Source organism: Bos taurus, chromosome 6, assembly GCF_002263795.3.
Source record: "Bos taurus isolate L1 Dominette 01449 registration number 42190680 breed Hereford chromosome 6, ARS-UCD2.0, whole genome shotgun sequence".
Lineage (NCBI taxonomy): Eukaryota > Metazoa > Chordata > Mammalia > Artiodactyla > Bovidae > Bos > Bos taurus.
Genome location: NC_037333.1, coordinates 98,072,293 through 98,133,007, shown reverse-complemented (window position 1 = coordinate 98,133,007; position 60,715 = coordinate 98,072,293). Strand labels below are relative to the sequence as shown.

Below are 60,715 nucleotides of genomic sequence, written 5' to 3'. Positions count from 1 at the left end.
CAGGCAATATTTCCACTCCATTTCATAGCACTTATTTCTTAAGAGAGCCCCAAGCTAGCTGATTGCTCAGTCACTAAGCTATGGTATTCTCCAGGCAAGAATACTGGAGTGGGTAGCCATTTCCTTCTCCAGGGGATCTTCCCAACCCAGGGATCAAACCCAAGTCTCTTGCATTGGCAGTTACCTGATGCCTGGACCCAAACCAAGAACACAATAGATAGTGAATGCTACATGTAACATGGGATAGGACACCTCCTCCCTATCTCCTCAACTACTTCCCTATTTCCAGGGCATTTGCAGGAAATTTCCTCTTCGCCCACGTTTGCACTGTTTATACTGTTTATAGAACCAGAGATAACAATGAATAATGTCCCACTTAATTCACTTCATTGTGCTTTTTTTGGCATGAGTATAATAATTATCAGGGTCTTCCAGGCTCTTCCAGCTTCCCTGGTGGCTCAGATGGTAAAGAATCTGCCTGTAGTGCAGGAGACCCAGTTCGATCCCTGGATCAGGATGATGCCCTGGAGAAGGGCATGGCAACCCACTCCAGTATTCTGGCCTGGAGAATTCCATGGACAGAGGAGCCTGGTGGGCTACAGTCCATGAGATCACAAAGAGTTGGACACCAGTGAAGCGACTGAGCATGCATGCACGCCCAGGGCCTTCATCACCCCAGAGATAAGTGACCAAAATTGAGCAGTCTGTTTCCTCTGGGGACCTCTGAATAAATCCTCAGCTCACACTACAATAACCTACCTGGTTACCGTGAGTGACCACTGCGACTTATAGGTCCTTATTCTAGGAATACTTCCTGCTTTCTCTGACACCCCTAGGCTTACTTCCTGGCTCCAAGTACCTACTTTCCTATAGACATAGAGTGAAATACACATTTACAGGTATACATCGACATAAAGCTCATAGAAACAAACCGGGAACCTAGTCTAGAGCTGTAGAGAGATGCACATCCATGTTGTACAAACAGACGTCCACCCAAGAGTGGAAACAGAATATCTACAGTTTGCTTTTTAAAATATAAATCTAGGACTCTCCTGGTGGTCAGTGGTTAAGAATCTGCCTGCCAATGCAGGGAACATCGGTTCAGTCCCTGGTTTAGGAAGACCCCACAGGCTGAGCCCACAAGTACAATGCTACAATTACTACAGTCTGCATGCCTAGAGTCCATGCTGTGCAACAAGAGAAACCACCGCAGTGAGAAGCCCAAGCACCGCAACTAGAGTGGAACTCCCACTTGCTGCAATTTAAGAAAGCCCCATGCAGCAGTGAAGACCAAAATTTAGAAACAAATTGTAATATTATATAAAATATAAATCTTGTCATATCACATCCCTTCTCTGCTGCCAAAAGCTTGAAGCCCTTCCAGTGCCCCTCTCTAGCCCCATTGCTACAGGGATATTTCAAGGCCCTGCATTGCCAGTCCCCGCACTCTCCAGTCCAGCACCCTCACCCATGCACAAGCCATCTCCTTGGCCTTGAATGCTTCCCACTCCCCAACTTTGCCACGTTGTTTACTCGTCATTCAGCTTTCAACTTAAGTTTTACCTCCATTGGAACAACCCCACGCACCCAAATTCAAATCTTTCAACATATGCATGTAAAGCACCATGATCATCTTTGAAACATCTGCCACACTTGCAGTTTCACTTCTGTGCGATTTTTATTTTTAATACCATCTGCCTCCCCAGGGAGACTGAGAGTTGCAGAGCACAGGGACTCCTTCTGCTTGCTGCTTCCTACTGCCCAGCCCAGTGCTTGACATGTTATAGGCACCCAATACATCTTTGAGGGGCTTCCCAGATGGGGCTAGTGGTAAAGAACCCACCTGCCAATGCAGGAGACATAAGAGACGCAGGTTTGATCCTTAGGTTGGGAGGATCCCTTGGAGGAGGGCATGGCAACCCACTTCAGTATTCTTGCCTGGAGAATCCCATGGACAGGGGAGCCTGGTGTGCTACAGTCCATTGGATTGCAGAAAGTTGAACACAATATGCGACTTAGCATGCATGCATGCACAACTTGGAATCACTAGATGAATTAATAAACATGTAAGAGCTCCTTGAAGAATAACATATGCTCAGTACATGTTAACTTCCTTCTTTCCAACCTCTGGCATATACTTGCTTTTAGTTTCTCTTTGCTTTATACTACAGTGGGATCACTAAAAATTTTTTTTAATTTTGGTCAGTCTTAACCCAATAACTGAAAACAACACAGTAGCTGTGTACCATGCTAGTGGTAAAGAACCTGCCTGCCAATGCATGAGACATAAAGAGAAATGGGTTCCATCCCTGGGTTGGGAAGATTTCCTGGAGGAGGGCACAGCAACCCACTCCGGTATTCTTGCCTGGAGAATCCCATGGACAGAGGAGCCTGGCGGGCTACAGTCCATAGTGTTGCAAAGACACGACTGAAGTGACTTAGCACGCATGCACCACAATCTGAAGGGAGCCACAAGTGCCTGAGAGATTGCTCTCACTAAGGGATTTCTGCAATAGGAAAATCTTAATTTTTCTAGACAGAAAAGTGAAAATATTATTTTCTGATGATGCTCTGAAATCAGCTGTTGTCCTACAAGTGTTTGCAGTTGTAGACCCTGGTAAACCTTTCGTGAGTCCCTAAAAACCCAGTGTCACAACTGAAGTCAATCCAAGGTCACACAGAAATGATGCCCCTCCATAATTATTGAGATTCACATGTACTGGTCCTAGTTTATTTGAAGGTTTTTATTTCTAAATCATGATCATCACAAAATTTGGGAGTCACTGAATCTGGGAGAAAATAGGGGGAAATCTTTGGACTTAGAAAGCTGGGTCCAAATCTACTTTATAAGATTATTGTGAAGATTAAATGAATCATAATAGTGAGTACTCATCTCATGAACACGTACCTCATATTGCATATGGAGCTAGATTGTGTTACATGTATAAGCTTAGCTAAGTCTCAAAGCAAGCACTGTGAACTATGCATTATTACACCCAGTTTCCCAATGAGGAAGTTGAGGCTCTGGGAAGCTGAAAAACTGCCCCAAATTGCACCCTCCCAAATTGCAGGGCTACGATGCTTGTGTTGGGTTGGCCAAAAAGTTAATTTGGGGTTTTCCGTAAGACAGGGGTTCACAAAAAACTCCAAACGAACTTTTTGGCCAACCCAATTAAAGCACTCTAGCTAGGATGTATGTAAGCTGGAAAGAAGTCTAATTATAAAGTGTCTCTGAAATGACAAGATCTATTAATATCACCATACAGCTTCCCTCCCGTGTGCCTGTATACTCTTATGTTATTAATATATTTTTATCTGGCATAGTGGATCCAACCGAGATCAGGATCCAGGAACTCATCGGATCTCAACCATCATTTATGAAGTCAGTTTTCTTCACTTCCTCATTTATGTTTTCCCAGTTTCCATATTAGTAACTCACATGTGGACCACAATGACCCACATCTCAGGATGTCACGAGAACTTACTCTTTAGGAAATTGCAATGATCAATTTTTCAAATTGCCCAAATATTCCAGAGAAACCGGTGTGACTCTTGCCTCATGACAGCAAGGGCATGGGTGAGGTGGGGTGGTTGTAGAAGCAATGTCATGACAGAGGCAGAAAAGGAGCCCAGACATCTGCTTTTCCACCTCCATGTCTGTGGCCATATGATCTCCTGGGAACTAGGTGCTTATGCAGGAATTTTTTTCTTATGGATTGCTGAAGGATATAAACCTGATTCAGATTGCAAAATTACTAAGTCACGGATACATACATATGTAAAATATCCAAACTGTAACCTTCCTCAATTAACTATACATTTAATTTTTAATGAGAATTTGGAGGCCCAATGGATAGGACCTAGAACTTTTGCTACTGGGGCCTGGGTTTCATCTGTGGTTGGGGATCTAAGATCTTGCAAGCTCCGTGGTGTGGATGAAAAAAAAAACTTCTAAATTACTTAAGAATAGACAGATCTGTGAAAATTAGATACAAATTTCAGAATAATTCATTTGTACTTATTGCTTTATTGGAGGCACAATCTAAGCAGAAAATTCTAAGGGTTTTAATGTCATTTGCTTACTCAACGTTGATTGATGTGAGGGTGATTTGAGCTTCCATGAATGCAGTAGTAGTATAAACCCCATCTCTGGAGTTTATAATCCAGCAGGTGAGGCCAACAGGGAAGCAATACTAACAGATGTGGTTTGAGTTCTATCAAGTTCAGGATGCTGTGAGAGTGTGTCATGGGGAAATTCAGCTGCCTGGAGATTCCGGCAAAGAGTCTTTGAGGAAGTTAACATTTCAGCTGAGACAGGCTGCTGTTTCCTCTGGGTTCTATAACTGCTTTCCCATGCGGATTCTGACACTTGGAAATGTCAATGTCTCAGAGCTTGGGTGCTCACATGTAAAATGAGGATAATACCCACTTATTGGTGTTGTGGGAGTAAGTGAGAAGACAGGTAAAGCATCTCTCGCGGTACCAGGCGCAGGTAAAGCATCTCTCGTGGTACCAGGCGCAGGTAAAGCATCTCTCACGGTACCAGGCGCAGGTAAAGCATCTCTCGCGGTACCAGGCGCAGCCAATCCCAAGTGCACGGCTGGGTTTCCCAGGTGTGCCCAGTCACCTCCAGCTCTTTGCAACGCCATGGACTGTAGCCAGCCAGGCTCCTCTGTCCATGGGATTTTCCAGGCATATATACTGGAGTGGGCTGCCATTTCCTCCTCCAAGGAATCTTCCGAACCCAGGAATCAAACCCAAGACACCTGCATTGCAGGCAGAATCTTTACCACTGTGCCGCCTGAGAAGACCGGTCCATGGAGTCACAAAAAGTCCAACAACTGAGCAGGCACCACGCAAGAACCACCACGCAAGTGGTGCTTGTTATAATGTTGTAGCCACATGTTCCAGGAAACAAACTCACTCAGAAGGACAATGCAGATAGTGGAGTGCAGTTTATTACACCAGTGGGGCCAAGGTAGAGTCTCCTCTTAGCCAAGGACCTCGACCAGTTTTTGTGAAAACCTTATATACCCTAAGTGTATGTGCCCAAACCCACTTCCCCAAATTCCCTGAAACTAGTCTGAACAAAGGAAAAGAAAGATTCAATCAAAGTTAACCCATGATTCATATGCCTTAAGCGTAGGTAGTTAACAGTGGACAATTATCAATAGGACTGTGGTCATACCCCAATAAGTATAATAGAATGTATGATTCTATTCGGTTACACAGATAATTAGGGTATTCTTTTAGGTGAGGGTTCCAGGAGCCTGGTTTTCTAGTTGGTGTGTCGTTTCCATAGATACTGGGCCATAGCTCAAAATCCACAGTCCGGCCCAAGATGGAGTCCGGCTTTCAAGATAGAGCCTGTTCTGTTTCCTCCTTAAATAATGAATTATCAGTGTAGGGATCAAAGGGAAACTGAAGAAAAATTTGGCCGACAGGTAAAGATAAATGCATCAGGAGGAAACTTGGCAAAGGATCCACATTCAAGGGACAGTCGCTACCCCTTATTTGTAAGGGTTTCAGTTCAGTTTAGTTCAGTCGCTCAGTCGAGTCTGACTCTTTGTGACCCCCATGGACTGCAGCACACCAGGCCTCCCTGTCCATCACCAACTCCCAAAGTTAACTCAAACTCATGTCCATTGAGTTGGTGAAGCCATCCAACCATCTCATCCTTTGTCATCCCCTTCTCCTCCCGCCTTCAATCTTTCCCAGCATCAGGGTCTTTTCCAATGAGTCAGCTCTTCGCATCAGGTGACCAAAATAATGGAGTTTCAGCTTCAGCATCAGTCCTCCTAGTGAATATTCAGGACTGATTTCCTTTAGGATAGACTGGTTGTGAAGGAGGAAACAGACAGAGCTGGACTCCATCTTAGGCCTGTTCATGCTGATCATGCTCAGCCACCTCTCCAATGGACTCTGAACTCTGTGCTTAGTGCCTATGGAAACTACAATAGAAGGATAAGACGCCCTCTGGACAGGGGAGTCTTGAAGATCACATCCAGGTTAGTCATTGCCTAAGAGAAAACATACTCTAATCACCCCTCCCTGCCTCCGGACAGGTCATAAATTCTTATTGATTATTAACTGTTTGAACACATAACACATGAATGATGGGATTATTGTGATTGTATTTACCCGTCCTTTGTTTTATGTAAATCTCAAGGAAATTGGGGTGGTGGGTTTGGACATGTACACATGGGGTATAAAAGATTTTCACAGATGCTGCTCGGGGTCCTTGGCTAAGAGGAGTATAATAAACTCTCCTCACCGGTATAATAAACTGCACTCCACTATCTGCATTGTCCTTCTGAGTGAGTTTGTTTCCCGGAGTGCGTGGCTGCAACATTTGGTGCATGGGCCAGGAAACTCCTCACTTTGAGGGGACAGGTCTCATTTGAGGCCACCCCGTGGCTTTGTGGCTTGAATCTCCTAGAGGGGGGAAGGCGCCTCACCCCTCTGGAAGAATTCAGCCTTTCAACGCCCGGTTTCTTCGCTTTGGCAGGTAGTGAACGGCAGCAAGAGAACTGAGTGCTCAGGTGAGGAGGAACCCACCCGGCAGGGTGGAAGAGGGGGCCTGATCACCCCCCTGGGAGGGACTAGAAGGGGCACGGACCCACAGGGGCCTGGAATAGGCAGGCAGCAGCGATTGCTTGGTACACAGGTTGACGAGTGCGCTCGGGTTTAGGAAGGAAATTTGTGAAGGTCATTTAGGAGGTGTGTCCACGCTGTCTCAGGGAAAATTATTACCAGCGATAGCCAGGGGATTTTTAGGATAGAAAACTGGTCCTTGTATTCTCGTATTCTGCCCTCCCCCAGGAGGTGTCCCATCTGTTGTGAAATTTTTGACTCCCTCGGAATTGTCAGGCTAGAAGGAGGAGGATACATAAGCGAGAATGAATTGGCTTTTCTGGAGACGGCTTGGGATATAGGATATTTAACCCATTTGTGTTTTCATCCACACCTGATCAAGCCCACCAAGGCAGAACGGACTTTAAGGGAGAAACAGTCTTGGACCACGTGGTGTTCTGGTTCGGCTGTGCTGACCTGCAGGTGAAGACACGCCGATCCCCCTTCTCCCTCTGGGATCTGGCAGGTAAGGCTCTTCTCACCCCAATTAAGAAGGAGGCAGAATGGCAATTTAAGTGTCATTGAGTGGAAATATCAGAAGTACATAGGGTACTGAGAACTTCATAGAACGAAAAAGAAAAGTAGAAGAAGGTCCGAGAAGGTAAGCAAGATGGGAGGAAGTGAATCTAAGGCAACCGTATTGGAGTGCATGATTAAAAATTTAAAGAAGGGATTAGGAGGAGACTATGGGGTGAAGATGAAGCCTAACCGCCTCCACATACTCTGTGAGGTCGAATGGCCCCCTATGGGAGTAGGATGGCCACCAGAGAACACCATGAACTTACAAATAGTGGAAGCAGTCTAGACAGTAGTCACAGGAGAGCCAGGACACCCGGATCAATATCCATATACTGACTCATGGCTAGGGTTAGCTCAAGATCCTCCTACTTGGACAAGGTTCTGTATCCAGAAGGGAAAGGGGAAAATATTAATGGCACAAAAATTCACTGATGATAAAAAAGGAAATTCTACAGGATTTGGACAAGGACGACCTGACCCCTCCCCCATACTGGATAATGACGCACCTGCCTCCCAGTGCTCCACCATGACCGGAGGCCGCCTTAATGCCCCATCCAGGGCCAGGTGAAGTCCTGCAGCAGCTGTTGCTCCTCTGCCAGCTCTCCCCGAGGTTGTAGAGCCGCCACCTTGGCAGGCTCCGATTCCGGTGACAGAAGCCTCTGGCCAACACTTCCAGGATCCAGCTTCAGCTGAACTGCCCAAGCTATACCCCCACCTCTCCCGGTAAGTACTGACAAGAGGGGGAGGGAGATGTTGGAATTAAGCAGAGACTGCGCTCTGCCAGAGAGCCGGAGGGAACGAAAGAGAACAGACAAGAGATTTGCAATGCTAGCTGCTGCTCCAGGAAAGTCTATCTCGGGCCCTCCAGAAAACCTCATCTGCCCCAGGGACAGGACAGTCCTTTCAACCAGTCCCAACGGAGGCCCTGGACCCCGTTACAGCCAAACCAGTGTGCCTGGTGCCAAGCTTTTGGCCACTGGAAGAATGAATGCCCTAAGGCAAGGAAGGAAGAGGAAGCTCCCGCAGTTGTGGGGCTTGCTGACTTGGAAATTAAATAGGGCTGCTGGGGCTGAGATATCAGGTCCCCGAGAGCCCATGGTAACCTTAAAACTGGGGGACCAAAACATTGACTTCATGGTGGATACAAGAGCAGAACTGTTAGTAGTAACAAAACCTGTGGCACCACTGTCCAAAAAGACTACCACTGTAACTGGGCTATCGGGAGAAGTGGTGATTAAATCATTTTGCCAGCCCAGAAAATGTCAGATGGGGGGCACCAAGTGATTCATGAATTCCTCTACATTCCTGAGTGCCCAGTACCCCTGTTGGGAAGATACTTGTTCTCCAAACTAGGAGCACAAGTGACTTTCTCCCCTGAGGAGAGGCTCACCTTCCGGATGGACACTATGACTTATTTGCTGTCTTTCTCAATACCACCCCAAGATGAGTGGAGGTTGCATGAGCCTCCAAAGGAAGAACCGGCTGGGCCAGAAGAGCGTGAGAGAGAGCTAACTCAATTATTCCCTGAGGTCTGGGCAGAAGACAAACCCCCCTCCCCCCAGGCTGGCTAAACATCAAGCCCCAGTGATAATAGAACTCAAAGCAGGCACCATCCCCCTTAGAAAGCGCCAGTACCCACTACCGATAGAGGTCTGGCCAGCATACTGCCCTACATCAATAGATTGAAACAAGCGGGCATTCTAGTAGAGTGCCAGTTGGCTTGGAATATGCTGATCCTGCCGGTCAAAAAGGAAGCAGGACAAGACTATAGGCCTGTACAGGATCTCAGGCTAGTCAACCAAGCTACTGTGACTTTACACCCCACTGTTACAAACCCCTATACCTTACTTAGCCTCCTCCCGCAGAGGCCTAAAGTTTATACTTGCCTAGATCTCAAGGATGCCTTCTTCTGCATACGCCTCGCCCCAGCGTCACAGCCCATCTTTGCCTTTGAATGGGAAGATCAAGTCGGGGGCACCAAACAACAGTTCATCTGGACTCCCCCACAAGGGTTTAAGAACTCCCCAACCATCTTTGGGGAAGCCTTGCTTCTGACCTGAACTCATTCCATCCGGAAGAGTATGGATGTTGGCTCCTACAATACGGGGGTGACCTGCTGCTGGCTGCAGAGACCAAGGGAAAATGCTAGAAAGGAACAAAAGCACTGCTCCAGCTGCTGATGGAAGCAGGTTACCAGGTGTCGAAGAAGAAGGCCCAGATCTGCAAGGAGGAGGTAAGGTATCTGGGGTTTGTTTTAAAGGACACAAGGTTCCAGACCCTAGTTGGGTCCTATATACTGATGGCACTAGCCTGATAAAACAAGGACAATGGCTGTCAGGTTAGCCAAAGCGGAAGGGGCCATCAAAACTGAAAAGGGATGGTGGGAATTGCCAAGTGACAAATTATTGGCACCAGAGGAGCTGGCACACAATCTGGTAAGCCAAACACACCAAGCGACCCACCTAGGCCATGCTGCCTGCTCACAGGTTAATGCTGCCTCTCGGGTATTCAGGCAAAAACCTCCAGGTATTCAGCTGAAAGGCACGCTGCCCTTTGAACACCTGGGAGTGGACTTCACTGAAATGAAACCTCACCGACTACCATTACCTGCTGGTCATGGTATGTATGTTCTCGGGATGGGTAGAAACTTTTTTACCTGGACTGAAAGAGCATCAGAAGTAGCCTGGTGCCTGCTTAGGGAAATAGTTCCCAGATTTGGACTTCCTACCAGCATTGGTTCAGACAATGACCTGGCTTTTTTTATGGTGGCTCAGAGGTTAAAGCGTCTGCCTCCAATGCGGGAGACCTGGGTTCAATCCCTGGGTTGGGAAGATCCCCTGGAGAAGGGAAAGGCTACCCACTCTAGTATTCTTGCCTGGAGAATCCCATGGATGGAGAAGCCTGGTAGGCTACAGTCCACGGGGTCGCAAAGTGTCGGACACGACTGAGCGACTTCAGTTCAGTTCAGTTAGTATAACAAGTAAGCAAAACTTTAAACATCAAATAGAAACTGCACACTGCATATAGGCCAGAATTCTGAGATGGTGGAATGAACCAACCAGACATTATAGAGACTCTCCAAGTGGATCATAGAGACTGATTGCTCCTGGGTGGACTTGCTTCCGACAGCTTTGCTCAGACTCAGGATGACCCCACAGTCCCATGGCTCTTCTCCCTATGAAATTGTGTATGGCAGGCCCCCTCCCATAATAAAACAGGTGTCAACAAATTTGCCTTCGGTAAGGGGGGATAGGATTTCACAGCAGATGGAACAGGGTAAGGTAATAAATCGGGTAACTAAGTTTGTATGAGAAAGGGTGCCATTCTCCCTTGGGGAACAGATTCATGAGTTTACGCTTGGTGACCAAGTATGGGTCAAAGATTGGAAACATGATTTGCTAGCCCCTTGGTGAAAGGGCCCTTAACCCCTACTGCAGTTAAAGTTGCACGTATTGTCCCTTGGATCCATCATATGAGGGTGAAGAGAACATACCACGCAGACCCAAAAAACGCTCAGTGGACTGCACAGAGGGACCCCGCTGACCCTCAAGAGACTAAGACCATCCTTAAGAAGAAGGAATAGAAGATCCTGGACGAGCCTCTTCAGGATGAAGCCACACAATCAACTCCTGCTGCTTGCCCTCATCAACGTGATTTTGAATTTAACTTCCGTTTCAACTCAGGACAATGTTTTCATCTCATGGGCACATTCCTACGCAGACTTCCACAACACTTCCAACTGCTGGATATGTAGGGCTATGCCTCCGTAAGTGATGGATGGATTTCATTGGTGGGTGTCACTGCTCTGCTAAGGAGATTTTAAACCATTCTGCTCTTTTCTGGGATGACAAAAAGAGACTTTCCTCTCTCTTGTCAATCATAACCTCTCCTTGCTCTCTTGGTGTAAGACCTACAGTCAATAGACTTGGGTCATGCTGTTACATTTGATATAAATGCCAGTGGAACAAAAGCCTAAACTACAACAGTTCAGTTCAGTTCAGTCGCTCAGTCGTGTCCGACTCTTTGCGACCCCATGAACCGCAGCACGCCAGGCCTCCCTGTCCATCACCAACTCCCGGAGTTCACTCAGACTCACATCCATCGAGTCAGTGATGCCATCCAGCCATCTCATCCTCTGTCGTCCCCTTCTCCTCCTGCCCTCAATCTTTCCCAGCATCAGGGTCTTTTCTAACGAGTCAGCTCTTCGCATCAGGTGGCCAAAGTATTGGAGTTTCAGCTTCAACATCAGTCCTTCCAATGAATATTCAGGACTGAATTCCTTTAGGATGGACTGGTTGGATCTCCTTACAGTCCAAGGGACTCTCAGGAGTCTTCTCCAACACCACAGTTCAAAAGCATCAATTCTTCCGTGCTCAGCTTTCTTTATAGTCCAACTCTCACATCCATACATGACTACTGGAAAAACCATAGCCTTGACTAGACGGACCTTTATTGACAAAGTAATGTCTCTGCTTTTTAATATGCTGTCTAGGTTGGTCATAACTTTCCTTCCAAGGAATAAGCGTCTTTTAATTTCATGGCTGCAGTCACCATCTGCAGTGATTTTGGGGCCCCAAAAAACAAAGTCTGACACCGTTTCCACTGTTTCCCCATCTATTTGCCATGAAGTGATGGGACCAGATGCCATGATCTTAGTTTTCTGAATGTTGAGCTTTAAGCCAACTTTGTCACTCTCCTCTTTCACTTTCATCCAGAGGCTGATTAGTTCTTCTTCACTTTCTACCATAATGGTGGTGTCATCTGCATATCTGAGGTTATTGATATTTCTCCTGGCCATCTTGATTCCAGCTTGTGCTTCCTCCAGCCCAGCATTTCTCCTGATGTACTCTGCATAGAAGTTAAATAAACAGGGGGACAATATACAGCCTTGAGGTACTCCTTTTCCTATTTGGAACCAGTCTGTTGTTTCAGGTCCAGTGCTAACTGTTGCTTCCTGACCTGCATACAGATTTCTCAAGAGGCAGGTCAGGTGGTCTGGTATTTCCGTCTCTTTCAGAATTTTCCAGTTTATTGTGATCCACATAGTCAAAGGCTTTGGCATAGTCAATAAAGCAGAAATAGATGTTCTTCTGGAACTCTCTTGCTTTCTTGACGATCCAGCAGATGTTGGCAATTTGATCTCTGGTTCCTCTGCCTTTTCTAAATCCATCTTGAACATTTGGAAGTTCACATTTTCATGTATTATTGAAACCTGGCTTGGAGAATTTTGAGCATTACTTTGCTAGCTGTGAGATGAGTGCAGTTGTGGAGTAGTTTGAGTATTCTTTGGCATTGCCTTTCTTTGGTATTGGAAAGAACACTTTTATAGTCCTGTGGCCACTGCTGAGTTTTCCAATTTGCTGGCGTATTGAGCGCAGCACTTTCACAGCACCATCTTTTAGGATTTGAAATAGCTCAACTGGAATTCCATCACCTCCACTAGCTTTGTTCATAGTGACGCTTCCTAAGGCCCACTTGACTTCACATTCCAGGATGTCTGGTTCTAGGTGAGTGATCACACCATTGTGACTATCTGGGTCATAAAGGTCTTTTTTTGCACAATTCTTCTGTGTATTCTTGCCACCTCTTCCTAATATCTTCTGCTTCTGTTAGGTCTATACTATTTTTGTCCTTTTTTGAGCCCATGTTTGCATGAAATGTTCCCTTGGTATCTCTAATTTTCTTGAGGAGATCTCTAGTCTTTCCCATTCTATTGTTTTCCTCTATTTCTTTGCACTGATCACTGAGGAAGTCTTTCCTATCTCTCTTTGCTATTCTTTGAAATTCTGCATTCAAATGGGTATGTCTTTCCTTTTTTCTTCTTAGCTTTTCGCTTCTCTTCTTTACCCAGCTATTTGTAAGCCCTCTTCAGACAGCCATTTTGCTTTTTTGCATTTCTTTTTCTTGGGGATGGTCTTGCTCCCTGTCTCCTGTACAATGTCACGAACCTCCGTCCATAGTTCATCAGATTCTGTCTATCAGATCTAGTCCCTTAAAACTATTTCTCACTTCCACTGTATAATCCTTAGGTATTTGATTTAGGTCATACCTGAATGGTCTAGTGGTTTCCCTACTTTCTTCAATTTAAGTCTGAATTTGGCAATAAGGAGTTCATGACCAGCGCCACAGTCAACTCCAGGTCTTGTTTTTGCTGACGGTATAGAGCTTCTCCATCTTTGGTTGCAAAGAATATAATCAATCTGATTTCGGTGTTGAACATGTTGTGTGGCTTTACGTCCTGAGTTTCAGATGTTGGAACATGGAATACTTCAATGCTCTGCTAAATACTGTTTTCATGAGAAACTGATAAGAAATGTTTGGAGTTTTGATCTATTTCCAGGTGTAGGTTAGCTAATGCCGAGGTCAGAATTTTTTCAGGCAAAAGTAAGATGACTGGGAAACAGCACTCCGGCCAGAGAACACACAGTTCATCAGATTTTGGCAAGCTGTAAGGGCTTCACTCATAGCTCAGTTGGTAAAGAATCCGCCTGCAATGCAGGAGACCCCCGTTGGATTCAGGCCTTGGAGAAGATTCGCTGGAGGAGGGATAGGCTACCCACTCCAGTATTCTTGCGCTTCCCTTGTGGCTCAGATGGTCGGGAGACCTGGGTTCCATCCCTGGATTGGGAAGATCCCCTGGAGAAGGGATAGGCTACCCACTCCAGTATTCTTGCGCTTCCCTTGTGGCTCAGATGGTCGGGAGACCTGGGTTCCATCCCTGGATTGGGAAGATCCCCTGGAGAAGGGAAAGGCTACCCATTCCAGTATTCTGGCCTGGAGAATTCCATGGACTGTAGAGTCCATGGGGGTCTCAAAGAGTCGGACACAGACTCAGCAAATTTCACTTTCAGTGGCTCAGCTGGTGAAGAATCCGCCTACAATTCAGGAGACCCCGGTTTGATCCCTGGGTCGGGAAAATCCCCTGGAGAAGAGAATGGGAACCCACTCCAGTTATTCTTGCCTGGAGAATCCCATGGACAGAGGACAGAGGTTCCTGGTGGGCCCCAGGCTATGGGGCCCCAAAAAATGGGACACGAAGTGACAGGCAAGTGTTCCAAACGCCAGACGAGAGTGAAGCGATGTATGCTCACTGGAGGCTTTAGTTGAAGTCAGAAGCCCCGTGGGCGCCACGGGGAGGACCTGGAAGGAGGAACCACTGGCCTTTTCGCTAACTGACTTCATGCTTCAGGGAGCCAGGTCCGGCGTGCCCAGCGCTCCTCCCCCAGAGCTCCCCGGGCCTCCCGGACGCTTGGCTCTGGGCCACGTCCGCACCCTTCGAACGGGTGTGGGTGATTTCGTAAGTGGACGTGACACAGCCACCGTGGGGGAAAGCGTACCGGGAAGCGGGAGTGAGCCTGGAGGCGGGCGCGGTGGGAGGGGTGAGGGGAGGAGGGAGACAGGGAGGACCGCTGAAAGGACGCCGCGCCCCCGGCGTGAGGAAGTGCACAAGGTCTCGGCGCTGTCTGCGCGAGGCCGGCTGCAGGGGCGGCCAGGTGAGCCGGGGATGCTCGCGTGCAGGAAGCCGGGGATGCTCGCGTGCAGGAAGCCGGGGCTGCGGCCGCCGCTGCTGCTGCTGCTGCCGCTCCTGGGGCCGCTGGGTCCCTGCTCCCCGGGCACCCCAGCCGCAGCCGCGCCGGCCGACGACGCCGCAGAGCTCGAGTTCTTCACCGAGCGGCCGCTGCACCTGGTGAGTCCCGCGTTCCTGTCCTTCACCATCGACGCCAACCTGGCCACGGACCCGCGCTTCTTCACCTTCCTGGGGTAAGTGCGGGCCTGCGGGTCCCTGGCCTCCTCGCTCCTGATCTCCTGACGTCCACGGCCGGCCCGCCGGCCACTCCTCCTCTCTTTACTCCGGGACCTTCTCACCTTCTGTCTCTCCTTTCTCTCTCTCTGTCTCTCCCCAGCCACCCCCGCTGCTGGGTCCCCCGAACCGCCCTTTTCCGCCTTCATTCATTCAGCAAGTGGTGCCTGAGCGCCAACTGACGGCTAGATATTAGGGGAGACATTGAGAAAAGAAACTTTACAACTGCCCCCAGAAACTTGCAGGCAGGAGGGTACCCACCAAGCGCACCTGGAGGGCTTTGAGCGCTTGAATTTGCTGCCCAGTGTAGGACAAGTAACTCTGTGCCAGGCTCCAGTCTCTTACACGCTGGTAGTGTTGTAGCCACGCGTTCTGAAAAAGAAACTCACTCAGACGGACAATGCAGATAGTGGAGTGCAGTTTATTACACTGGTGGGCCCAAGGCAGAGTCTCCTCTTAGCCAAGGACCCTGACCAGTTTTTCTGAAAACCTTATATACCCTAAGTGTACATGTCCAAACCCACCTCCCCAAATTCCCTGAAACTAGTCTGAACAAAGGAAAAGAAAGATAAAATCAAAGTTAACCCGTCACTCATATGCCTTAAGCCTAGGTAGTTAACAGGGGACAATTATCAATAGGCCTATGGTCATACCCCAATAAGCATAATAGAATTTATGATTCTATTTGGTTGCACAGATAATTAGGGTATTCTTTTAGGCAACAGAGAGTCTAGGTAAGAGCCCTGGGCTCTTCCATCCAGGGGGCCTGGTTTTCCAGTTGGTATGTCTTTTCCATAGATACTGGGCATATAGCTCAAAGTCCACAGTCCAGCCCTAGATGGAGTCCCGCTTTCAAGATGGAGCCTGTTCTGTCTGTTTCCTCCTTCATTCCCTCCTCTTGATGCTCTTAACTCATAGTATGAGCATCATTCATAGGGCTATATTGCACCCTGACTCTCCGACCTCTAATTTGGGAGAACGACATCAACCTTTGGGTTACAAAGTTCATGATACATTGTAAAATAAGGGTCCACAAAGCAGAACTATCAAAGCAAATATAACCGTGGTAAATATAGTTTTCCACCAGTCACCCTTCACCCAAGATAGGACCGAAGTCCAAAAAGGAAGATTATCATCAGATGTAACTTTTACCTGACCTTTCATGTCATCTAGGGTGGCTCATATATAGCCAGATAAACTAGGAATATATAGACAACATTCAACTTTAATTAGAGCACAGGTCCCTCTTTGTATGAAACTATGTTTAATCTCAAGATGATACCAGCAAATCCTTGTACCAGCAGTTTATCGTAGAGCTTCACCTCTTTTTCTTCTTTAAGATGATCTTGGTTTCACGGGGATCATCGGGGTCCTTTTGTGTAGTCCGCTCGGCGTCCTCCGAGTCTCGTGGTATGCTCTCTTCACCCTCATGTGGAGGATCCAGGGAGTGACACCTGCAACTTTAACTGCAGTAGGGCTGCTAAGAACAACAGTATATGGACCCTTCCAATGTCGGGCCAAGGAGTGGTGTTTCCAGTCCTTGACCACACCTGATCCCCAGGCACAAGTTCATGAATCCGTGCCCCAAGGGGGAATGGCACCCTTTCTTATACAAAATTCGTTACCTGATTTATTACCTTGCTCAGTTGTTCCATCTGCTGTGAAATCTCATCTCCCCTTACATGAGGCAAATTTTTTATTATTTTTATTTTACCTGTTTTATTATGGGAGGGGGCCTCCCATACACAATTTTGTATGGAGAAGAGCCATGGGACTGTGGGGTCATCCTGAGCCTGAGCAGAGCTATCAGAAACAAGTCCACCCAGGAACAGTCAGTCTCTAAGATCCACTTGGAGAGTGTCTCTTTAAGTGTCCGGTTGGTTCCTTCCACCATCTCAGAACTCTGGGGCCTATATGTTGTATGTAATTTCCACTTGATGTTTAAAGTTTTGCTTACTTGTTATACTAAATCAGCTACAAAAGCCAGGTCACTGTCTGAACCAATGCTGGTAGGAAGTCCAAATCTGGGAACTATTTCCCTAAGCAGGCACCGGGCTACTTCTGATGCTCTTTCAGTCCGGGTAGAAAAAGCTTCTACCCATCCCAAGAAGGTACATATTATGACCAGCAGGTAATGGTAGTGTCGGTGAGGTTTCATTTCAGTGAAGTCCACCTCCAGGTGTTCAAAGGGCAGCGTGCCTTTTACCTGAATCCCTGGAGGTTTCTGTCTGTGCTGAGAGGCAACATTAACCTGTGAGCAGGCGGTGTAGTTCTGAGATTTTGTCCTGCATAGGGAAGAGAGTCAGGGAGCCAAGAAATATTTTCCAATTTGCTCTTCCAGTTTATCACAGCCTAGATGGGTTGCTTGGTGTGTTTGGCTTACCAGAGTGGGTGCCAGCTTCTCCAGTACCAATAATTTGCCACTTGGCAATTCCCACCATCCCTTTTCAGTCTTGATGACCCCTTCTGCTTTGGCTAGTTGGTTTTGGGCTTCAGTGTATTTTGGAGAGTCTAGCGTTACCTGAGGTAGCTCTGCCAATATGAGAGCTTTAACAGGGGCTTCTCTTGTCACCCCCAAGCCCTCGGCTGCTTGTTTAGCGGTCTTATCTGTCAGTCTATTCCCTAAGCCCGGCGGGTATCCTCTTTTTGACGTCCTCAGCAGTGTATGACTGCCACCCTTTCTGGTTCCCAGGCAGCATCTAATAGGGTCTTAATTTCTTCCTTATTTTTAATATCTTTTTCACTAGCTGTCAAAGGCCTCTCTCCTTATACAGAGCCCTGTAGTGAGGCAAAAGCATGCCTGGAGTCTGTGTAAATGTTTGTCTTCTTACCTTTTGACAGCTGGAGGGCCTGGATTAGAGCATATAGTTCGGCCTTGGAGCGGACCAGTGTGATGGCAGAGAGCGAGCCTCTACGATGGTTTCTTCCGTGACTACTGCATATCCCGACAGTCATTGTCCTTGTTTCACCAGGCTGGTGCCCTTGGTGTACAGGACCCAGTCTGGGTCCGGGATTGGCTGGTCTCTCAAGTCAGGTCTGCTGGCATATTTCCTTGCAATCATGTGAGGGCCCACCTTCTCCCTCAAGAAAGAGAGTGGCCAGATTCAGGGCCTGACAAGGCTCAGTAGTAACATGGGGGTTCTCACATAACAGTCCCTGGTATTGAGTAATCCAGGATGTTGACAGCCATTTATGGGGGTCGCCTCGCAGGAGAGTGTTGACCTCATGCGGGACTTTTATGAACAAATCTTGACCCAAAGTCAGCTTAGTTGCCTCCCGGACCAGTAAGGCAAATGTAGCAACTGTCCATAAGCACCCCAGCCACCTAGTGGCAACATTGTCCAGCTGATTAGAGATAAGTCACAGGTCTGTCCTGTGTCCCCATAGTCTGGGACAATACTCCCATAGCCACCTTGTCCTTTTCAGTCACATAAAGAGTAAATGGCTTAGTGAGGTCTGGCAGGCCCAAGGCGGGTGCTGACTTAATTGTACCGGGTTTGAGTTCTATTACCAGTGGGACTTGTTTTGCAAATCTGGGGTGAGTTGTCTTCCACCCAGACCTCAGGGAATTGTTGAGTTAACTTTCTCTCTGGACTGTTTAGCCCGTTAGGTTTCCCTTCCCGGAGATCGTGCAACCTCCATTCATCTTGAGGGGTTACTGAGAGGAAGAGTAATAGGTGGTTGAGCCCACTTGAACTGTGGGTCTTTCGTTGGGGGAAAGGTCACTTGTGCCCCCAATTTAGACAGCAATTCTCTTCCTAACAAAGGCACTGAGCATTCAGGGATGTATAAAAATTCATGAGCCACTTGGTGTCCCCCATCTGACATTTTCAGGGTAGGTAGAGACACAAAGGCTGCATTTATCACCATCTGAGACCCAACAGCCTCTGGCTGGGTCTGTTGGCGTATAAAGTCTATAAGGTGGCATAGTCTTTCGCAGAACTCAGAGGGTGATTCGCTTTCCTTTCCTTTGAATCACTTCGGAGGGTTTTGCGATACTCATAGTTTTTCAGGCCCCCCTCTTGAGACCTTGTAAAATAGTCACCCAATATCTTTCCAAGTGGCCCCTCCTTTTTTCTGTGTTACAGTCCCAATTGGGCCTCTCATCGAGAGTGGCTAATTCTGCCCACCGCTGCAGGTATGCAGTACCCTCAGGTGCCATTTCTCTTAACCATTTTTTGGCCTCAGTTAGGATCCTGTGTCTTAAAAAAAAAAAAAAAAAAGGATCCTGTGTCTTTCCTCAGTGCTGAGAAGGGAGACTAGTAGTTGGATTATGTCATCCTATGCAGGGAGGTGGGTTCGAAAAATAGTCTGCATTAGCCTAATCGTGGCTTGTGGCTCCCCCGAGTACGGTGGAGCGTGTCTCTGCCAGTTTAATATATCCGCAGAGGAAAATGGCTGGTAATACTAGGTTACAGGGGGCTGATGGTAGTGCCTCTTTCGTCCTGAACTGGAGGCTGTTGTAGCTCTCTGAGGGGCATCTGTAGTGGGGTTCTTTCCCCCTGTTCCTTGGCAGAGCACAGCCTCTGTCTAATTGCTGTGTTTTCTTCCCCCTTCCCATCAGTACTCACCGGGAGAGGTGGATGCAATCTAGGAGGTCTAGCTGAGGTGGAATTCTGGGGGCATTGACCAGAGGTCTCCATTGCTGGGATTGGAGCCTGCCAAAACGGCGGCTCTATGAACTCCGGGAGAGCGGGTGCAAGAGCAGTGGCTGCTGCAGGAACTTCAGCTGGCCCTGGATTGGGGAGTGAGGCAGCCTCCGGTCCTTGTGGAGCGCTGGGAGGCAGGCCCGTCATTATCCAGTATGGGGGAGGGGTCAGGTCATCCGTGTTCAAATCCTGTAGAATTTCCTTTTTTATCATCAGTGAATTTTTGTGCCATTAATATTTTTCCCTTTCCCTTCTGGATACAGAACCTTGTCCAAGTAGAAAGGTCTTGAGCTAACCCTAGCCATGAGTCAATATATGGATATTGATCCGGGTGTCCTGGCTCTCCTGTGACTACTGTATAGACTGCATCCACTATTTTTAAGTTCATGGTGTCCTCTGGCGGCCATCCTACTCCCATAGGGGCCATTCGACCTCACAGAGTATGTGGAGGTGGTTAGGCTTCATCTTCACCCCATAGTCTCTTCCAAAACCCTTCTTTAAAATTTTAATCATGCACTCCAATACGGTTGCCTTAGGTTCACTTCCTCCCATCTTGCTTATCTTCTAGGACCTTCTTCTACTTTTCCTTTTTGTTCTGTCTACGAAGTTCTCAGTACCCTATGTACTTCTGATATTTCCACTCAATGACACTTAAATTTCCATTCTGCCTCCTTCCTAATTGGGGTGAGAAGAGCCTTACCTGCCAGATCCCAGAGGGAGAAGGGGGATTGGTGTGTCTTCACCTGCAGGTCAACACAGCCGAACCAGAACACCACGTGGTCCAAGACTGTTTCTCCCTTAACTTTTAAAGTCCATTCTGTCTTGGTGGGCTTGATCAGGTGCGGGTGAAAATACAGATGGGTTAAATATCCCATGTCTCAGGCCATCTCTGGAAAAGCCAATTCGTACTCCCTTATATATCCCCCTCCTTCTAGCCTGACAATTCTGAGGGGGTCAAGAATTTCATAGCAGATGGGACACCTCCTTGGGGAGGGCAGAATACGAGCACACAAAACCAAGTTTCTTCTCCTAAAAATCCCCTGGTAATTGCTTGGTAATAATTTTCCCCAAGATGGCGTGGACACCACCTCCTAAATGACCTTCACAAATTTCCTTTCTAAGCCCTAACACACTCGTCAACCTGTGTACCAAGCAATCGCTGCCACCTGCCTATTCCAGGCCCCTGTGGGTCCATGCCCCTTCTAATCCCTCCTGGGGAGGGGCGGTGATCAGGCCCCCTCTTCCACCCTGCCAGGTGGGTTCCTCCTCACCTGAGCGCTCAGTTCTCCTGCTGCTGTCCACTACCTGCTAACATGAAAGGTCCGGGCATTGAGAAGCAGAATCCTTCCAGAAGGGCGAGGCGCCTTCCCCCCTCTAGAAGATTCGAGCTGCAAGGCCGAGGAGTAGTCCCAAATGGGACTTGTCTCCTCAAAGTGAGGAGTTTCCCAGCCCATGCAGCAAATGTTGTAGCCACGCGTTCTGGGAAACAAACTCACTCAGAAGGACAATGCAGATAGTGGAGTGCAGTTTATTACACCGGCGGGCCCCAGGCGGAGTCTCCTCTTAACCAAGGACCCTGACCAGTTTTTCTGAAAACCTTATATACCCTAAGTGTACATGCCAAACCCACCTCCCCAAATTCCCTGAAACTAGTCTGAACAAAGAAAAAGAAAGATAAAATCAAAGTTAACCCGTCATTCATATGCCTTAAGCCTAGGAAGTTAACAGGGGGCAATTAAGCCTGTGGTCATACCCCAATAAGCATAATAGAATTTATGATTCTATTTGGCTACACAGATAATTAGAGTATTCTTTTAGGCAATGTAGAGTCTAGATACGAGCCCCGGGGCTCTTCTATCCAAGGGGCCTGGTTTTCCAGTTGGTATGTCGCTTCCATAGATACTGGGCACATGGCTCAAAGTCCACAGTCCGGCCCAAGATGAAGTCCTGCTTTCAAGATGGAGCCTGTTCTGTCTGTTTCCTGCTTCAGTAGGATGGTTAAAGAAAGAAGGAGGAGGTGGAAAAGGTCATCAGGAGAAAAAGCTTACTTATTATCCTATAATAAAACTTTTATTTTTTTAATGTTTATTTATTTGGCTGCATAAGCACACAGGATTTTTAGTTGCTGCATGTGGGGGTCCAGCTCCCAGACCAAGGATGGAACACCAGCCCCTTACATTGTGAGTGAGTCTACCCCTTCCATTGTATCAGCCACTGGATCATCAGGAAAGTCCCAATAAAACTTTTAAAGGGTAGTTTTAGGTTCACAGCAAAATCGTGCCCTAGGTAAAGAAATTTCCCGTAATACAGTCATTTAAAATTTTTTAATGTTACATCAGTGATACCTGGGGGATTATTATAGTGACGTACAGAGCCTTAACAAAAAGCTCTCTCTCCAAGATAAGGCTGCAAAATGTGGCATTGCTTTATCAGCTGGAACTTTTTTCTCCTTTGAGGAAGACTGAGCCTGGTGTAGGCAGGTTCCCTGACCCCTGCCGGTGAGTGTAGGCTGATCCTGAGATAGGGCACTGCCAGACCCAGGTCATCTAGGCCATTCATCTGGGTCATGTGAGCCTCCAGAAAATGCCACACCTTTCACCCAACTCAAAACAACTGGGTGTCCTGCCATTACCAAACACCTACAGTCTGGCCTTCTGTTGTCATTGCTAATTCTAGTTATTTACTATGCAAATAGGGCTCAGAGGTAAAGAATCTGCCTGCAGTGAAGGAGACCTGGTTGATCCCTAGGTCAGCAAGATCCCTAGGGAAGGGAATAGCTACCCACTCCAGTATTCTTGCCTGGGTAATTCCATGGACAGAGGAGCCCGGAAGGCTACAGTCCATGGGGTCGCACAGAGTCAGACACGACTGAGTGACTAAGCAGCAGCAGCAGCAGCAGCACTGTGCAAATAAAAGCACATAGCCTAATGGTCGCACGACTGACACTGAGAGGAGCCTTGATTCCCAACTCTGTCAAAAATGGGTGGCTTGGTTTTTACAGGTTGCTTGGCAACTTCAACTTTAGAGTGGAACTTCTAAAACCTTCTTGTAGGATTGTGATGAGCATTTGATGAGATAATAAATAAGTACTTAGCATAATGTTTGACAGTGCTCAAATTTTAATTGCTTCTTTTGTTTGTTTTTTGTTTAATTGCTTTTTTGTTAATTGCTTCCTAGAAATTGATGAATATTTGCTAACCATTCATCAGTTCTCTGTGGATTTCTTTCGATGGTCATTAACCTCTATCAAGAATGTCCTGGTGGGAAGGAGTTCCCACTTTGAGCCCTTCCCCTTACTCATAGTGAGCTGATACTGGGCAGCCCCCAGTGCTGGTTGAGAGAAAGATTACTCTGGAGAAACACTGGGCTACAGGGCTCCATATGTGAGGACCCCAGGCCTAGAAGGGATGTGAGGAGTGGGGATGGGAGGATGTGATAGGGGAAGAGAGAATGGGAGGTGCCTTACTGCAAACAGAAAGACTAATAACCATTTACTGAAATGTGAGAACTTAAGTCCTTTTCTGCTATTGTGGCCAGCATATACCCTACCCCTCCCCTCCCCAAAGAAGAGCATTTGAGGATCCCTTCCTGGGGAAACAAGTCCAAAAAACCCCTGAAGTATGACTTTTGGGGTTCGGGTCTGATCATCCTGCAATCAAGCTAACCAATTCACAAGCAATACCCTCCCTCCCCGCCCCCCCACACGCCCTCGCCCCAGTCCCAGTCCCAAACACAACTTCCATCCTGTGATTTAGTGAATGGGATACCCTCTCCTCTTCTTAAATGCATCTCTTAATTTCTCATAGCACTCTTTCTTTCCCCACTGGTTTCCACCTTTTTGTTAAAGGCTGGAGGATAATGAAAACCAAAACAGTATAGAGTGCAATTAATAAAACTGTTTGCTTACAAAACACAGAGTATTGTTGTTCCCAAGGGCTCCAGGGCTGGCTCCCGTATGAGCTCCTACTCATCTTCCATGTCTACTCCCAGAGGCATCTGCAGGAATATCCATGCAATTCTCATCTGAGACCTTAAAGACCCCAGCTCAGGAGACATAAGCTCCTTCCCCTTCTCACCTAGGACAGAGCTTCTGAGTCTGAGCTTCTGGCAGGTCCATCTCCCCAGGAGGGTTTGCACAGTGCCCAAAGTGAACTTGTCATCTCAAAAAACAAAATATTTAGCTTCCATCTCAGAAAACAACCCAGGGCTTATCTGTCACAGGAGCAGAGAGTCACGTGGGCATTTTTGTATTTCATTTCCTCAAAAGTTAACTGCTTGGATGAAGAGCTGAGCAGATAAAAGCTGAAATACTAAGAAGGAAAGTATTATAAAAATAGCTGACACTCATTGCGCCGTCATCACAGGCCAGTCCCCGTTCTAAGCATCTCCTGGGTATTAGTTCATTTAGTCCTTGCTACAAAACTCTAAGGTCAGGACTATTATTATCCTCATTTTTAAAATGAAGAGGTTGAATCTTAGGGAGATTCAACAGCTTGCCCATGGTCAGCCAGCTATGAGATGAAGGAGCAGAATTTGAAACCAGATTCTAATTGCACAGACACGAGGACACAAAAAGAAAGTAAAGCACTTTATATTTTTTTAAAGGCAGCAGAGGAGGGATGGGAGAAAAAGATCGTCTGGAAACAAACTGAGATAACTGATGGAAGGAATTGAGAATAGGAAACTCAAGGCCCATACCTCGATGGTACTTCAAAAAAGACCTCAGCAAATTCAGTCAGATGATTCTGGTTCCAGTTTCCCATAATGGCAAACAGATGTGTTTTGGGGTTTGTTTGTTTGTTTGTTTCCCACATTTGCAATTAGAGAACATGGAGTACATAGAACTTCAATGACAGTGAAAGAACAATCTAGAATCAGAAAGGAGCATCTTTTCAGTGTGTCCTCTTCCCGGAGGAAACTCATCAACAACCCAGGCAAAAACTTCCTAAGCCCGAAGATCTGGTTCTCAAAGACGGGAGGACAGAGACCAGCACAACTCAATGGAAATAGAATGTGGGCCTCATGTGCAAGCCTCGTAATATAATTTAAAGTTCTCTAGTTCAGTTGAGTTCAGTTCAGTTGCTCAGTCGTGTCTGACTCTTTGCAACCCCATGAATTGCAGCACACCAGGCCTCCCTGTTTATTACCAACTCCCGGAGTTCACCCAAACTTATGTCCATCAAGTCAGTGATGCCATCCAGCCATTTCATCCTCTGTTGTCCCCTTCTCCTCCTGCCCTCAATCCCTCCCAGCATCAGGGTCTTCTCCAATGAATCAAATCTTCACATGAGGTGGCCAAAGTATTGGAATTTCTTCTAGTAGCCATACTTAAAAAAGGTAAAAAGAAACAGGAAGAACTTATTTTAATATTGTATTTTGCTTAATACAAAAGTATCCAAATTATTATCATTCAACATACAATCAATACAAAATATTAATGAGATATTTTACACTGATTTTTGAACCAAGTCTTCAAAGAAATCTGGTGTATATTTTATATTCACAGCATGTCTCAGTTCAGACTAGCCACATTTCAAGGGTTACCGCATGTGGTTACCATCTTGGCAATGCAGCCACATTTCAATCAAGACACATATTAAGCACAGTTCACTAATTCAAGATAAAAATTAAAGTGCTGAGCCAGTGGTAGAAATCAGGAATGCTACAGAGAAAAAAACAGTGGTGGAACACAGTGACTATGCAGTAAAAATGCAGCTGTGTTTGCTTTTCAAAAGGATTTGAACTTTGGTTCCAGTGGTTAAGACTCCAAGCCCCCAATGCAGGGGGCCCAGGTTCCATCACTGATCAGGGAACTAGATCCCACATGCTTCATGGCATGACCAAAGAAATAAAACTGGTTTGCTTATTTTATTTCAGCAAAATACATCTCCTTTTGCCAATTTGACAAATACTTATTATTTGTAACTTTCAATAATCAGGTTCCTTTGTCTTCATTGACAAAGTTGCTTTTCATCTTGGGAAAAGCACTTATCAGCAATGCCAAATGCATGTTTGGACAACTGATGTTTTCTTCCCTCATGGCTCAGACAGTAAAGAATCCTCTGCAATGCAGGAGACTTGGGTTCCATCCCTGGGTTGGGAAGATCCCCTGGAGAAGGGAATGGCAACCCACTCTATTATTCTTGCCTGGAGAATTCCATGGACAGAGGAGCCTGGCAGGTTCGAGTCCACTGAGTCGCCAAGAGTCGGACACGACTGAGCGACTAACACTTCTGTGTGCCTGCTGCTGAAAGAAAGAACCACAGCCAGCAAAAAAACTGAGGGCAATCACAAGCCATAGGCTCATATGTTTTGACCCCTGAGACTCCCCTCTGGTTGAACAGTGCTCACTAAGCTCCCTTCCCTCCCAAACTATTCACCTTGCAGCCTGGAGCCCGTGCATGGTAACCCTGCTCCATCCTCCTTGGAGAAAATTCCTGCTTCTTCTTTCAGTTCAGTCGCTCAGTTGCATCCAACTCCTTGTGACCCCATGAATTGCAGCACGCCAGGCCTCCTTGTCCATCACCATCTCCCGGAGTTCACTCAAACTCATGTCCATCGAGTCGGTGATGCCATCCAGCCATCTCATCCTCTGTTGTCCCCTTCTCCTCCTGCCCCCAATCCCTCCCAGCATCAGAGTCTTTTCCAATGAGTCAACTCTTTGCATGAGGTGCCAAAGTACTGGAGTTTCAGCTTTAGCATCATTCCTTCCAAAGAAATCCCAGGGCTGATCTTCAGAATGGACTGGTTGGATCTCCTTGCAGTCCAAGGGACTCTCAAGAGTCTTCTCCAACACCACAGTTCAAAACCATCAATTCTTTGGTGCTCAGCTTTCTTCACAGTCCAACTCTCACATCCATACATGACCACTGGAAAAACCACAGCCTTGACTAGATGAACCTTGGTTGGCAAAGCAATGTCTCTGCTTTTGAATATGCTATCTAGGTTGGTCATAACTTTCCTTCCAAGGAGTAAGCGTCTTTTAATTTCATGGCTGCAGTTATCATCTGCAGTTTTGGAGCCCAAAAAAATAAAGTCTGACACTGTTTCCACTGTTTCCCCATCTATTTCCCATGAAGTGATGGGACCGGATGCCATGATCTTCATTTTCTGAATGTTGAGCTTTAAGCCAACTTTTTCACTCTCCTCTTTCACTTTCATCAAGAGGCTTTTGAGTTCCTCTTCACTTTCTGCCATAAGGGTGGTGTCATCTGCATATCTGAGGTTATTGATATAGTGGAATGCATTTTTTAAGTTTCATTTAATATAAGATCCATGGAATTTATACAGTCCATGGAATTCTCCAGGGCAGAATACTGGAATGGGTAGCCATTCGCTTCTCCAGGGGATCTTCCCAACCCAGGGATCAAACCCAGGTCTCCCGCATTGCAAGTGGATTCTACCACCTAAGCTACCAGGGAAGCCCAATATATGATCACTGACCTTCATTTACTGAGAAATCCAATAAATACCTTTCAATCCTTGTCTTACTTGTCTCTACTATGGGTTGAATGTCTGGATGGCCCCCCTACAGTTCCTATGTTGAAGTCCTCATCCCTGGTACTCAGTCTGTGACCTTATTTGGAAATAATGTCATTGCAGACACAATTGGGCTTCCCAGGTGGTGTGGTGGTAAAGAACCCACCTGCCAACACAGGAGACCTGGGTTGGATCCCTGGGTCTGGACAATCCCCTGGAGTAGGAAATGGCTACCCATTCCAGTATTCTTGCCTGGAGAATTCCATGGACAGAGGAGTCTGGTAAGGTCTCAAAGAGTCAGTCACAACCGAAGCAATTAAGCATGCACACACGCAGACACAATTAGTTAAGAACTGGTCATACTGGAATGGAGTAGGGCCCCATTCAGTATGACTGATGACCTTATAAAAAGGCAGGATTTGGAAACAGACACACACACACAGAGAACACCACGTGTACTTGGAGCTGTACTGCTCTGAGAAGCTTTCAGAAGCTGAAAGAAAGGCCTGCAGTAGATCCTCCCCCAGCACCTGCAGGGGGAGCATGGCCTTGCCAACATCTTGATTTCAGACTTCTTGCCTCCAGAGCTCTAAGATGACACAGGTCCATTGTTTAAGCCACCCAGTTTGTGGTGTTTTGCGACTACAGCCCTAGCAAACCAATTCAGTCTCCTAGAAGCATTTGCCCAGAGTGACAACTGAAACACTTTCTCATCCCTTCAGATTGGTGTCACGGCCATGTCTGGCGGTTTCCCCCACCACTCTAAGGTTCTTCACCACCTCTTCCTCGAGCTTGTCTCAGTGGTGCTGTTCCCTAGGCTTCTGACCTAGGCCCTCACCTTCTTTTTTATTATATTTATTTATTTATTTGGCTGTGCCGGGTCTTAGTTGCAGCATGCAGTATCTTTAGCTGTGGCATGCACACTCTTCAGGGTTGAACCCGGGCGCCCTGCATTGGGAGCACAGAGTCTTAGCCACTGGACACCAGGGAAATCCCGAGACCTTCTTTTTTCACTTTACATAATCTCCTGAGTGGTTTCATCTCATCACTTGAATTACTGTTCAGGCAGTGGTGTGTCAAGCAATGTTTCACAACTGGCTCTCTGAGGGGAGAGGAGACTGATTTATGGGGTTTTTTTTTTCCGATTTCTGTAGTCTAAACACCCCCTCCATGGCTGATTTCAAACTGCCAACAGTTAAACACTGGTTCTCAAAACATAAAAGTTGGCTCTCACAAGCTGGTGCCAGCCAGTGCAGGGTGGCTCCCACGCACCTCCGCTTTTGTGTCAGAGATAAGCAACTTATTTTTACACATACAGTAAAATAAAAATACCTGCAGACGTTTCTTTCCACTAACGAACTGTTCCAGAAACGCGATACCTGCCAGAGCTTTCGCGTGTTCTTTGGTTATTTCCATGTCATTGTGGTGGTGGTGGTGATTATTTTCCTCCTTTCTTTTTTCCGTGTGTGATAGAAATACCGTACCTTTGTTCAGTTTTGTTTTTAGGACAAGCTCGCAGGTGTTTTAAATCTGGCTTTTGTCAGAGAGCATCAATATTGTTTCTCAAAACAAGAAAAGATTCCATTGCAAAGGAGACAGACAAAAAGGTCCTTGATACAATACTCTGAAACATGTGATTTCGTTTACTTGGCAGAAGTCATAGCACTGGGTTTTAATTTTGTTCAGGAAACAGTCTATGTCTGACCCCTCATGCCCTGTTGTCAGGCTGGACTCGACTCTTCATGCACTTGGGCATGCTTGCTGAGTCGCTTCAGTTGTGTCCGACTCATTGCAACCCTATGGCTGTAGCCCACCAGGCTCCTCAGTCTATGGGATTCCCCAGGCAAGAATACAAACCTTTATTAAGCACCAGCTGTGTGCCAGGTACTTGTCTAGGTTTCATCTGGGCGCTGAGGAGATTCTGATGATCCAGACAGAGTCCCTCCTTTCACAGAGCTTAGCTGGAGATGGGGGTGGGATAGATACTAAACCAAGGAAATGCAATAGAAAGCTAATTTCAGAGACTGCTGGATGCTCAGAAGAAAACAAAGGCAGGGTAATGTGGTTGAGAGTGACCTGAGGGGGTACAGCCACCACCTCCGGGAGCCAGGCTGTGGTGCTCCGACTTCAGAGGCAGGCAGTACACAGACGCCTGCCTTGAGACCCGACAGCTCCTGCTGGTACTCATGTTCCCTTCATTTCCCAGAGAGCGCCATTTCAATTGCTCTCCCATCTCAATTGCTTACAGACATCAGCCCCACAAATCTAAAAGAACTTCCTCTGTCACCACACACAACCAAAATGGAAATCAAGGACCAGTATCAGTGCCTGGCCAAAAAGCAGTGGGACGGGGCCAGCCCGAAGTGACTTTGCAGAAGTTCCTTGTATCCGGTTTAGGGCTGCAACTCTACCCGTGGGCTAGGGGTTCACTAATTCACACCAATGGTTCACATTAGTGGAACCACACTAGCCGAAGCACCAAAGATAAGCACAGGAGAACTGATGCTTTTGGTGCTGGAAAAGACTCTTGAGAGTCCCTTGGACTGCAAGGAGATCCAACCAGTCAATCCTAAAGGAAATTAGTCCTGAATATTCATTGGAAGGACTGATGCTGAAGCTGAAGCTCCAAAACTTTGGCTACCTGATGCAAAGAGGTGACTGATTGGAAAAGACCCTGATGCTGGGAAAGATTGAAGGCAGGAGGAGAAGGGGACGACAGAGGATGAATGGTTGGATGGAATCACTGACTTCATGGACCTGAGTTAGAATAAACTCCAAGAGATAGTGAAGGACAAAGAAGCCTGGTATGCTGCGATCCATGACGTTGCAAAGAGTTGGACATGACTGAGTGAACAACCACAAAAGGGTAACCGCACTAGTGGTTCACACTAAGCATTCACTGACTTTTAGACTGAGGGTTCACCTCCACTTTATGTGTCTTCTGAGCTCCAGACACACATGGCCAGGGGCCTGATGGAAATGGTTATTGGTGCACCACTGGTATCTTGCGACACTGAGCCCCATGCCTGCCTTCATCCCTGTCTCCAGTCTAATGCCTATTTATTTTTCATCTCATCAAATGATATTACCATCTTCCAAGATGCTTCCCAGGAGTAATCTTGGATTCTTCTCCAACATTCCATTAGATACTCAAGCTAGTATTTCTGGGTTTCCCAGGTAGCTCAGTGGTAAAGAATCTGCCTGCCAATGCATGAGGTGCAGTTTCAATTCCTGGGTGGGGAAGATCCCCTAGAGGAGGAAATGGCAACCCACTCCAGTATTGTTGCTGGGAAAATTCCATGGACAGAGGAGCTTAGTGGACTATAGTCTGTGGGGTCACAGGGTCAGACATGACTGAGCATGCATGCACACTAGTATTTCTATCTCCACTTGTGTCTTGAATTTATTCACCTTGCTTCATCCCTACTTTTGTTACCTGACCTCAGTCCATCACTTTTTTTCAATATTAACATGACCACAGTCTTGGTCCTTCTATTCAGTGATTTACACTGCAGCCTGGGATTCTTTTCTAAAACAAAAGTCTGATGCAGTCATTTCGTTGCTTTAAATCCTCCCATGGCCGCCATCTTATAAACCAGAACTCCTTCCAGGACATGGCAGCTCACCAGCCATCCATGATATGGTCCTGCCTGCCTCGCCAGTCTATCCTCTCCCACACCTCCCTGCCCCCAGTCTCTAGGCTCAAGCCACACCTTGAGCATCTTAAAAGAACTTGAAGTATTTTTGAGGGTCCCTGAACCTACGGTGGGTCCTGGCACAAGGAGATGAAGCACAGAGTGAAATTTGTTCAGAGATGTTATCAATGAGGAATTGATTGAAATCCCCAGCAGCACCAGAGAACTCAGGGAATGGTGGCATCTGCCAGGAAATCCTCAGAACCTCTTGAAAACAAATGGGAATGTTAGCTCGGACCAAGTAAGGATTCAGAAGAAAGTCGTTTCCACTTTGCTACGAAACCAAATGAAGCTAAACTGTAGGAAGGGGGAACAGGATGTCAAGAAATATTGGCAATTAGTTCTCTGGCATGATTTTCCAATTTGAAACAAACCCACATATAAACTAATTAACTGGGCCATTTTGTGAACACACAACATCAGGCCCATGTGTTTTAAGAGCTTTCCAGAGAGCATGGTGGCCAGGATCCCATATGTGAGGCTTCAGAAATACATGGAAGCTTGTTCCTGTTACCTGCGTCTTCTGTTTTCTTAGTATTGTTCACTAAGTATTCATGACATCTTCATCTTTCTGAGAGAATGGATTATAAATCATTTGAATTAGGTTCTATAACATTCTGTACTATTCTGAGCACCTAACAGGAGGATTTTTGGCTTGATGACGTATGCCTTTAGAATTGCTTGAATAGGAAGTGTCCTTGGTGGATAGGAATTAGAATCTTACACCATTCTAAGTCATTTGACTTATATTGAAAAGGATAGTTTTCCTTGGGGTGGAGGTGGAGGTTGGTGAGGGAGAGGAAAAGGACATAAGTCATTTATGAACTTCTCTGGGAACAGAAATTTTTGAGGACAATATATTTTTCAAAGAAACACAGAGTCATCTTTCCTGTAGTTTCCACTCTCTCATGTCTTTTCCTCCATCAGTCACAGAAGATTAAGAACTCTCTCAAAGTACTAAACACTATCCTGCTAGTCAGGTTGAAATATAAGCTCTTGGCTGAGTCAGCACTCCCAGGTGCTTTCAGATGCCTAGAAGAGCAGCCTTGCAATTAGGAAGATTCCAGTTGAGACAATGTCCCCGAGAAGTGATATGACTTCTCTCTCCAGTGCCCTTGCAGCTAGATGTTAGAAAATGGGTCCACCAAGAGAGAAGGGAGTCAATGTGTAGAAGTCATTGTCTTGGGGAAAAAAATAATTTTAATTTCTTGCTTGTCTTCATAACAGTTCTTCAAAGCTTCGTACCTTGGCCAGAGGTTTGGCTCCTGCATACCTAAGATTTGGTGGCAACAAGGGAGACTTTCTCATTTTTGACCCCAAGAAGGAACCAGCCTTTGAAGAGAGAAGTTACTGGCTATCTCAAAGCAACCAGGGTGAAGTTTTTTAGAGATTACCCATTTATTTGAATTCACTTGAGTCGGTCACGAGCATTCTCAGAGAAGAGCGGTTTGTCACATCATCAATTGATAAGAGATGAAGGGCTCCCAGTGGAACTGTGGGGATGCCTACACAAAAGGAGGAAGCAGTGGGCAGGTTTCCTCCTCTTGATGTTCTCAGGAATGTGAGACATGGGGGGCACAGGGAAGGTGCTGGACATGGCTTTAAGAGAGTTAGTGTTACTCACTTAGTCTTGTTGGACTCTTTGTGACTCTATTGACTGCAGCCCTCCAGGGGATCAGGGATCAAACCCAGGTCTGCAGCATTGCAGGAGAATTCTTTACCATCTGAGCCACCAGGGAAGCCCTTAGGAGAGTTAATTGTGCTGTAAACAGAACAAAGATTGTAGCTAAAGGGCAGAGTTGCCTAGAGGAACCTGTGGGGAGAAATGCACCAAAACAGAGAATATTCCCTGCTGAAGAGACAGCACTGATCGAAGCTCATTTATTCCAGAAAATGTGGATGAAAGGTGTAATAAGGGGATGTGGAGATATGCTCTGTGTCTAAGAATGGATTTTAAGGCTTGATTTGTTGGGCAGTGGTTCTCAGACTTTATTGACTATACACAGTCACCCAGGGGGAGTTTGAATATTTGAATTCCTGGGCGCCAACCTTAGATTACAACTTGAGCAAGCTCCTCCTTGTGATTCTAAATATTAGGAGTCTGTGGGCTTTATCTGAGAACTATGCTAAGGCACCACAAGGATTTGCCCTGTGTCTTTCATAAGTGCTATACAGACATCAAATGGAAGTTAAATTAGTATGTTAACAATTATTGAAACTACCATGTACATCTGAATTACAACAATGTATTATGTATATATTAATGAACAATATTTTGCTATTTTATATCTTACATTGTTTTGTGGTTAGGAAGTGTTTAGAACTGTTAATCAGTAACTGGGCCAAAGTCGATAGAATAGTACTTAGAAAAACTGAACAAAAGCCAGGAGGGTTTTCCTGGAATAACACATTGGAGTATGTTTAGACCTGGCCCTTTCTCCCCAGTCAGTCATATGCCTTTTGAAGTTCTCATAAGTTTACATAGGAGACTGTCCTTCGTTCATCAGTTTTCTTCATCCTGGTGGGGAGACAGGATCACTGGGATTATCCCAGTGCTTCTGAAACATCCTTTATGAGGGGCTTCCCTGGTACCTCAGACTGTAAAGAATCTGCCTGCAGTGCAGGAGACCCAGGTTTGATCCCTGGGTCAAGAAGATCCCCTGGAGAAGGGAATAGCTACCCACTCCAGTAGTTTTCATTCTGTCTGCCCTCTGATGGATGAGGATAAGAGTCTTATGGAAACTTCTTGATGGGAAGGACTGACTGTGGGGAAAACTGAGTCTTGATCTGATGGGCAGGGCCATGCTCAGTAAATCTTGAATCCAATTTTCTGCCAATGGCTGGGGCTGTGTTCCTTCCCTGTAGTTCAGCCTGAGGCCAAACTATGGTAGGGATAAAGATTAAAGGGAGGAGGAGAAGGGGACAACAGAGGGTGAAATGGTTGGATGGCATCACTGACTCAATGGACATGAGTTTGAGCAAGCTCCAGGAGATGATGAAGGATAGGGAAGCCTGGCATGCTGCAGTCCATGGAGTCTCTAAGAGTTGGACATGACTTAGCGACTAAACAACCCACTCCAGTATTCTTGCCTGGAGAATTCCTTGGACCAAGGAGCCTGGTGGGCTACAGTCCATGGGGTCACAGTGTCAGACCTGACTGAGCGACCAACGCTTTCTGAAACATCCTTTTTATGAACACAGGATGGATGAGGCACCCACTGTCAGGAAGCCAGACTGAAGCTTCTGAGAAAGGAAGTCACGGGGGGCCAGCCAGTCCTGGCAGCCCAAGCCTGGCAGCCCTGCTGCCTCGTGATAAAGAAGTATGACAAGTACTGTCCTGCCAGACAGGATGGGGTGGATTTGTCCAAGTACACATGCTGTGGTCTCGGGAGCTTTGATGATACCAGATATAAAGTAATATAAGTCAGCATTCCCTGTCCTACCATTTTGGCAAGAGGAGATTGCCACAAAGCAGATATAGTCCATGCAAAGCAAATTGCTATGTATTTTGAAAGTGAATTTTAAGAGAACTGAACAATGTTTTGTCTTCCAGGGGGGTTCTCTAGTAATTTCAAGTTTCGGAGAAGCCTCCTGAATTGCTAAATAACTTGAAGTTATGTGCAGTGTATCTGTGTCCAGTATACGTGTGGTGTTTCTTAGGAAACATGCCCTTTGGCTGGTTTTTTTTTTTTTTTGGTGGTGATTGGTCAAGCAGCAAATTTGACATGTATAACAGAATACATCTTTCTCTGATCTTAGACCCCAAAACCAGAAACTCAGCTATCCTGCTTTAGTTCACATATATAGCTAGGTAAATAAGCATATGGGATTTCAACCTTATCATTGTACAAGTAGATTCTCTGAATTATTCATTTCATTTGCAGATATTTGCAAATCCGGATCCATCCCTTCTGATGTGGAGGAGAAGCTGCGGTTGGAATGGCCCTTCCAGGAGCAAGTGCTGCTCAGAGAACAGTATCAGAAAAAGTTCACAAACAGTACCTACTCAAGTAAGAAATGAAAGGCACCCTGCTGGTGTCCCAGCCCCTGAAATGTTTGGATGGCTTGAACTTGGACTAAAATTTAAGAGGCCCTATAGCAGTCATGGAAAGCTGCATAATCCTCAAATGTTAGCAAGAGTTAGTGGACAATCTTGAACCCCAAGTTTCTGTTTTCTTTACCTGACTTTGCCTACTAGCCAGGGAGTCATTCAGTCTATTTTATCCACAGTATCGATAGTGTGTATATATCAATCCCAATCTCTCAGTTCATCCCACCGCACCCCCAGCTTTCCCCTCTTGCTCTCCATACATTTGTTCTCTACATCTGTACCTCAGTTTCTGCTTTGCAAATGAGATCATCTGTACCATTTTTCTAGGCTTCCCAGGTGGTGCTAGTGGTAAAAAAAAACATGTCTGCCATGCAGGAGACATAAGAGACTCAGGTTCAATCCTTGGGTCTGGAAGATCCCCTGGAGGAGAGCATGGCAACCCACTCCAGTGCTCTTGCCTGGAGAATCCCATAGACAGAGGATCCTGGTGGGCTGTAGACCATAGCGTCGCAAAGAGTTGGTCACAACTAAAGCAAAATACCATGCATGCACATACACATATTGTTTTTTGAAATAGATAACTAATGAGAACCTACTGTATAGCTCAGGGAACTCTACTCAGTGCTCTGTAGTGACCTAAATGGGAAGGAAATTCAAGAAAGAGGGAGTATATGGATACATACAGCTGATTCACTTTGCTGTACATCAGAAATTAACACAACATTGTAAAACAATAACAATTTTTAAAAAGAATCATTCATTCACAAGCTAATAATAACCTTAACTTCTCTGAAGAATTAGGAAGTCAAGGAAGACATGAATACATTTCTTGAGAAAAAGTAAAATACAAAAGTGGGAAGAGTGAAATGTGAAATCATTCACACCTCTTTGTCCATTCTGTTTCCCCTCTCAGAAGCAGCCCCTGTGATGAACTGTGTATCCCTGGCAGGGCAGCTTTCTCATTTTCTTTCCTGCATGGCTTTGAAAACATAAGACTAGCTCAGCTAGCCAGGAATTTATTTCCATTCGTGGAAACAGTTTTCCAGTGTTTAAACAGGATGATGTTGTCACGTGTGTCTGTGGGTGTGCTCTGTGCTCAGTCGTGTCTGACTCTTTGCATCCTCATGGACTGTAGCCTGCCAGGCTCCTCCATCTGTGGAATTCTCCAGGTAAGCATACTGGAGCAGGTTGTCATTCCTAAACCAGGGCATCTTCCCAACCCAGGAATCAAACACATGTCTCTGGCATCTCCTATACTGGCAGGCAGATTCTTTACCACTCTGCCACCTGATGTTGTTACGCAGGTCTCTAAAACAAACAAGCAATCCTTATCGAACGTGAAATATACTTTTATCTGAAAGTTGATGCTTTATACCCAGCTAAGGGATGATGTTGCCCGAGATCTCAGTTAAGAAAATGTCCTGTGTAGATACTCTACAACTATCTTCTTTTGACTTCTGAAAAATAAATGATCTTGAGAAGATGCTACACATGGGCATCACCAGATGGTTGACACCGAAATCAGATTGATTATATTCTTTGCAGCCAAAGATAGAGAAACTCTATGCAGTCAGCAAAAACAAGACCGGGAGCTGACTGTGGCTCAGATCATGAACACCTTATTGCCAAATTCAGACTTAAATTGAAGAAAGTGGAGAAAACCACTAGACCATTCAGGAATGACCTAAATCAAATCCCTTATGACTATATAGTGGAAGTGAGAAATAGATTCAAGGGACTAGATCTGATATACAGAGAACCTGATGAACTATGGATGAGGTTCATGACATTGTACAGGAGACAGGAATCAAGACCATCCCCAAGAAAAAGAAATGCAAAAAAGTAAAATGGCTGTCTGAGGAGGCCTTACAAATAGCTGGGAAAAGAAGAGAATGAAAAGCAAAGGAGAAAAGGAAAGATATAAGCATCTGAATGCAGAATTCCAAAGAATAGCAAGGAGAGATAAGAAAGCCTTCCTCAGTGATCAATGCAAAGAAATAGAGGAAAACAACAGAATGGGAAAGACTAGAGATCTCTTCAAGAAAATCAGAGATACCAAGGGAACATTTCATGCAAAGATGGGCTCAATAAAGGATAGAAATGGTAGGGACCTAACAGAAGCAGAAGATATTAGGAAGAGGTGGCAAGAATACACAGAAGAACTGTACAAAAAAGATCTTCACAACCAAGGTAATCACAATGGTGTGATCACTGACCTAGAGCCAGACATCCTGGAATGTAAAGTCAAGTGGGCCTTAGAAAGCATCACTACAAACAAAGTGAGTGGAGGTGATGGAACTCCAGTTGAGCTATTCCAAATCCTGAAAGATGATGTTGTGAAAGTGCTGCACTCAATATGCCAGCAAATTTGAAAGACTCAGTAGTGGCCACAGGACTGGAAAAGGTCAGTTTTCATTCCAATCCCAAAGAAAGGCAATGCCAAAGAATGCTCAAACTACCACACAATTGCACTCATCTCACACGCTAGTAAAGTAATGCTCAAAATTCTCCAAGCCAGGCTTCAGCAATATGTGAACGGTGAACTTCCAGATGTTCAAGCCGGTTTTAGAAAAGGCAGAGGAACCAGAGATCAAATTGCCAACATCCACTGGATCATCAAAAAACAAGAGAGTTCCAGAAAAACATCTATTTCTCTTTATTGACTATGCCGAAGCCTTTGACTGTATGGATCACAATAAACTGTGGAAAATTCTGAAAGAGATGGGAATACCAGACCACCTGACCTGCCTCTTGAGAAATCTGCATGCAGGTCAGGAAGAAACAGTTAGAACTGGACATGGAACTGGTTCCAAATAGGAAAACTGGTTCTAAATAGGAAGACTGGTTCCAAATAGGAAAAGGAGTACATCAAGACTGTATATTGTCACCCTGCTTATTTAACTTATATGCAGAGTACATCATGAGAAATGCTGGGCTGGAGGAAGCACAAGCTGGAATCAAGATTGCTGGGAGAAATATCAGTAACCTCAGATATGCAGATGACACCACCCTTATGGCAGAAAGTGAAGAATAACTAATCAGCCTCTGGATGAAAGTGAAAGAGGAGAGTGACAAAGTTGGCTTAAAGCTCAACATTCAGAAAACTAAGATCATGGCATCCGGTCCCATCACTTCATGGCAAATAGATGGGGAAACAGTGGAAACAGTGGCTGACTCTATTTTTCTGGGCTCCAAAATCACTGCAGATGGTGACTGCAGCCATGAAATTAAAAGACGCTCACTCCTTGGAAGGAAAGTTATGACCAACCTAGACAGCATATTCAAAAGCAGAGACATTACTTTGCCAACAAAGGTCCGTCTAGTCAAGGCTATGGTTTCACCAGTGGTCGTGTATGGATGTGAAAGTTGGATTGTAAAGAAAGCTGAGCGTGGAAGAATTGATGCTTTTGAACTGTGGTGTTGGAGAAGACTCTTGAGAGTCCCTTGGACTGCAAGGAGATCCAACCAGTCCATTCTAAAGGAGATCAGTCCTGGGTGTTCATTGGAAGGACTGATGATGAAGCTGAAACTCCAATACTTTGGCTACCTGATGCGAAGAGCTGACTCATTGGAAAAGACCCTGATGCTGGGAAAGATTGAGGGCAGGAGGAGAAGGGGATGACAGAGGGTCAGATGGTTGGATGGCGTCACTGACTCGATGGACATGGGTTTAGGTGGACTCCGGAAATTGGTAATGGACAGGGAGGCCTGGCATGCTGCGGTTCATGGGGTCGCAAAGAGTCAGACGCGACTGAGTGACTGAACTGAACTGAACTGAAGTTAAACTGGGCTAGTCAACATTTCTAAGAGTATATTTTTGACATTAAATTATTTCTTTGTAAGATTTTACTATAAACTATCTGAATTCCAGTGTATCCAATGAATTTTTAAAAATATTTTTAATGTATAAGGTAGAGGAGCAAAATAACATGTAAGAAATCAGAAAATAGGTTATATGCTAATAGAAAATGTAGTCCTCTAAATTATTTTTTGCATTTTGAAGCAGAGGACTGTGGGAGAAATACTCTAATCCTTTACTGATATGATCTATGGGACTTCCCTGGCAGTCCAGTAGTTAAGATTCTGTACTTCCAACGGAGGGAGTATTGGTTTGATCCCTGGTTGGGAAAGCAAGATCCCATCTGCCACATGGTGTGGCCAAACATTAAAATATATTTTAAAAAATTAAAAAAATAATATGATCCATGGTTGAACAAAATTTGGCATAACAGGGCCTTCTCAGATCCCATTAAAAGAATGACAGAAATCCAAGAAGCCCACAGCAGGAAGGTCTCATTTGTAATAAATCATCTGATATAGGCCTGCTAGGAGAAGAGGCCATGGTATTAGGCATATAGAGCCACACATTTTTTCTTGATCATCTTAAACATATTCCAATTTACCTTAAATTTTTCCTTAAAAATGTTTGCTGCCTCGCATGATCTTTTTAGAACCAAGATGGTAGGTTTTCAACATCTTTTCCCTGCCTCTGGAACTCGGACCTTCCTAGTTTCTACACCAGGGGAAAGCCCTTCTTTCACTAACTGTTGCTGGCTCAGTATAAGCCCAGCCACCCTGTTGGCAATGCTACAGTGTATGACAAATACTACAGACAGTTAATTGTGTTTGGAAATATTTTGACTTCTGAGTTGAAAATTTCTATTTTATTCTGCATGTCTTAGAAACATAGAGATAGAAAATTTGCTGCATTTGGTCTGGGCACCAACTCATTGCAGGAATAAGTATCTAAGAAGCTCATAGATGTTGCCACACCTGGTTCTGCATCCATGGCCAAGGCTGGTAATTTCTGAGTAACTGAGAGTGGTATCATATGATGGAAGAGGTAGCAAAAGTCTGTTTTGTTCTTTGCTTAGTTAATGGCCTGTCCCTTTGAAACAGGTGTCCTAGAAGCTCTAAGTAAGTTTTCTAATTACAGGACACATTGGATGCTGTGTTTCACTTAAGTAGAAGATGACAACAACATTTGTCATGAGAATATAAATTCACATTGTAAATCTGTCTGGGCAGGAAAAGGAAGCAGTGTTACAGGTGTGATTTTGGGTGTGACTGCAGAAAGGAGGATTCCTTTATTAAAATAATCATATTTAATGAGCTATTTTTTTTCTCTCTTTCTTCTCCACCTTCTTTCCTCATTGTTCCACTCCCAGACTGGATGCTGGACACACCTACATAAATGGAAATGGTACAATAGTCAGTGCCTATGTTTAATGGTTCATTTAGATTATCTTGGTCCTGGGGAGTTTTCCACCCTCTCAGACAGTGAGAGATAAGAGACTGGATAACGACTGGAAATTGGATAATTAACTATGAGTTTTCTTATTCTTATTTTGAGGAAGGAATAGGTTGGGTGAGTTTTATTTTATGTTTTAAATTAATTTTTATTTAAGTGTAGTTGCTTTGCAATGTGTTAGTTTCTGCTGTACAGCAAAGTGACTCAGCTATGCGTATACATATATCCCTTCTTTTTTGGATTTCCTTCCCATCTAAGTCACCATAGAGCACTTAGAAGTTCCCTGAGCTATACAATATTTTCTCATTAGTTATCTATGTTATACAAAGTATCAATAGTGTCTATATATCAATTTCAATCTCTTAATTCACCCCATTCCCCACAACCCTCCCACCCCCACCCCCACCCCACCACTTAGTGGGTTTTTTTATTTAATTTTTTTTGGCTACACTGTGTCTTTGTCACTCTACTGGGGCTTTCTCTAGTTGCAGTGCAAGGGCCTCTCATTGCAGAGGCCTCTCTTGTTGGGGAGCACAGTCTCTAGGTACGAGGGCTACAGCTCTTGTGACATAGGGGCTCGGTAGTCTAGGCTCACAGGCTCTAGAGTACAGACTCAATAGTGTACTCGAAAGTGTACTTAAAAGTGTGGGATCTTGCCTGACCAGGGATTGAACCTGTGTCTCCTGCATTAGCAGGCAGATTCTTAACCGATGGACCAGCAGAGAAGTCCTGCAGTTTTATTGGTCAAGAGTGGATTTGAACTCTGTAAGACACAGCCTTTATCCTAGGAGATGTTACTGCTATACAATTTGAAGCTACTTAAAGTGTATTTGGAAAAATGTGGAGATAGAGGAAGAGTAAGGTATGAACTGAATAAATACTTGAAAATGTAAACATTCTAGGTTTCTTGAAAATGCTATAAGCTTTGTTGTGCTTCTAGGCAATAACAGTGCTTTACATCTATAAGTTTTCTGTGGTTTACAAAGGGTTTTCCCATGTGCTATTTCAACTTGGTTCTGTGAGGTAGATGGATGATGGTACTAGTTCCAGGTCTGTAGATCAGTACCTGAGGCTCATGCAGGATGAAGGGTCATCACTGATGATTCAGTCTGTAAGTGGGAGGTAAGGCCCAAACTCAGATATCTGATTCTTGGTTGAGAACACGTTCTCAACTTGATTTGCTATAGATGTGTAGAATACAGCTGTGACCATGCCAGTCAGAGGGCCTTTATAACAGGCTCTAGTAATATGGCACTGTCACCAAATAGCTCTGTGATATTGGGCAAAGCTCTTTATTTCTTTGGGTGTCAGTTTCCTCATAGAAAAATGAGGATGGACACCAACTCATTGTAGGAATAAGAATCTAAGAAGCTCATTGATGTTGCCACACTTGGGGAGGACTCCATAAAGGCCATAAAGGCCCATGCTGTCCTCCACTGCAGCCCTAAGAGCCCAGGAAGAAGCTGCAAGACTCAGAGAGCTTTTCAGCCCCCGATGTCTGTAAGTCCTTAATGATAGGCAGTAGTTTTGTGGAAGTGGGTGACAGAGCAAATATCAAAACACCAAAAATAGCCTGCTAGTGTCATTACCGCTCCTCAGCTATTATGGGCAGTATTAAATCTATGATTTCACTGCTATGGAAACCCAAGTAGTTCAGGCTGAAGACTCAGAAACAAAACCAAGACAAAACCTCTTTTAAGGAGAAAGGGGGTAAATTTGCCAGATACAGATTTTTTTAAAACTAGGGGAGGGACTTCCCTGGTAGTCCAGTAGTTAAGAATCCAAGCTCCCAATATAGGGGTATAGGTTCAATCCCTAGTCAGGGAACCCACAGGACATGGCCAGAAAAGATAGAAATTTTAAAAAAGGAAAATGAACTAAAGGAGTGAATTTCTGTTTAATAGATAACTCTAAATATACATTAAGATCACCAGATTTTTGCAGATACTAATTGATGTAAAGATGACACTCAAAAATTGTTGCCAGGCTTCCCTGGTGGATTAATGATAAAGAATCTGCCTGCCAAGGTGAGAGACGTGGAATTCAATCCCTGGTCTGGGAAGATTCCACATGCCACAGGGCAAGTAAATCCATGTACACCAGCTACTGAGTCAGTTCTCTACAGCCCGAGCTCCACACAAGAGAAGGTACTGCAGCGAGAAGCCAGTTCACCACAGCTAGAGAGTAGCCACCACTGTCCCCAGCTAGAGAACAGCCCACGCAGCAACAAAGACCCAGCACAGCCAAAAATAAAAACAAATAAGTAAATAAAATAAATACACGGTTGCCACTCTCAGAGGTTAGAGGCTAGCTAATGGTTAAAAAACAGAGTTCAAAAGTTCCAAAGCTTTAAAAACCCCTTAGTGACTCCGTAATTTTTTTTTCGCATCACATCTAGCCCAAAAGAAATGCCTAAGAGTTTTCAATTAAACTGTTAGGTCCGAACAACCTAATAGTAATAGTTTTCATCATGTCCAACAGATGTTGATGTGTTCCCTTGCAAATTTAAAAGATCCTGCAGTACCCTTGTAAGTCGAGTTGCCTGGTTAAATTTTAATTTCAAATAAACAATCATTTCTTTACTGCAGGTTTTTCTCAAATATTGTATCTCAGTTAGTTCAGTTCAGTTCAGTTGCTCAGTCGTGTCTGACTCTTTGCGACCCCATGAATCGCAGCACGCCAGGCCTCCCTGTCCATCACCAACTACCGGAGTTCACTCAGACTCACATCCATCGAGTCAGTGATGCCATCCAGCCATCTCATCCTCTGTCGTCCCCTTCTCCTCCTGCCCCCAATCCCTCCCAGCATCAGACTCTTTTCCAATGAGTCAACTCTTCGCATGAGGTGGCCAAAGTACTGGAGTTTCAGCTTCAGCATCATTCCCTCCAAAGAAATCCCAGAGCTGATCTCCTTCAGAATGGACTGGTTGGATCTCCTTGCAGTCCAAGGGACTCTCAAGAGTCTTCTCCAACACCATAGTTCAAAAGCATCAATTCTTTGGCACTCAGCTTTCTGACATACACTAAAAACTATTCATTATTTATCTGAAGTTCAAATTTAACTGATGTCAGATGTCCTGTATATTTATCTTCTAAACTGTCCCAGTAAATTCACTCCTCAGGGTGCCTTAAGGCCAAAGGAAAAGTGGACAACAGAGGCTGAGGTGGTTAGAGAGTATCACTGACTCAATGGACATGAATCTGTGCAAACTCCAGGAGACAGTGGAGGACAGATGAGCCTGGCACGCTGCACTTCATGGGGTCACAAAGAGTCAGACACAACTTAGCGACTGAACAACGATGAAAGGCTACCTTGGCGCTGAGTTTGGAAACCACGTCCCTAGAGCCCTAAACCAGTTTTTTAAATGTAAAATTCCATTTGTTAATCTTTTGGATTAATACATTATATACATGATTTTTTTAAATAATGTTTTAAAAAGCTAATCAAAATTACCAAGTTATTTTGTGCCTGAGTTTGTGAGTGGAGATTTTTAGGTTATGAGGACTGGGACTTGTGCTGACTAAGGAAAAGTCTGGCCTGTGCGTGCTGAGCACTGAGTTTTCCCAGTTCACCTGAGGTCACTTGAGCGAAACCCAAGTGTCAGACCAAAGCCTCTGGTACCTTCCATAGACTTGATTCAGCAGCTAAAACAAACAAAGTCACATTGGCTTTTTTTTTTAGTCCAATTTTTTTGGACTCTTATTCATAATTATAAGCACTCATTAGGACTAGAATTCCTTCCATTTAATACAGAAATAGTAATTCATTACGAGGAGCAAATCTGGAAGCCTTCATCACTTTGACATTTCAGCTGCCGACCTAACCATGAAATGGCAACATTTTTCTTTTAGAACACTCAGTGGATATGCTGTACACTTTTGCCAGTTGCTCAGGACTGAACTTGATCTTTGGTCTAAATGCATTACTACGAACCACAGATATGCACTGGGACAGCTCCAATGCTCAGTTACTCCTGGACTACTGCTCTTCCAAGAATTATAACATTTCTTGGGAACTAGGCAACGGTAAGTGCCTCCCACCTCCAGAAACATTTCAATAATAAGGAAATACCCCTTTGGCATTATTTGTTCCTATTTATGACCTTTTTAATAATAGTAAATATGACTTTTGTCTTGGAGTATTTGTATAAATGTTCAATGGTGTAAGTTTGGAATTGTGGCAGAAAACTCCTTACATAGCCCAGATGTTATTGCTCATCCCAGTTTACATTTGAGCACTTCCACAGATCCCTTGCCTGAGGGAGCAAGAGATTGTAAGAGATGAGGGTTCAATCCCTGGGTTGGGAATATCCCCTGGAGGAGGAAATGACAACCCACTCCAGTATTCTTGCCTGGAGAATCCCATGCACAGAGCAGCCTGGCAGGCTACAGTCCATGGGGTCACAAAGAGTTGGACACGATTGAAGAAACTTAGCACACACGCACAGCTCCCTGATTCCTTTGACATCTTTAGGGTCACTTGGCAGGTCGCTTGGCAGGTTGGACTCAAGCAGTTTGCTTCTACTTTTCCATCCCTTCCTCTGTTCTCCTCTTGTTATTTAATCTCGGCAACCCCATCCTGATATTCATCTTAGGTTCAAGCTAGAAGTTCCAGGACAGAGTTCCCTCTGGGTCAAGCTCTTGAGTGTCTCCTTCTTCATTCTTTTTTTACAAGGAACTTATAAATTCTAATTAAAGTGGGTCTTCTCTGGTGGCTAAGATGGTAAAGAATTCTGCCTGCAATGCAGGAGGCCCGGATTCAATATCTGGGTGGGGAAGATCCTCTGGAGAAGGAAATAGCAACTCACTCTAATATACTTGCCTGGAGAATTCCATGGACAGAGGAGCTTGGTGAGTACAATCCATTGGGTTGCAAAGAGTCAGACACAACTGAATGACTGACGCTTTCACTTTCAAAGTGCTAATTAGCCACATTCACTGAAGCATTTGCAGTGCTTTGTCTATACATCAGCTAATGGAACTGAACAGAAAATGGAAAGTGAGATGGTGAATACAGTTTTGACCTTCATTTCATAGATGACCAAAGAGGCACAAAAAACATTAACTAAATATATAGCTGTGTGCGTACATCTGTGCTTAGTTGCTCAATCATATCCAATTCTTTGTGACCCCATGGACTGTAGCCCACCAGGCTCCTCTGTCCATGGGATTCTTCAGGCAAGCATACTGGAGTGGGTTGCCATTTCCACCTCAAGGGGATCTTCTCAACCCGGGGATTGAACCCATGTCTCCTGTCTCCTACATTGTAGGCAGATTCTTTACTTATAATGCTAGGCAATTATGAATTAGAGAAATCTTAGAGGAGTTAGGATTTGAACCCAGGCCATCTGGCTCTAGAATGAGGTCATTGCTCTCTTGAGACTTCTGTTCTGGAGGTAAGGAGCCAGACCTACCAGAAAGCAAGCAAAGAAGTGATACATATCTCTAGTGGCATGTGTTATGATAAAGTCTAGCCACAGATTTTAGGGCTCGGTGGCTAAGGATAACTAATAAGGTGAAGCACTGAAGCAGAATGGAAGGATAGAGGCAACCATATCCAGGCTTCCTGCAGCAACTACGTGAACCATCCTTACCTGTCTCTGTACATCCCTGCCTCCCAACTTTTCTACCCTACCCATCCCCAAGTCCTTCTGCTCTTCAGGGCAAGATAAAACAGTTATGTCATCACATGTCCCTCTTCCTTGGGCTCCATTTTGCAAAGAGAAGGTCTGGTTTTCAGGGTAAAGGAGAAGAGTAAAGTAATTTGGGAAGTAGATTAGACATTTCCCGTGCCTTCCTCCCATCTCTTCAGTTTTGTTACTTCCAGATTCACTTCATATATAATTTTCCCTTATAATTCTCAATAAGACTTTTTAAAAGAATTTATCTTAATTTTTATCTGCTATTAAGATAACTTTTGACATTATGGAGGCAATATGGAGCTTCAAAAAATTCTAATTAGTGAAGATGACACATGCGTTTGGCATTTCACAGATAAACAATATAAGCTCAATAAGACTTTTAATTACCTTGTAGAAATGGGTTTTTAAATGCCTTCTCCTAGCACAATCTTTTTAAAAGTAAATTAGGCTATTAAATACTGGATACAGACTATTTCCTGAATATCCATTGGCTTAATATACCCATCATTAATTTCCAACTGTTTTATTATCCCCTCATACTTCAGTTATATAACTTAAATTTCTGTTTTCTTGTAATATCTTCTTTATAACTAGGTATTTTACCTTTCTTGACTTTGGATTCTAAGTTTTTGTAATGTGAAAAATACTCTGTTGTTTTTACGTTGGCTTCTAAATAGAAAAAAATTCTAGGTGAGCATTTATTTTGAGAATTGCTCTTTCAGAACCTAACAGTTTCCAGAGGAAGGCTGGTATTTTCATCAATGGACGGCAGTTAGGAGAAGATTTTATTGAGTTTCGTAAACTTCTAGGAAAATCTGCTTTCAAAAATGCAAAACTCTATGGTCCTGATATTGGCCAGCCTAGAAGAAACACTGTTAAGATGCTGAAGAGGTAAGAGCTAGAGGAAGCAGAACCATTTTTCTTAAAAATATTTTTCTTTGGTGAAGGATCCTCAATAAACCACCTGTTATTAAATAATCTTTGGACTTCCTTGGTGGTCCAGTGGTTAAGATTCTGTGCTTCCATTTCAGGGCGGCCCGGGTTAGGTCCCTGGCCAGGGAAGTTCTACATGCCACATGGTACAGCCAATAAATAAGTTAAGCCAATTTGTTGCCTGACTAGATGGTTTACCAAAAGAGCAAACACTGACTGGCTCAAAATATCAAAGATTTGGGGGCAAATGGCACCTGTGATTAAAAATTTGTATTAGAATTAGGAAGTTCGTGTTGCTTTATCCTAAAGTAGTAACCAGCCCATTTCTAGGGAAAATAACTTGTGTGCATATATTGTGTGCATATATTATCCACATAAGGATTAAGTGATAATACAATAGATTTTTTTTTCTAGTTTCCTAAAGGCTGGGGGAGAAGTGATTGATTCAGTTACATGGCATCAGTAAGTATGTCTCCTACTGTTAATACTAAGAAAGTACAGCTAGCTTTACTTATGACCTAGTTTTCAGACGAGATCGGGCGCGTTCAGAGTGGTATGGCCGTAGACTACTTATGACCTAGTTTTCAAAACAATGTTTTCATTAAGTGCTAATTGACTTTATAGTGTCTAAAGCAGCATTGTACTAGGATTTTAATATTAATAAAGCAAAGATTTTAACTAATTTTAAGTAACATGGTGGTTTCTACAAGATCAAAGCACACTTTCATTTAAGTCATGGAACAGATAAGTGGCTAAAATGAATATACTTGCCAATGAATGGATAACCCACAATACCTACACTTGTGACTATGTTTTCTCAAGACAGAGTAACTGGTCTCCTCCCATCTTATTCTCTCCTTAGTAGAACCTCTGCCTTTTTTTTTTTTTTTTAATAGCACAAGGGTGGGAAGAAGTAGAAAGGAGGACAAAGGTTGCTAGTTAACTTAAAAGCAGAAAGTAAAGTTTGGTGTTTCTTCCTGAATATTTTCTGAATAATTCAGCTACTATGTGAATGGGCGAATTGCTACCAAAGAAGATTTCCTAAACCCTGATATACTGGACACTTTTATTTCATCTGTGCAAAAAACTCTCCGGGTAATAGTCTTTTTTTTCTCCTCTCTTTTTAATGTAAAACCAAAGTACTTTGTAGTCTAGCTAGTCCTAAATTCTGTGGGTGTATAAGTTTACATGTTTTTCCAGTTTTAGAGAACAGGCACTAGGTCTTATTTACCTTCAGTTCCTTCCTCTTGGGTCTTACCCATGTATATTGATTCAAAATTAAAAATACTTCCCACAGCCGTTCGGTAGAATAAACTCTCGTAGTCTGTAAGAATGGGGTTATTTGCATTCCTTCCACACCTAGTATTCCAATAAATGTTAATTGCCCCAAACCTAAATGACTGTGACATATTTTGTAACTGTATTGGATGATGGGTCTCGGGAATGCAAGGTTTTGAATGTGGAGTAATCTTTAGCATCGTATTTGGTCCTCTTGCTTGCAATTACAAAGGAGACTTTTCTGTTCCATAGATTGTTGAGAAGATCAGACCCCTCAAGAAGGTTTGGTTAGGAGAGACCAGCTCTGCGTTTGGGGGTGGAGCGCCCTTCCTGTCCAACACCTTTGCTGCTGGCTTTATGTGAGTGAGCCTGCACTTGTCTCAGGGACCACATAGTACTCTTCTGTTCTTCTATTCAGCTGAAATAACTCATCGGCCAAAAATCAAGGACCGTTTCTATGGCTGAACTCCAAAATTCATGCCAGATTTTGCAACAAAATGATTTACTAAATTAGTTGGACATCTTTAATGCATGGCCCAGATGAATCATTGTATGAATGAACTGCTTTAGAAGTTTTGTTCCTTAATTATGGCCCATAACTATGTGAAGCATTCCTCTCTCTAAAGAAGTACATGGTAAAAGAGTGTATCAAGAGCCTTGACCCTGAGAAGGATACTGAGTACCTATAGCTCTATTCATAGATTCTCAAGACTGTTTAGAGCCTGGAAGTAGGAGGTCACACCCGAGGGGCTGCCAATGAATTTAAAGATTTACTAAATCACTGCCTTCTCCAACCTCCACAAACTTGATTGCTTGAAAACCAACTTGTTTACTTACATTCTATTACTCGGTTAACGCTCTTAACCTAACGTTCTGTATCCTCACTGAGCTTTATTCTCTTTCCTCTTCTACCCTCATTCTTAGAAGCCCTGAATAAAGCACACATCTTTATCCATATTTATCCTTATGTAGGGGCATGAGGAATAGAGAAAAGAGTGGAGGTGTTTGTTTTGCCACTAAATAAAGATGGAGGGGAGTTCCCTGGTGCTCCTGTGGTTAGGACTTTGCCTTCCAATGCAGGGGGTGTGGGTTCGATCAACTGGTTAGGGACCACATGTCTCTAGATCAAAAACCAATCGCCAGTCCAGGTTCGATGCATGAGACAGGGCGCTCAGGGGCACTGCACTGGGATGACCCAGAAGGATGGGATGGGGAGGGAGGTGGGAGGGGGGTTCAGGATGGGGAACACATGTACACCCATGGCTGATTCATGTCAATGTATGGCAAAAACCACTACAATATTGTAAAGTAATTAGCCTCCAATTAAAATAAATTAAAATTAAATTAAATTAAATTAAAAAAAAAAGAAAAACCAAAATGTAAAACAGAAGCAATACTGTAACAAATTCAATAATGACTTTAAAAATGGTCCACATTAAAAAAAAAAAAAAGATGGAGGAAAGAGGTGTCCATAGAAGCTTATTATTTTGCATTTCACTGACCACCAGCAACCTTTACTTCATCCTCAACATGGGGATGGAGGTGGAGAGGTGGTGGGTGGGAGGATGAGCATGGATCCAACAGGATGGAGAACAATTGTCCATGTTGTCTAATTGTCTATAGTTGTGGGCATCTATGGCTTTGTAAGACGTTGTCCTACCCTGATAGGGGCTCCTATGGTATATTAATAGTATTCAAGAATTTGTTATCATGCAGAAGTGTGAGAGCACATGAAGAAAAGGATAGTCTCTACTTCATCGGAATGTCTTATTCATGACTAATACCACTTTTCTGGTTTTCTGTCAACTCTTCCCACACAGAGCAATAAATCAGAATAGTGTAGAGGTAAAATTGAGTTATTTTGTTTTCCAAATCTGAAGAAAGCTTGGCCTCACTCTGTTCCAGGTGGCTGGATAAATTGGGCCTGTCGGCCAGGATGGGCATAGAAGTGGTGATGAGGCAAGTGTTGTTTGGAGCCGGGAACTACCACCTAGTGGATGGAAATTTTGAACCTTTGCCTGTAAGTGACCATTATTTTCCTATTATTGTGAGTCATTTAAAGTCTACTGAGGTCCCTCATTTTAAGCTTTTATGAGGAATCAATTCTTTCACTAAATTCAGTGCTCTTAGTAAGTAGCCAAACCATGGAAAGGTGGACTGGAAGAAATCTTAGAAGAAATCCACTGTAACATTTTTGTGTCTCAAGAAATTGAGACCCAGAAATAATGATTTCAACGTGAATCATTGGGGCCATGGCATGAGATTTTTTTTAAAGAGAGGGGTAATTTGAAATTTTATGACTTCAATTTTACATGATAACAAACTTGAATCAACTATTTTTCAAAGTAAACCAAAGTTGAAATTGCCATTAGTATCCAAGGTTTCAAAACATTTTTTATGTCATGAAATCATCATTTATTTAACTTTTAGATAAACTAGTACCATGTATTTGTTCAAAAATATCACCCTAAGATTGGCTATTTTGTTAATAATCTTCAAGATATTTATGAATAAAGTCTCATTTGCACCCTATCTCCAACGACATCTGGTGCTAAATTAGGGACTGTAGCCTTTCAAATAAAAACCACCTTGAAGATACGCATATGAATAGCATAGATATAGCTCTGATAAGTATGACCTTGATTTTTGTTATCTAAAATAGCATTTGAGAATATCTGTTTTCTAAGAATAATTCCTACGGGAATTATTTGAACACGGTAGGAAAGCTAAGAAGGTCTGCAAAAAGCACATGACAAATATAAGCTAGGCTTTTGTGGTTTACAGATATCCCCCTAAAATTGCTTTTAATCTATAGTGGTCCAAGCTCATGGAGCACACTGTTCATAATAAAATTTTTAGCAAAATGTCTTTCTACAAAATGGAATCTCTTCCCCAAGTCGTTTATAATATGAGTTAAACCAAGTATGATCATTTCATTGAACAAATATCCAAAGTCTACTACTGGCCATTTCTTAAATGGACCTTAAACAAGGAAGAGAAGTAAATAATTTCTTCACAATGTGCTCTAAGTACAATATCTAGAAATTAGCTACCTTACCCTGTCACTCTTTATAAATAATGCCAGCTATTTATAATGTTATCTAAAGCTTCAAACACAAACTTTTGACTTCAGAATTCTTTGTATATATGCTAAATATATTTCTTCCTCAAGGTTTACAAGTCAGCTAGAAAAACTTGAAAGAGTAAATGGTACCATTGACATCTGCAGGATCCTAGGGAATCAGCCTTAAACCTATTGTACATGTCTGTTTTCTTATTCAATTTGCATAACAGTCCTGGAAGATGGCAACACAGGTGTCTTAGATTCATTTTTCTATGTATTAATTGTTTAATTAGAGGATAATTTCTTAATAATGTGCTGGTTTCTGCTGTACAACAATGCAAATAAATCATAATTTTATATATGTGTGTGTATATATATCCAGGAGAAGGCAATGGCAGCCCACTCCAGTACTTTTGCCAGGAAAATCCCATAGGCGGAGGAGTCCTAAGTTGCTAAGAGTCAGACACAACTGAGTGACTTCACTTTCACTTTTCACTTTCATGCATTGGAGAAGGAAATGGCAACCCACCCCAGTGTTCTTGCTTGGAGAATCCCAGGGATGGGGGAGCCTGGTGGGCTGCCGTCTCTGGGGTTGCACAGAGTCGTTCACGACTGAAGTGATTTAGCATATATATATCCACTCTCTTTTGAGCCTCCCTCTCTCCTCCCATCCCACCCCTCTAGGTCATCACAAGACGCCAGGCTGTACTCCCCATTTTTCAAATGTTGTTGTTCAGTCGCTAGGTTATTTTCTGTTCTTTGTGACCCCGTGAACTGCAGCACGCCAGGCCTCCCTATCCTTCACCATCTCCTGGAGTTTGCTCAAACTCATGTCCATTGAGTTGGTGATGCCATCCAACCATCTCATCCTCTGTCGTCCCTTTTTCCTCCTGCCCTCAATCTTTCCCAGCATCAGGATCTTTTCTTTTTGCATCAGGTGGCCAAAGTACTGAAGTTTCAGCTTCGGCATCAGTCCTTCCAATGAATATTCAGGGTGGATTTGCTTTTTCATTTTTCACACGGGGATGTTCAAATTAAGGGATACTTGTGGGATTTGCTGGAGGTCACACTGTCCTGTTGTTATTCTAAAGAATGCTATACAAGTCCTGGCTCTGAACCTGCTTGCTTTCTATCCACCCACCCACCTCCCCTCATAGAACCATGCTAAAGTTATGTCTCTTGTGAAAGCATTTAATTGATTCTTCTCTGTAAAATCTTAAGTCTCCAGTGTAAAATCTTAAGCAGAGAAACAAAAGCTGTTTGCCTATTAAGTCTGCTTTATCTCAGTTCAAGAGCTTCCCTATGGCTCAGCTGGTAAAGAATCTGCCTGCAATGTGGGAGACCTGGGAGGAAGGGTTGACGTATATATATCTAGTGAATTAAAAAATAACTTTCTTATTATGAAAAATTTCAAAGTAAAGGGAAAAATATATGAAGCCCTAATCTTGTTTAATCCATAATCCTACCTATCCCTCACCTCCCACTTACTGGATTACTTCTAAGCAAACCTCAGGTATATCATTTTATATGTAAGTATTTCAGTATGTTTCTCCTTTGGAAAAACATAACACAATATAATTATCACACTTTAAAATATTGACAATAACTTCTCAGTATCATTAAATATTTAGTCAGTGTTTCACATTTTCCTTACTGTCTCAACTGTCTTTAACAGTTGGTTTATTCACAACAGAATCCAAACAAGGTCCATATATTGCATATATTATGTCTCTTTTTTAAGCATTTATTATATCTCTTAAGCCTGTTAATCTTTAACTTCTCCCTCCCTCTCTTTTTGTTTTGTCTCTTGGAATTGATTAATTAAACAAACCAGGTAATTTGCTCTATAATGTTTTCCACATTCTGCATTTTACTAAGGTTTCAGAGGCAGTTGTTTTAATCTATTCAACAGATAGAAGTTTTTATCTTTCAAACTTGGCTCTGTATGTGTACGTGAGTGTATGTGTACCTAAAATTTTTGCTTTGAGATTTTTCTCTTCTTAGTTTCAATTTGTCTTTCCTGATAGAATAATACTAAAATATTAATTTTCGCTACAAAGGCTATCCACGGTTTCCTATCCCAGGAAATTTTGAATTCTTGGATGACAGACAACACAGAATATTTAAACTGCCTCTGAGCAATCAGTTATATTCTTGAGATCTATCTCCTAGCAGACATAGCCCTCTGAATCACGGAAATATAGTCCGCTGGTGATGAACAGCAGCAAACAAGATACTGCCCTCAGATTCGCGGTGGCAACACAGACCAAAAGATGAATCCTTTTTAAATACCTCTAGAATAACACTCACACTGTTTGTAGGATAGCTATTTGCTTGACACTGTTTTTGTTAAAAAGTAAGTAAAGATCTATTTTGTCCCTCCCCTCTCCAATCACTCCAACTAGGATTATTGGCTCTCTCTTCTGTTCAAGAAACTGGTGGGCAACAAAGTGTTAATGGCAAGTGTGAAAGGTCCAGACAGAAGCAAACTTCGAGTATATCTTCATTGCACAAACACCAAACAGTAAGTGTGTAACACACCCTTTACCAATCAACAAGTTTTAATAAGTAAACACACAACTTCCTACTCTAACACCCTGCTGTCTTCTATCTATACAGTGGATCTAAGGTGTCTCGTTGTTCTTTATTTTTTTTCATTCTCATAGTAATATGGTGCCAGAGTCTAGCTTAAAAAAAAAAAGGTTAAATGTAGGCATTTACAGTCCAGCAAAGATTTGTACAATGATATAACATAATACATAATAAAAATATATTCTGAATTTAAATAAAGAATAGTACAAATGTAAGTACATAAAACAGATTGCATATGCATGATTAATCAATTGAATGACTATGAATATAAATATGAATTCATATGAGTGAATAATTATGTGACTATACTTATCATTTTGAATCATATCTGATTAATTTAATAAAGAAGAAAAATTAAAAGGTGACTGATAACAACTCTCATGTTTTCAGAAGTTTTAACCCAGTTTCTGGGATTGAGAGGCAATAGAGATTTTTATAGTACAATACTCTGGCTTTAGGTAGCAAAAAATATTTCTAAGTTTGAGATTTTTCTCTTCTTAGTTTCAGTTTGTCTTTCCTGATAGAATAATACTAAAATATTAATTTTAGCTACAAAGGCTATCCACAGTTTCCTATTTCACTGAGTGGGAGCTCTGTTTCTGGTGAGTGGCCCCATTAGAAATGGTGGGGAATGATTTAGGTGGATAAACTCTGTAAAATGTCGGTAGATTTAACTTTCTTATTTGTGTTGGTCTTTTCATAAGGTTAGAAAAAGTCTTGGTTTATATGGTTTGTAATATGAATTCATATGAGCCCACAAAATTTCCCTTTTACCATTTAACTTTCCTAAGTTATGAGCTGACTGACTTCCTCACAAGTCAGTCTGGCAAAGCAGCAAAGATCGCAAAGTTTTGAAGTCCAGAAAATGGTTGTGTAAAGAGCAATATTTTTATCATGTTTTCAAAACAGGACCACATCAGCAGTCTGATATTATCATAACTGGAAGATGCAAAGAGGGCGCAGCATCACTATAAATACGAAATAAATTTAGTATTATCCGTGATTATACTGTCACCAACTACTTAATTGCTTAAATTAAATAAACACTTTTATTGAGTTCATGTATTTGCTTTTAGCCCAAGGTATAAAGAAGGAGATTTAACTCTCTATGCCTTAAACCTCCATAATGTCACCAAGCACTTGGAGTTACCACATCACTTATTTAACAAGCAAGTGGATAAATACCTCATAAAACCTTCAGGACCCGATGGCTTACTTTCTAAGTGAGTAATTTTCTTGGTTCATTTCAAACTTTCACCCGAAGTGAATTTTATTGGTCTTTGTCAGAATACTGGGTGTTGACAGGGAGCAAAAGAAAAAAATCAACTATTCCAAGTTCTAACAATTCTTAATATTCAGGAAGTTATATGTGAATACACACTAATACAGGTGTAACTCATTTGGTGAATCAAAGCAGAAGGATGGGAAGACAAATGACAGTTATCTTACAGAAATGTTTTCATTTCAAAACAACCTGCTGTATATCAGGATCCACTCAATGCATTGAGATTATTTGCTCCAAAAAAATAATCCTTGGTAATACAGTCACTAAAGCAAAAATACCTGTATGTAATTGCTATATAAAGGCATAGAAGTTGGTATAAATTATCATGTGTCATGGATGTGATTCTCTTACAATATCAGAACAGTTTTTTATTCGTTAAAGTGAAGAAAAAGAGTGGTCAGAAATGTGCCTTTTAGGTGAATTATTTAAAGTTGGTTCTTAAACATTTTACTTTTAAAAGCCCATGATTGAATATGTCTTTAAAAGCTTATAGGCAACAGAACACCCAAGGGACTTCCCCGGTGGTCCAATGGTTAGCACTCCATGCTCCCATCGCAGGGCGCCTGGGTTTAATTCCCAGTCAGGCAACTAGATCCTATATGCTGCAACTAAGAGTTTGCATGCAGAACAAAGACTGAAGATCCTGCATGTGCAAATAAGGCACAGCCAAATAAATAAATACTTTTATAAAACCAGAATACCCAAGATTTCTGTCCAATGTGTGTTGGAAGGAGCTCTTTTCTTCATGGCTGTTCTCACACCATGTGTGTGTGGTCAGTTGCTCAGTTGTGTCTGACTCTTTGCCACTCCATGGGCTCTGGCCCGCCAAGATCTTCTGTCCATGGGATTATCTCGGCAAGAGTACTGGAGTGGGTTGCCAGTTCCTCTTCTAGTGGATCTCCCATCTCTGCAAATGCTCTACGAGTGATGTTTTCAGTGACAGCATCAGAACCTGAAAAAGTGCCATAAACATGCTTTCTCCAAAGTCCTATCCGCATAGACAAACATTATTAACACTGGGTACCATTCCATGATTTTTTTTCCTGTCCTTTATTTTACTATATATAACTGTAATCATACAACTTCTAATACGAGAAATTGAAGGAGAACCCACAAGTTTTCCCAAGTATCTTTCCATTTATAGTCTTTGTAGACATTTTAATGGGCTGCACGTTTTATAAAATACCATGGCTTGCTTACTCATTTTCCTACTGTTTCCTCCCATACTTTTTCCCCCTGTTATAAATAATGTATATTTGAATAACAGATACTTCTCTCTTTGGGGATTTTGACACTTTTTAAAGTTCTTAGCATATTTGTGTCTGAGGCCGAGGAGGGAAAAACTTCTCTGAAGTAGCTGAATAATAGTTGTAGAGTTAGATATATCTTAAGAGGGACTTCACCGGTGGTCCAGTGGTTGAGACTCCGTGCTCCCGATGCAGGTGTCACAGGATCGATCCCTGGTTGGGGAACTAAGATCCTGAGTGGCCAGCAAAAAGCAAAGTCTTCGAGATCATTTTCGTCTAGCCTTAATGGGTATCTAGGGCCGTCCAGCCCTGTTTATTTCCTCTCTGTTGGATCTCACAGCCTCTGCTGGTGACTGCTCTCTGTGGCAAGAGAAGGTGCCTTTGGGTCTTTCATCTGCTGCTCTTAGTTCTATTCTCTGGAGCAGAGGATGGAATCTGCACTTCATGCCTGCGGACAAGTGGGTTTAGAGGATTTTTTTTTTTTTTTCTCTTTCTGGTAAGGGAGAGTAGCATACACTCTGTGTTCATTTTTATTTTCAATTAGGTGTCAATGTTGTAAAAATTGACAAGTATTAAAATATCTGGATTTCTAGCTTTCCTTTGAAAATAGGTGCTCTGGCAACTCTGGGGTGTTTTCCCAATTCGATGGAAATGAACTGGAGTTCATTTTAGACAACTCATCCAGCTCTCTGTTCCCCTCAGTCCCTATGTGACCCTGCTGTCATAGGCCTGTCCTACTGCTGGTACATGTCACTACCAGACCCCGAGCATTTGAGTTTGCTACTCTTAATCTGATGACTATATATTACTTATATTTTTCTCTCCTTAAAATGTTGCAAAAGTATCCCAGATATGTTTAATGAATGCAGTTTGCACATATGCTCATGCTAACGACCTCAGGGTCTGGTAAAAAAGCATAGAGAAGAATCACTGAAAAAACTGGGCATATTGAGCCTGGAGAGATCAGATCAGATCAGATCAGATCAGTCGCTCAGTCTTGTCCGACTCTTTGCGACCCCTTGAATCGCAGCATGCCAGGCCTCCCTGTCCATCACCAACTCCCGGAGTACACCGAGACTCACGTCCATCGAGTCAGTGATGCCATCCAGCCATCTCATCCTCTGTCGTCCCCTTCTCCTCCTGCCCCCAATCCCTCCCAGCATCAGAGTCTTTTCCAATGAGTCAACTCTTTGCATGAGGTGGCCAAAGTACTGGAGTTTCAGCTTCAGCATCATTCCTTCCAAAGAAATCCCAGGGCTGATCTCCTTCAGAATGGACTGGTTGGATCTCCTGTGGCAAGAGAATGTGCCTTTGGGCCTTTTGTCTGCTGCTCTTAGTTCTATTCTCTGGAGCAGAGGATGGAATCTGCACTTCATGCCTGCGGACAAGTGGGTTTAGAGGATTTCACCAGTTTTCCAAGTATAAAGCATGAAATATATAATGATTACCTTTAAAAAGTTAGTTTCCACTTAAATAACTTGTATAGTGCCCATAGAAGGTCCTGTGTCATAAGCATTTAATAAATATTTGAACTGAATATACGTTAACAAAAAGCAGTATTTTATAGTTATCTCAGATGAATTTTGCCCACCTTCTCCAATTCTACCAAATCTGTTGCTTGCTAATTCCTTCCAGCTCTATTTGGTCTGAAACTTGACAAGCATGTCTTCTATTTCTTGCCACCATATTACTAACTTAGAAATAGAAAATAAGATACTATCTTCAAATAAAACCCTACCCTTATTGGCCAGCCCAATGAGGAAATATTCCACATGCTTTAAGCTTACACTCAGTATACAGATAACACCCTAAAGGGTGTTATAGGTGAATAAAGCTAAAGCTATATTCATAGCTGATTAAACAGTGTAGACAGGTAGATTAGATATTATCTTGCCCATGTTTCATCATCTTAACCCAGAGCAGCATTAATTTACAGTGATTAGACTTACCTTTAAACACTGTGACCTCTCCCAAAGACTTTCTGACTTTTTTTGCACCCCTGTCACAGTCCTCAATCTCTTGCAGAAGAGCTCTAACTATCACCGTTTAGAGATGTTGTCAAGACCTATTTTTGTTTGCGGTTTCCTTATGGTGGTTGTGGCGTTTCCTTCTCCACCCCTTGCAGGAAGTGCTGTGATATAGGTGCTGAGACAAAGCTTGGGTTCATGTGAGTTGAGTGTTACTGCAATGCAGGCTTGTTAGCCTTCAGCACAATTATGGTTATCTTATTACATCTTTAGGTACAGAGCCCACAACTGGGCATTTAAGCAAGGAATGCTGCTGCTAAGTCGCTTCAGTCATGTCCGACTCTGTGCAACCCCATAGACGGCAGCCCACCAGGCTCCCCTGTCCCTGAGATTCTCCAGGCAAGAACACTGGAGTGGGTTGCCATTTCCTTCTCCAATGCATGAAAGTGAAAAGTGAAAGTGAAGTCACTCAGTCGTGTCCAACTCTTAGCGACCCCATGGACTACAGCCTACCAGGCTCCTCTGCCCATGGAATTTTCCAGGCAAGAGTACTGGAGTGGGGTGCCATTGCCTTCTCCAAAGCAAGGAATAATGGAAACTAATTTCTCTGCTGACTGATACTTAGTAAGGATAGAGTGTGAGAGCTCTTTAAAAATGAAAACTTTATAACAATGCTAAACTGGAAACAAGTGTCTAACACTAGACAGTTCAGTAAATAAACTAATATGCTTGTACAATGGAATCTTGTGCAGTCATTAAAATGCTGCAGTGGATGAATGTTTAATGGTGTGAGCAAGCAGATGTTAGGATATGTTAAGGGGAAAAGAATTGAGTTTTAAGAGACTATATACTGTATGCTCATTTTTGTTCATATGAAAATATGTATGTTCATACATACATAAAAAAGAGATGAAGAAATATACATCAAAATCTTAAAAATGGTCATGAGATAGTTTGCTTCTGTTATATTTATCTGCATGATAAGGATGATGATAGATAATACTTTTACATGCTTACTATGTACAAGGCACTGTTATAAGTGTTCTACATATAACATATGTATTACATGTATGACATAAACTCTGGCATTAATCTAAATTTTCAACAGTATAAAACTTTTTCTTTATAAAAATTTCATAACATAAAAACCATTTACGAAAAAGATGAAAGAGACAAAAATATCATTTAGAATTATGGAAGTAACTATCAATAAAACAAAAAGTAGACTAAAGCTTTTCTTCCTAAGCTCTTACTTATATAAGATTTGTTGCCCTAAGAATATATTTCTATGTTTAGTTGCTTTAGTCGTGTCTGACTTTTTGTGACCTCATAGATTGTAGCTCACCAGGCCCCACTGTGCATGGGGATTCTCCAGGCAAGAACACTGGAATGGATTGCCATGCCCTCCTCCAGGGGATCTTCCCAACCCAGAGATGGAACATTGCATCCCTGGGTTGCAATTTCCCACATTGCAGGCAGATTCTTTACCGTCCGAGCCACCAGGAAAGCCCAAGAGTATATTAATTTGATTTCAATAATAATAAATATACATAACACTTGTCCTTGATTTTTTTCTATTTTTGACTCAGTTTTTAATTTAAATATTAATAGTGAGATGCAAAGAAAACAATTATTTTTTTAAATCCGTGGTTTAGCTAAAGAAAATCATTTTTCTTCACCACAGCAATATATATTCTACAAAAGTAGCTCAACAGCTTAAGAAAATGAATACATACCTCCTGGGAGAAGGGGAGTAAGAGGGTTTATGGACATAGTTACAAGTGGGAAATTGACGGTCATTTTGTATGTTAAATTCGTGCAACTCATATTCCATCTTTTATATTTGCTTCATATCTAAATGTTTACAATTACTTACCATTCCCCCCCAAAATGCCACAAATCCAGAAGTATGTCATCTTCATCCTTTTTACACCTCCGTCATCTTGCCTAGTATGGATTGTATGTGCTTCATTTTCTGTAAGGGGCCGAATAGTAAATATTTGGTGGCTTTGCAGACCATATGGTTTCTGTCACAACTGTTCAGCTCTACCAGTGTAGCTTAAAGGTCCTCTAGGTCAAATACCTACCTGACATTGTGTTCAAATACAAGTTACATAATATAAACTGCCACAGAAAAAAAATTGGGGCCTTAAAAAGTTCTCAGGACTTTTATAGAGTAGATGGAAGAAGTACAGCTTGGCTAACCTGGACGCATCTTTCCCCTTTGCAGATCTGTCCAGCTCAATGACCAAATTCTGAAGATGGTGGATGAACAAACCCTGCCAGCTTTGACAGAAAAACCTCTCCACCCAGGAAGTTCACTGGGCATGCCACCTTTCTCATACGGATTTTTTGTGATAAGAAATGCCAAAGTTGCTGCTTGTATCTGAAAATGAAAGATATGTACTAGCCTGGAGATTGAATTTTTGAGTGTTTTGATAAGAGGAAAGCAAAATTCAAACTATCGGAAGGCGAGCAGATGTATTACAGACCCAACGGGTGGGCGATTTCGAGTCCCTGGGAGACTCTCAGTATGAGATTTAGCACAGAATTTTGTTCTAAGTGGACCCCTGCTAATAATAAGCCAATGCCAAACACCATGGTTATATTTTTGCATGTAGTATTTTAAG

General features: G+C 43.4%; 1 protein-coding gene across 1 annotated transcript; it reads left to right on the top strand.

The window, feature by feature from the left end:
* The first annotated feature begins 14,657 nt into the window (after positions 1–14,657).
* HPSE (heparanase) lies at positions 14,658–60,475 on the top strand. The gene is given in 12 exon segments (NM_174082.2): positions 14,658–14,913; positions 32,004–32,149; positions 34,661–34,786; positions 43,930–44,103; positions 46,442–46,610; positions 47,067–47,114; positions 47,654–47,747; positions 48,183–48,289; positions 49,836–49,950; positions 53,400–53,518; positions 54,663–54,809; positions 60,316–60,475. Coding segments are annotated over 12 exon segments (1,638 nt in total). The 5' UTR covers positions 14,658–14,680.
* The last annotated feature ends 240 nt before the right edge of the window (positions 60,476–60,715 follow it).